Source organism: Papaver somniferum, chromosome 4, assembly GCF_003573695.1.
Source record: "Papaver somniferum cultivar HN1 chromosome 4, ASM357369v1, whole genome shotgun sequence".
NCBI classification, from domain to species: domain Eukaryota; kingdom Viridiplantae; phylum Streptophyta; class Magnoliopsida; order Ranunculales; family Papaveraceae; genus Papaver; species Papaver somniferum.
Window position 1 is genome coordinate 162,447,293 of NC_039361.1, and position 72,089 is coordinate 162,519,381.

General features: G+C 37.2%; 3 protein-coding genes across 6 annotated transcripts; all 3 read left to right on the forward strand.

Moving 5' to 3' along the window:
- The first annotated feature begins 5,650 nt into the window (after positions 1-5,650).
- LOC113273390 lies at positions 5,651-6,349 on the forward strand. Its single transcript, XM_026523123.1, has 2 exons — positions 5,651-5,750; positions 5,844-6,349. The coding sequence occupies exons 1-2, from the start codon at positions 5,651-5,653 to the stop codon at positions 6,347-6,349; spliced, it is 606 nt and encodes a 201-aa protein (XP_026378908.1).
- A 1,395-nt stretch (positions 6,350-7,744) lies between these two features.
- Positions 7,745-11,600, forward strand: LOC113271795. 4 transcript variants are annotated; one of them, XM_026521714.1, is made up of 6 exons: positions 7,745-8,073; positions 8,173-8,285; positions 8,515-9,500; positions 10,085-10,495; positions 10,824-10,990; positions 11,236-11,600. In XM_026521714.1, the coding sequence occupies exons 3-5, from the start codon at positions 8,554-8,556 to the stop codon at positions 10,984-10,986; spliced, it is 1,521 nt and encodes a 506-aa protein (XP_026377499.1). In that variant the 5' UTR covers positions 7,745-8,073; positions 8,173-8,285; positions 8,515-8,553; the 3' UTR covers positions 10,987-10,990; positions 11,236-11,600. The 4 variants fall into 4 exon arrangements, with proteins under 4 accessions (XP_026377499.1, XP_026377498.1, XP_026377500.1 ...); XM_026521713.1 differs by having other exon boundaries at positions 7,746-8,073; positions 11,092-11,600; XM_026521715.1 differs by having other exon boundaries at positions 7,746-8,073; positions 10,148-10,495; positions 11,092-11,600.
- Positions 11,601-26,380: 14,780 nt separating this feature from the next.
- LOC113271796 (replication protein A 70 kDa DNA-binding subunit B-like) lies at positions 26,381-30,096 on the forward strand. Its single transcript, XM_026521717.1, has 12 exons — positions 26,381-26,608; positions 27,085-27,231; positions 27,312-27,491; positions 27,735-27,912; positions 28,034-28,304; positions 28,417-28,519; positions 28,612-28,736; positions 28,832-28,910; positions 28,986-29,130; positions 29,262-29,422; positions 29,501-29,621; positions 29,719-30,096. Exons 1-12 carry the CDS (start codon positions 26,472-26,474, stop codon positions 29,908-29,910), a joined length of 1,839 nt encoding a protein of 612 aa, XP_026377502.1. The 5' UTR covers positions 26,381-26,471; the 3' UTR covers positions 29,911-30,096.
- Positions 30,097-72,089: the final 41,993 nt, after the last annotated feature.

The following is a 72,089-nucleotide window of genomic DNA, read 5'->3' on the forward strand; positions in this document are numbered from 1 at the left end:
CATATATGCATACAAAATCATCCAGTAAACCTGCTGACAGGAGATTCACGGGTGTTTAGAATTCTTACCTCCCGTTCCAGACGGAGGATGAACCGTTGAAGTCGACTCGGGCCACGACTCCTATGTCATGTACGAACCCGAAGGGGCCGAGGCGATATCGTAATCGCCGTCCTTCTCTGTGCAGTTTATTTAAAACTATCCTTCCGTAGGGTTTTAAAAAAATAATGTCCAAAAAATAAAAATGTCTAAAAATTAAAAAGTCCAAAAATAAAAATAAGAATTACAAAAAAAAATCCTATATACAGTTTCTAAAAATAAAATAAAAATAAATTAACTATATACACAATCTTCTTCTTTACTTCTTTTGGATCCCTTCTTTGTTTCCTTCTTTAGTTTCACTTTTCTTTTCAACACTTTTTCTTTTTCTTTAGCTTAGCTCCAAACCTGAAAGAAAAGAAGAAATACCAAATCGCATAAAAAAGAACAAAAAGAATAAAAAGAAAACCTAAAAACAAATTCGCGTCGGCGGCGCCAAAAATTGATGTGGTTTTTTTATGATGTTGTAGTAAGATGATTCGTTCACTCAGATTTGTTGAGATTTTTTTTAAGACTTAATAAAGAAAATAAGGAAAAATATATACACACAATTTGTCACAAGATGAAGAGACGCTGAAACGCGGGATTCCACTACTTTTCATATTGTTATGATTCAGTCATTAACTCTAGACAATATAGCTCAAACAAAAGAATTTGTGACTCTAGTTCTTTTCCAAAAATAGATTTCGTAAAATATTATTTGTAAGTTAAAAGCATGACGCATCTAAAGCATTTAGAACTAAGCATGCGACATCTAACAAAATAACAAATAATTAATATAAATCATAAAGCAATTAAATCAATGCAAATAGTCAATAAAAGAATTAATTCATTTACCACAATCATGAAAAGTTGCTTTCTCCGTCGTCCCAGTGATGGGGTTTAGCTCCACATGGTGAAAACACACTCAGAATAATTTTCCATTGCTCAAAAGTGCTTACAAGAGGTGAAAATATTATAAAACGGAAAAACTCTCTGCACCTTTCTATTATACGCTCTGTTTCTTCCCCTAACTCTCCATTCCCTTTTGTGTGTCCCCCATCACCTATTTATACCCAACAGATGGATATCTCTCGAGTTAGTACTCACATCTTCTAACGATTAATAAAGTATCTGCCAAGTATTTTCTCTTTATTTTCACACGTAGAAGAGCTGTCAAAATCTTTCAGAACTTCCCTAAACTGATAGATACGAATCTCAGGGGATTTTATATTCCCATATACTGCATTAACTTGCAGATAATAGCAAATCTTCGAGATATTATTCTTTCCCTATTGACTCAAATATACACGAAAATCTTCTATTTTGTCGATCAAAAACCAGTCAGCAATCCTACTTCGGTGTGTCAAATCATTCCCAATCAATACTGTTGAAAATCTCCGACAAAAATCTCCACAAGATTTCGATAGTAAATCCACCTCCTCTGTCTATAAAAGGAAAGAAATTTTCCCTTGTTTTACTCTTCAAAACCATATACCAATCCTGTTTTACCGAAACAGGATACATCAAGTCCAAATCCTTTGAGAATCTCCAACAGAACTCGTTAAAATCTTCCCCAGAAATATCGCTGCTGATGTATATTTCTTTCCGCCAAAATTTCATTTTAAAACCGTGAAGAAGAAGTGCCCCATATCCAAAATATGGGCGCCTTTAACAGCTGGGGCGCCTGGGGTGCCCTAATCCAAAGTGAGGGTGCCTTTTAACACTTTTCTGGGGTGCCTTTAATAATTTTCTCCGGAGGTCCAAATAGCACTTTTCGAGCACTTTTTCCACACAAATGTATTTCTCCAAAAACACCTATCCAAACACAAAAGCACCATAATTAGTACAATATCGAGCACTAACAATACAGAACATTGAGAACAAAATAGACACATAAATGCGTCTATCAATATGCTAAGAAATTATTGTAAATGAATATTAAAGTAATACATGTATTTTTTGTATGAGTTCTTTTTGATGTCTATTTTTTGGATGTGTAACTTTGCATTAAACATGTCATAAGGATGTGTAACTTCTGTTTACACATTCACACTATACTTTAATAATTTTGGGCCTAAATTTAATAATTTGGACTTAAATTTAAATTTTATTTAATTTGAAGTTTGACAATATATAAAAGGTCATGTATGTCTTTTAATAACTCAGGGCCTATATTTAAACTTCTTTTAATTAAGAGCCTCTTGAATGATACTAGAAAATTATCTTTTTCCCCGTTTTGAATTAATCGTTTTGCAATTGAATCACCGGAGTACTGTGAGATGAGAGAGAAGTACCTTGAGTCTCGGAGAGAAAACTCACGAGAGAGATATGGCGGAAGAAGAAAACTTATACAATTGGATCGCAAAAGCTTTGAGATCACTATGGAATCGTTTGGTAATAGAGAACTTATTAAGATTTTAGAGAGGGGGTGGGAGGATTGAGAGTTTGTATAGCTTTACCAAGTAGATTGGTGATCTGGGTGATTGATACACTGAAATCTTTTTATAAAGGCAAAAATAAGGAACATTTATATGAAGAAACGGATGGTGACAATATTTACAGTATCAAACTTTACTCAAATGGAGAGGGTGAATATCTGAGAATCTCAAGGTAGGTGAAAGGTAATGAAGACAAAGGAGTGAGTATTTGTATACCGTGTGGTGATAATAGGAGTTGTTGGTTTATCTTGGCTGAAGTGTTGGATTGTTATTTGGAGAAGGAAGGCTTGAAGAAGGTGATACAGGAGATACCGAAGGTGGTGGATTTTCCAAGATTGCAATTCAATGGTGGTGGAGATGTAAGGGCAAAAATTATAAGAACTGGTTTAGTGGTGTTAACGAGTAAGTTGAGTTGGAATTTGGTTGCAGTAGCTATAAACATGGAGTTGGGGATCAGGAGATTCATTAAGATGGATGGTATGAATGCATTGAAAGGAATGGTAAAACTAGAGGAGGATGAATAGAAGATGTTATGGAAGCCTAGGAAATGGACGTGTAAAGGAGTGGGAATTCACTTGGCAATATGTGATACAGTGGTAGTGCATCTAGGAGTTTGAAGGGAAAGAAGGAGATGGAGATTACTAAGATAACTAAATCTAGGGGCTTTTATGATTTTAGTAAAACTCAACAATCAATTAACTGGTTTAAGGTGAGAGGGATTCATAAATATTTCTGGAAATATTCGACTTTAGCAAGAGTTGGGAAAGAACTATCAGGAGAATTCTCAAGGATTGCGTCTGAAACTCTTAAACTTGAGGGTTTCCATTTTTTTAGAGTAACTGTTGCAGGTGATATTTGTAAGGTTCCGACGGTGTTGGTGACTGTGGTGGAAGAGGTGAAGGTGGTGCTGATGGCGTAGTGGGATCCTAACTATGTGGAGAAGATTCAGCTTTCTCCGCAAGAATATAGTCATAATTTGGGGATTTTTGACGCGGCAGTTAAGGAATTTTCAAATTTTAAAAATGCAGTCAATGACCAGTTGGTGGCGCGAAATAAGGAGTTGGTTATGGAATGCTTTGTTCAAGCTGAGTCAGATAAGGGGGAGTCAGATTCTGTTAGAAGGCCAGAGTTTTCAGATGGAGCTGAAAAGACTATGGAAGCAGGCGGGTCAGATAGCAATGGGTGGGTGTATAAACCGAAAAGGAAGCCGAATTCTAATGCGGGTCAAAATTCAAATTCCGGTGAAATGTTGATACATGGTCAGAATTCGATCGTTAACAATTTGAATTTAAATGTTGGGAATTCTTTTTCGCAATTAAATGTGACAGCTCAGAATTTTAATAAAACAAGGGGAGATGAAGGGGAGGTCCAATAGGGGTTGGGAAATAATGAAATTGAAGAAATTAATTTACTTTCTGAGATAGAGAATAGAGTTGTATTAAAATTAGGAGATGTTCACTTATCTCATACAGAAAGTATGGAGAAAGTTATGGAAGCGGCATAGCTTATTTTGATGCATTGTTGTGCTTATGGAGGGGTTTGTGAGGGAGACAAGCTTGTACTCAAAGATGTGGTGATGAAACGGGTTATGAAATATAAGGAAAGATTCAGGGTAGCAAATCTGAAGAATGCAGCTGAAGCAGCTGAGAGGATAGATGAAGGATGGACTCAGGAGTTGGTGTTAAATGGGCATTTTGTAATGTTTATTCACTTTGTGAGTATAATGAGAGAGCTGAATTTTGGAAGGATTTGGAGGAGGTGAAGGCTTGGTGGGTTGGTCCTATTTGTTTTGCTGGTGATATTAATGCTGTGAGGAATGATGAAGAGAGGAATAGAGGATAAGGGGATAGTAGAAACAAATCCTTTCTTAATAATTTCATTATGGCTCAATAGTTGGTGGATTTACCTTTGGTGGGTGGTGCTTATACTTGGTCTGATATGCAAGTAGATCCATTGCTTTGCAGGTTAGACAAATTTTTGCTCTTTGTTGATATGGATAGTTTATTTCCAGATTCTATTCAAATTGCTTTATCTGATCACAAGCCTATTATGTTGATGACTAAACCAAATATCATGTGTAAGCCATATTTTAAGTTTGAGAATGGATGGTTGCTTCATAAAGATTTTCTTAAGAAGGTGGAGGAATGGTGGGGTGTTATGGATTATCAAGGTCAGGCCAGTTTTGTATTTTTTTTTTAAAGCTGCAAAATTTGAAATATTTTTTGAAGAATCGTAGTAGATTGGAGTTTGGATCTATTAAGGGAGCTAAAGTTGAGCTAACAGAAAAGATTGAGCTTTTGGACCAGATGGAAGAAACTCATGTTTTGTCAGCTGAACAATTTGAAGAGAAAATGGAATGTTTATTGAAGTTGAAAAACTTGAAGGCAGTGGAGGTTAGGAAATGGCATACTAGAGCTAAGAAGAATGATTTCAGGTGGGGGGATTCAAATACTTCTTATTTTCATAGATTGGCTAGTGAAAAAAAGAAGAGGAACACAATTGCCAAGTTGGATATAAAAGGGGTGGAATGTTTTGATCAGGAGAGCATTAAAGTGGAAATGGGGAACTATTTTGAAGGTGTTTTTTCAGAAAAGAATGATGTTGCTTTTTCTATGGAAAATCTAAACTTTAGTATGATTGATGAGGAAGAGAAGTTAGATTTAGAAAAGGATTTTACTGAGGAGAAGGTGTTTGAGGTGGTGAAGAAGTTTGGTGCTAACAAATCCTCGGGTCCTGATGGATTTTCCATGGAGTTTTATAAGCATTGTTGGAGTGTAATTAAGGAAGATTTTATTAGAATGATGAGGGAATTCAACAGATTTGGCTCATGGATTGGAGATTAAATTGTTCTTTTCTTTCTCTTGTTCCTAAGAAGGAGGATTCATGCACTCCAAGAGATTTTAGACCTTTAAGTCTTCTTGGTAGTGCATACAAGATTTTGTCTAAGGTGATTTATAACAGGCTTAAGAAGGTTATGGGGAATTTGGTCTCTGATTTTCAAGGGGCTTTTATGAAGGACAAGCAGATTCTTGATGGAGTTTTGATTGCAGGGAATGTATTGATAGCAGGTTAAAAGATAAAATTCCAGGTGTTCTTTGCAAAATTGATATGGAGAAGGCATTTGATAATGTGAAATGGAAGGCTTTGTGGAAGATTTTGGAGAGGAATGGATTTGGAAGGAAATGGATATCTTGGATGCAGTGGTGTATCTCAACTTCTCATATTTCAGTGTTGGTAAATGGTAGCTCTACTCAGAAGTTTAAGACTTCTAAAGGATTAAGACAAGGAGATTCTTTATCTCCTTTCTTATTTTTGTTGATTGTGAAGTTTTATCTAAACTGATTGAGGATGTTGTTAAGAGAGGACAATTGGATGGTTTTCAAGTAGCAGAGAATGGTGTTATGATAACAAATCTACAGTTTGCTGATGATACTTTGATCTTTGTGGATGCTAGTGTTGATGAGATAAGAAGATTACTATTAATTCTTAACACTTTTGAGCTTCTCACAGGTATGAAGCTGAATTTGGAAAAGAGTTCAATGATTAGTGGGGGGGAAGATGATATGGTGAAGGATTTGGCTATGGAATTGGGTTGTAAAGTGGAAAAATTGCCTTTCAAGTATTTAGGACTGCCTGTTGGAGCTACTGCAAGGAATGCTACTGTGTGGGAAGAGGTGATTCAAAGAATGGAAAGAAAGCTGGCAACATGGAAGAAGAAGTATCTGAACAAAGCTGGCAGGTTAGTGTTGATTAGAAGTTGTCTCTCAAGTTTGCCAATTTACTTTCTTTCTCTCATTAAAATGCCTGCAATGGTGAAGTTGAAATTAACATGATTGATGAGGAAATTTTTATGGGATGAAAGTGATAATAAAAGAAAAATGTACTGGGTTTCATGGCTGAAGATTTGTAAGCCAAAACATAAAGGGGGTTTGGGAGTAAAGAATCCGAAGTGCACAAGTAAAGATTTGAAGGCTAAATGGGTTTGGAGGTATACAAGAGAGAAGAGGGCATTGTGGAGGAAGGTAATTCAGGAGAAATTTAAGAATAAGATGGAAGTTTTAATGCCTACTGATGATGCAACTCCCCAAGGAAGAAGCATGTGGAAGAGTATTTTGCAGTCTTCTGAATTCTTGCAGGATCATGTGGGTTTTAAGCTGAACAATGGTAAATCTATAAGATTCTGGTTGGATAAATGGACACTTAATGGTCCATTGAAGAAGAGATACCCTGCCATTTTTAAGGTTTGTAAGAATAAACAAGCAACAGTTGCAGCGGTGGTGGAAGGACAATTGCAATGTGTAACAAGGAGGAGAATGCAGTATCAAGAGCAACTGGAATGGGATATGTTGTGTAATGAGTTAGGGCCTGTGCACAGTCTGAATAATGAAGCAGGTGAAATAGACTTTTTGGGGAATTTTTCTACTAAGAAGTATTATGAATTGCAGCTGGATGATGAGACTGATTGTGATTTTGAGAAGTTTTGTGGAAGAAAAACATACCACCTAAGGTTAGTTTCATGTTATGGGCTTGTTTTCATGATTCATTACCCACTTTAAGTATGCTGACACACAGAGGGGTGACTGTGCAAAATGAAGTGTGTCCAATGTGCAAGAAGGAAATTGAAGATGCATATCATCTATTGGTGAAGTATTTTTATGCTTTTGAGGTTTGGTCCTATTTTCTTAATGCTTTTAAAGTGGCTTGGGTGGTACCAAATACTGTGAAGGGTTTTTTTGAATCTTGGAGGATGAATAATCTGAATGGGAAGTGCATGGAAGTGTGGTGGAAAATCATATATGCAGTTATGTGGCATTTGTGGAAGGAGAGGAGTAAAAGAGTTCACAACGGTGGTAGGACTAAGGAAGCTTCTGAGATAATCATGGTAGTGAAGCAAACTGTTGCACTTTGGTTCTTTGATAAGGATATTTTTAAGGGTTATTCTGTAAATCAAATTTTGTTCCAATGGAATTCAATTCTGCACATGTAATATATGTGTTGTGTAGATCTTATTATCTTGTACATATTTTTTTCCTTTAATAGAATCTTTTTTTTTTTCAAAAAATCATAATTAATGACCTCATATTATGGGTTATTCATAGGTTGGGCATTAGCCTAGTTAATTTTCCCTCTGAGATAAGCGTAGCAATAGGCCTCAACTTCTCAAGGTGTGTCTTAAAATGTGAAAATGATTTGTTAAAGCACAAAAATTAATCCGAATACCCTAATTAAGGGTTCACCACTCTCCTCCCCGAGTGGGTGTAGGCTCCACAGAAGTATTTTCAAAGAAAAGTACATGTAATCCGAATGAGGATGGCGGGAGAAGTGAACCCTTAACTAATTTGGAGGGAGGGAAAGAAACCCCGAAAAGATCGGTTCACCTTCAACTAATCCAAATCATTTCACACGTAATTCTAACTTTTTGAATTCCTAATTCCAGTTTTATTTTTATTTTTTTCTAATTTCTTCAACTCAAACAACCCAAAAAAAAAAAAAAAATCATCTCAGAGATTCATATTCTTACCACCAATCTCAATCTTCAAACTATCATTTCAACTAGGTAAATTTGTTATTTTTTTAGTTTCATCCTTCCATTTTCCATTTCTTTTTCTGTTAATAAGAAACAATTTTTGTTATATTTTTCTAATTTTGTCTCTAGATTGATTTGGGAGGCAAAAGGATTGAATTTCTCGTTACCTCTACGGCACCCAATAATCACAGTTCCTGGCGGCTCATCAATCCATTATTGTCTGGATAGATATAATCCACTGAGTAAGTTTCTTAATTTTATGTAATTCAATGCTGTCTTTAATTTCTTGTATTAATTTTTGTCATGGCACTTTCATTCATGTTTGTGAGCTAAATTATCTTTCAGCTTTGCAAAAAAATAGTAAATAAAAAATGACCCTTTATAATCTGATCTTTTGTATGTCAAACTCGGAAGATTAAAGGTTATGCGCTCTTTGTTGATGGTTCCGTTTCATGTTTTTTCTTGTTTCAGCATTTATAATTAAGATGTTTTTCGGGACCTAGTTAGAGCATGAATTCAATGATGGAATTTCGAGATGGGCGGCATGACAGTAATAATCATTCTATGACAAAATCTGAAACTACTCTTAGCGAAAGTGATCTTTTAACGCCGAGCAAGAAGTCTGGGTCCTCATACTCGCCTTCTTCTCCCTCATCTTCTTCATCCGGCTCTTCATTTGATGAAGGTTTCTTCCAACTAGAAGGAACCAAGGATAACACGTCGCAAACAGGCACTCATAAACTTGGTGAAAACACTCATTTGGCTTTAACAAATGGTCATGACAAGGAGGACATCCCCATCATTGTTTTCTCTCCAAAATCCCAAGGATCTGATCTTGGTTCTTTGGGACCTGCCTCGCCAAGATATGTGTCAAGCGGATTGGTGAAGCAATCCCCTCCAATCCAAGTGATGGGCAGGACAGATAACTTTGAAAACTCTTACAGGATTCCGTCTTCTGTGTTTTCAAGAAGTAAATCCACAACACCACAAGAATGGAGTGTGGCTTCCAATGAATCGTTGTTCAGCATTCATGTGGGGAATAACAGTTTCTCTAGAGAACAAATGGCTTTCCTTGGTAAATCTGGGGAGTTGGTCTATCCTCTTACCAAATCAGGAGAGTTGGTCTACCCTCCTCTTAACAAGTCTGGAGAGTTAAAATCTCCTGATTCTAAGTCGTCTGGAGAGTTGGTTTACCCACACTCTGGCGAATTTATCAGCTACCAAACTAGTGCACCCCAAGATAGCACGGTAGTAAAATCTGACAATAATACTTTGAATTTGGGGGAGGAGTTAGGTGTAACTGAAGCAGCAGCAGAAACCATGAAGGAGGTCCTGAGGGTTACTGCAGAAGACCGTTATAAGGAAAACGCACCTACCGAAGCGGTCCGCCTTTCTTTTAGTATCTCTCCCCGCTCTGATGAAAGTGGAACCAGCGTCCAATCTTTTGCTTTTCCCATGTAAGTTGCAGAAAAAATTTCATATCTTATCCATATTTTAGCACTTATAAGTACTACTTATTATGTGTGTGTGTGTGGTTACGGCGTTATTTATGATGTTTCTATATAACTATGAGCTGTTGAAGCTGACTTGCCAAAGGTAGGATTGATAAGTGTTGCATCAAAACGCGTTTTGCTCCGTTGTTTGTGAATTTATTTTAAATTATATGTCGCATATGGCACTCTACATGATATTGAATAGGATCACCAATGTCAGAAATGGTTTTGCTCTTTCTAGAGATTGTTTAGGTGATGATGACTTAAATCTTCCCCAAAACTTTTCCCTTGCCAGGCTTTTCTTATTTTGTTGATCCTACACTCCCACATGGAAAGTATTGTGCTTGTATATTTTTTTAGAGGAAATCACAGGTTGCTCTTTGTATAACTGGTTGTTTTCCTTTTCAACATGCTTATGAATGTATCTTTAAATGCTTGTAGATTGGTAAGTATCTCTCTTTTCCTCCTTTTGATGGATGCAAAACGTGTCTAATGTTATCCGTTCACGTGTCTGCATATCTAATATATGCATTCATATATGTATTAAGGTGTCTGATTATGTGGATGAGGAAACCCTTTATGTGGATGAGGAAACCCTTTATGTGCTGCAGAAGGAGAAAGAAGTGTGCAAGGCCATCCTGCTACTGTTGTGCACGGCCATCCTGCCACTGTTGTGCACGGCCATCCTGCCACTGTTGTGCATGGCCGTCCTGCCGCTGTTGTGCATGGCCGTCCTGCCGCTGTTGTGCATGGTCGTCCTGCCACTGTTGTGCACGGCCATCCTGCCACTGTTGTGCATGGCCATCCTGCAACTGTTGTGCATGGCCATCCTGCTACTGTTTCAACTGTAGACGGGCGTTCTGCTACTGTTCCTGGCCATCCTGCTCCTGTTGTAACGGTAGTTGGGCGTTCTGCTACCATTCAAACTGTAGCAGAATCTTTTGTTGTCGATCTAGAACGTATGCTTCTCACTCTTTTTTCTACCTATATTCTGTAACTTTGTCTTCCTCCCAATTTCACATTTCTCTCTCTCATTCTTTCTACGGGTCATGTGTCCACCATGTGAGCGCTTCTCCACATTTACAATTTCATCTACTAAGAGGAAATCCACATATATGTTCTGTTTTTGAGTGGTTTTACTCTCTTCGTAGACAAAGCTCGTCTCACATGCAAGTTTCTCATACCAGACACATTTTAACACAACATTCACTTTAAACGCATGACTCTAAATTTGGTTTTAGAATTTTTATTCTCAACAGCTCCTAATGGAAACTGGTTTCTTTGCAGATTGACAGCGGGGGATAGAGGAAAAAGTAGCTCCGCTAAGACGGATCCTGAGCTACAACAACTAGAGCAGCATACACCGTCCAAAGACATTCCAGCAGCCCCTAACACCCTTGGCTCGAGATGGTTCAGCTGTTTCTCTTGTTGCCATATCTGCAAATGCTAACAGAGTAAGTACTCAAGACATGAATCTTGTGGCCACTCTAGTAAGAAAATGAAAACTAGATTTCAAAACAGTAATACTTTTGTGTGGCTTTACCTTCCTGTTCAGATTTCGTTCATTTTGGATATCATCATGACCTTTAATGCGAGGTCGTTACAGTATCCCGTCAGATATTACAAACTGTCATTACTGCTGGTCGTCAGTCTTTCCCTCTCCAATATGCTTCCCGTGCTTGATTCAGTTGTGTTATAAGATTGCTTTAGGGACAATGATGGAAGAACAAATAGTTGAGGGAAGTGCGTATTCTGAAATCAGTATAAACATCGGAACAGAAGTTTTATTTGTACGAGGAGCTTGGCAACTGATTCTTGGTTAGAGTAAAAGATTCATACCGTAAACTGTATGATGATACTTGTTGAAAATATTCTGTATATTATTCTTCTGAATACATTCATACATACATACGTATGTAACAAGGGTTATAATAGTATTAGATTTTTCTCAACCTTTCATTTATTTGTGTTCAGACTGATTGATCTTGTAAACACCATTTTATAAATCTCTCATCAGCATGCGCTGAAGTGAATGCAAATATAGCTTAACTTGAGTTTGCTGCATTTCTTGTTGTTGAACTGATAGTTGCAGTAATTTGGCATAAATTGTGGCCAAAGTTATTGAAGTATGCTTGAATGATAAGAGGCTTAACATAAGTGTATGTACGTCGTCTCCGGGTGGATTCTCATAAATTACTACCATTGAGAACTTCAACCTTTTGGCAAATTTCCAGTACTTTGGCCGACTGACTGGACTTCCTTCAGAGGATGTCCAAAACTTCAACCTTTGGTGGACAACAAATAAGCTTGGGCAAAATGGGAAATTGATTTTGAAAAGGGGGTTGAATCTGTCTTCTTCGTTCGTAAATTTTCTGAGCTCATTTTAAAACTCAGAGGCGTGTAAAAAATCCCCTAAAGTGAGAAATGAAAGCCCTAATTGTATAAAGGCTCTTCTTTATTCACTGCATATTCTGTGTACTTTCTTTCTTTCTGAAGGCTACAGTCAAAGATTTCACACCATGTTCTCTGTAATTTGTGGTATTATAAATTGGGTTAGCAAGAGGAAAAGAGTGATGATCGATGAAGAAGAAGAGCAGCAGCAGCAGCAGAAGAAGAAGAAGCAAAAAAAGATTTCTTCATCTTCTTGTCCATATCTTCCTCAGGAATTAGTAGTGGAGAACATTTTGACCAGATTATCAGTTCGGGATGCACAGCTCGGTTCACTTGTGTCAGTAAGTATTGGTACAATTCTATTGTTAATGACAATGGATTTGCTAGGTCTCATTTAGCTCATCAACAGAAGAAGATGAATAGCAGAAATTTATCCTTTAGTCTCCTTAACGTAGATGATAATCATGATTATGGGACAGCAAATTACTTTTTAAATTTACAAAAGGATAGCCATAATCAACATGATAGCAATATTAATTTTTACAAATTTGAATTAATAATGGGATCAGAATCACCACTAGTAGCGTATGAATCAGTAGGTAATTGTAATGGTTTAGCTTGTGTGAAACGGGCGAGTCAACCTGATGAAGAAATTACTGTCATTAATCCATTTAGGAGTGAAACACTTACCCTCATTACTGAGATTGGGGGAGGAGGAGGAGGGGGATCATTAGAACATTTGTGTCAAGGTTTTGGTTTTGATTCATCGTCACAAGAATATAAGGTTGTACTTATTTATACAACTTCAACAACAGCCGGCGATCAAGGGTTTATTTGCAAGGTTGTCACATTGGGAGATGCATCATGGAGAGAAGTAGTTACTAGAACCTCTGAAATCTCACCACCACCAGGTTGTTCTCCTTTTCCAAGTCGAATGGTGACAAGAATTTGGAAAAATACACATAAATCAGCCACCATTGTGGGGGTGATCTTTTATGGAGGGTAACTAATACTTGTGATGGTGGCATTGAGACCGAAATGTTGCTCTTGTTCGACATTCTTAATGAGAAAATTCAGCTCATTTGACTCCCAACTAGATGTAATTCTCTGGTCCGGGCGATATATGAGGATGCTTATTTAGAGGTTGTTCATCATCTTTTGGAGTTTAAAGGATATCCCTGTGTTGCACGTTCCGAAAAGATAATGATGACCGAGAGAGTACACCCTCGCCGTTGTAAGACTGGATTTTGTGGTTACGGTTTTAAGGTCCATCTGTATATATTGAAGGACAAGGTCAAGCAGAAGTGGATAGAGGAGGAAACTTTTGATGTTAGAATGAAGGAGAACAGCGTATTACAAGATCCCTTTTGTTGTTTCTTTGGCTATACTACTAATGCTAATACTGGTAACAATCATCCTACAGGTACATTCAGTTTCTCTGATCAGTTGATGTTGTATTGGTTTGATGGGGGATGTCTTATATTCTACAACCTGCAAATGAAACATTATAACGTGGTAGAGGGCACCCGCTCCTGTAATGAGGAAAATCGTGCTATTTTTGAGGCTAAGATGTCAGGGATCCTGGTATTGGTGAGGATAATGATACTCATTGCCCCTGCTCTGACTATCAGCTGCACGCGCAAATGGAAAACATCATTTCACTAACAAAGTTCATTCCTGAAGGAGTCAAAGTTGCTGAATTTGATTGTATCGAAGACTAGATGCTGTTCATTCCTGAAGGAGTCAGAGGATGGGTGTCTAGACCCTATTCGGTAAAATCACTAAAGCATTATGCTTTCTTTTAAGTCGTTTGCTCCTATTTTAGGTTTTACACGGAGTTATTTTCAGAACTTTAGACAATGCATGTTACTAGTAGGTATGCTCAAACCTTTTCTCAGCTATTCACGATGTTTTGATGAGATTGTTCGCTGTTCTGTTTTCTGGGTTCCCATCTTTCTAGCTTGAAGGTTGAAGCAATACACCGTACGAAATGTGCTTACTTACGAATTTAACAGGAGTCTTAGAAACTGAAACATATGACATCTCAGTTGTAAACAGTTTCGATCGAGGATTCACATTCCACTTCGGTTAGGTTGCTTATATATTGTACTTTTGAGATCTCTTATGTCTAAATCTAGGTTGCGCATCTCGTCTGGTACATTGTTAACGCCTCGTGCAGGAGGATTCTCTTTTTGTTACTCTCCTAATTTCATACTGTACTAATTATCAACGCTGAATTGGGGGTCAGGACACATTTTATACCCACACCAAAAGATATACGGGGCTTCCAAAATGATGGTGAAATAACTATTTTACCCTTCTCTAATAACTTTTTCTCCTCCCATTCTTCTTCTCCTCTGCTCCCTCTCTCCCATTGTCTCCCATTCCATTAACGACTTCCGAGAAGAAAAAAAATTCTCACCGATTCATCGTCGTAAGTGAACTAAAACCCCTTAATCTAAGTTGGGTTTGCGTTTTAATTTGATTTGTTGATTGAAACATTAGGTTTTTCTAGGGATTTCTAAATCGTTAACGATTCTTCTCGACGAACCTTTTTAAATACGAACGACTCTATCTTATGCAGAACCACCTCTCTGTCCCAAACAGTGACAGGGTCGACAATATATTTCTAAAGCATTAACGATTCTTTGTTTGACGACCCCTTTATGAAACTAACGACTCTATATGATACAAAATTTATTTCCTGTTCAAAAAATAGGAAGGATCGTCATGTCAAATGGTTGTAGTCGTTAACTATGTTGAAGGGTCGTGATGTCAAATTTTTGAAGTCGTTAACGGTGTTGAAGGGTCGTTTGGTTTATAAATTTTGCCTGCCGACCCTTGATCTATAAAATAGCTTGCTAGGGTCGTCAATATATAGGAATGCCTAATTAACGACCCTAAGAGTAACATCTTTAGAGAGTAAAAAGTTTTAGAGTCGTTGGGTTCTAAACATATTAAGTTAACGACTCTATATGACCTAACTAGCTGGAGTCGTCAATTATATCACACTTGGTTGACGATTTTTCATAACGTGCAAAAGTTGCAGGTTTGAGTCGTCAGAGGTTGTGTCAAGTAATTGACGACTCCTTAGAGTCGTTCGTTTATTACCCTCTAGACTTAACGACCCTCACTCTGAGTAGTTGCATAGTGTACATGAATCGACCACTTGTGGCGTCATTCATACAATTTGAAGAGTATAGGAAGTTTACCTGATTGTTTTGAGCTTCGGGTTCTTCATTTTGAGGATTGGTTCCTTCATTTTGAGCAATATGATTCCTCCACTGGAATCCCCTAAAAACTCAACTTCTTCCTCTCCACAACACAAAAACAAAATTTTTCTTTTATCAAAATTTTATCCCTAAATCTGATTTTAATCTAATTAAACTAATTAACAACTAATTAACTTAATTACCACTAATGATTTGGGGTAGTTTAGCCATTTAAAAAAGTTAGGGATAACTCCCAATTACTATTTCATGACTTTTTTTTGTCCTGTAGCTAGGAGTCCCCAATTATTTTTCCAGGGCCCCCAATTCAGCCATTATTTGTTGCAGTTAACATTCTAAAGTTTGGCAGTGTACTCGCATGTAACGGCGGTTTACAAATTTGGTACTCCCTCCGTTCCTTTTTAATAGGCTGGTTTTGTTTTTAGAGAAATTTAAGAAAATTAAGAGAACTAATCATTGAAAGTGGTCATCATGACACTTGTCAATAAAAGAAGTGAAGTGAAATGGTCCCCGTGACACTTGTCAGCAAAAGAAGTAAAGTGAAATGGTCCACATGACACTTGTCATCAAAAGAAATTAAGAGAAAAGTGGTCCCAAAAAATTAAAGTAACATTTGACTTTCCCAATTAAGAAACCAACCTATTTTCTTGAAACATTTATTTATAGAAACCAGCCTATTAAAAAAGAACGAAGCGAGTACATTATTTTCTTTTTTTTCTTTTTTGATTAATTTTAGGAGGAACATTTGTACGTGGTATTTATGGTAAAGCTTGGTCCTATGGGTACTAATCTAGCAGCTAGATTAGCAGTCCATGTCAGCTAGCGCAACCTTGGTGGCTTGAGAAGTTTCTTTTCAATTCTTTAGAAGCAAAAGTTAAATTTTTGGGGATCAAAATCTTTTTGCTTCTGACTTTTGGTATTGGCTTCGGATTCTCATATCTACTACATATTAATTTGGATTTGCAAACTAGGCAACAACGAGGAAGCCAAAGAATGTTGAACTACATAATTTTAGCATCATTTGTTAAGTAAATCAAAGAAACTAAAATTGTGAGGGTCAGACTCAAAAAGTTATATGGGGGCTCACAGCCACCCACATGATCTTGACCGGTGCGGCTACGATGTGGTCGGGTCACATACTTTCCCTCTTTAAATGATGACACGTCGCATAAAGCAAGAAGAAATTTTTTGGAAAACAGTTTTATTACCTAACTGTTTTTCCTTTTCCTTTCTATAACTTCCTACTTTTTCTGAAAAGTGAAACAATTAAGGGAATTTGAAGGGGGCATGTTTTTTAGTTAAATAGGTGTCAGATAATGAAGAGGGGCCACATACAAAATTGATGTGGCCCGACCACTGTTGGGCCCTAAAAGGGTATAGAAATTTTCCCCGGCAGCGGCGCCAAAAACTTGGCAGGTCCGGAAGGGTGTATTAAATGATGCGATGAAAACGGGCCTACAGTAATACCGCAAGTGCACGGTCGTCAGTTGTAGCTCGTGCAAGTACGGGTCGATCCACAGAGATTGGGTGTGTTTCGGAAATGTGTCTTAGCTAATTGGGTTCCTGAATTTTGCTTTGGGCTTAGAAGCCCTTTGGAAGTGTTGGGCTTAATGTATTATTGGGTTTGTTAATAATGAAAGGAACTGAGCTTGGGCTCAGTTTGTTCTTTTGAAATACAAATGGGCTTTGGCCTTTGAGTTTAGGCTTATGGAATAAGCCCACAAGTTGGTTGCATTGGACTGGGCCTTAGTGAATTTGGGGTTTTGGTTTAAGACAAATGGGCTTTGGTTAAGCCCACAGGTTGGCTGAATAGGGCTTCAGTTTGAGTTGAGCTTTGGTCTTCAGATGAGCTCAAATTGTGCTCTGGGCTTTTGGGCTCAATGGGTTTTTGCCTTTGCTTGGCTGCAGGAGGCAGCAAATCTGCACAGCAGCTGCACAAGCAGTGCAAGTAGCAGCTAGGCAGCAACAGCTGCAGCAGCAGCTGAAGAGAACAATGCAGCAAAGGAGCTGCACAGCAAGATAGGAAAGCAGCAGGAGAAGCAAATAGAATGTACAAGCAATGGAAAGCAAAGCAAGAGAGTTGCAGGGCAAATGGAATAAGAGAAGCAACAGAACAAAAGCAATGGAAAGATTAAACAGCAACAACAGAACACAAAGGCAAAACAAAATGACACAAAGGATGAACCAAGGCCTAAGGCCAAGGGCAGGGTTATGGTGAAGAAATTGAAATGAGGCAAGCTAGGTAGAAAACATTCAGGAGGTAAACTCAAAGAATGGGAAGAAAACTAGCTTGCTTTAAGCACTAGTTTCCCCCAATGCACAACCAATACTACAACCTAAGCATACATCAAGAATGGCAAGAAAATCAGCTTGCTATGAGCACTGATTTCTTGCCATTGCACAATTAGCATAAAGCTTCAAAGAAATCTAGCCTAGCATTCCATCATGTACTGACAGTGACAGGAGCAACAACAAACATGAAGTGAATTGATACTGACAGTGAGCAATGAGAGAGTGATACTAAGGTTTTCAACTCCACCACTAACTTATGTTTAAGCATTCACTGAATACACTCTTGTTCTTGTATTGACATGGGTGAAGATATTGATCTTACCTTTATCTAAGAAGTTTCTCCATCAGAGAAATCAAAACCAACATAAGTATTGCTCCATAGTACTAAGTGTCTGGCTAAAGTACACCTAGTCTAAGGCTCAACAGTGGCCTGGTTTAGCATGATTGGTGGCTATGTCCACATAGAGGGAGTCTAACTACAATGCATACAGGGCATGAATTGTGAAAGCTAAATGAAGACATTGCAATTTGATTTTCTACTAAGCATTTTTAACAATCAAGCATGCATTATCAGTGGACACAAAACACATGTTAGGGCTTCATTGAGACCCTAGTAACTGAAATAAAACATGAACTGAAATTAAAACTGGAATTGAAATTGAACTGGACTCTTGAGCTTGGCTAACCCAAGTCTCAATTGGTGCTCTGGCTAGCCCAGGCATGAGTTCTACAACACCCATAACATCAATTTATAGTTTACAATTTATCTCAAAAAAAATCCCTAATTTCAGAATTAGGGTTTTGGAAATTTAGGTTAAACAATCTCACCACAGCTCTGAATGTTGTCTCCTCTGCCTTTTGTCGACAACCCATGCTCCCAATTGCTCTGCCACTCGTCTCCATCGTGTATGAAAGCCATCTGCTACTCGTACTCAAACCCTAGTTCTCTTAGATTTATCTCATAGGGTGAATGAGATAGAGGTGAGAGAAGTAGAGTGATGAGTGATGTTTATGGGGGAAGGGTAGAGGGGTTGTGTGGTTGGAGAGGCTCGAGATGGTGAAGTGGTACAGGAGTTCGAGAAGGAGAAATTGCAGGGGTCTGCAACTGTCGGGGGAAGAAGGGTTTTTGGGTGAAAACGAATGTTTGGCTCGACTGGTGTAGGTGATGGGATATTTGATGATACGGTGTTGAGCGGAATCATCTGAAGTTGATGCGCAGCGAGTGGATGATGATGGTTCGTCACGACTGGGCTGAATCGAACGACTACGATAGAACGTGCTCTGACTGACCGTTGGATTGTGTAGCACAACAAAACTGATGGATCCAGATGGAGTTAGGTGCTGTAGTATGTGTCGAGATCAGCAAGTTTGATGTCCAACGAATACGAAACCGTAGGATGCGTAGATGATGGATCAGATCGGACGGATGAGAGCTGAGGCGGGCTTTTGGGCTTGGTCTTGGACTTAGGTTTAGAATTTGAGCTTGGGCCTTAATTTTTCTTAGCCCACTTCTTCTCTTAAGAGTAATTTCTTCCTCTTCAAGCCCACCTCTAGTTGATCCGGCTCTTGCGAACATCATTCTTCGATGCCTTTCTGCGGGGAGCCTTTGCCGTTTCTTTGCTCTTTTTGCTCCGTGAGTTAACCAGGCTTTATTTGGTACCTAAAAATGCAAAATTAATTAATAAAAGTATTTATTCTTGAAAACAACGAAAACACAGAATATGGGATAAAATGTAGAATTAATGCGCAAAAGATGAGTTAAATGCCAACAAAAAGGGATAAATATATACAATATTTGGCACTCATCAAATACCCCCAAACCTGAATTTTACTTGTCCTCAAGTAAAACAGAACTAAGGAAATCCTAACTATACCACTGTCGCTGGTCTCTCGAATGCATTTAGCGTATGCACTAAGCCTTTTAAACCACTAAGTGTCCCTAGTGGACGAGTTGAAGTCTCGTGAAGGTTTACCAGAGGTGTGCCTACAAAACCTAAGGACAAAATATAAGCTCATATTCCATCAAACGTGACATGTGCAAAACAGTTTAAGCTCACAGCAAAATGGAGATGTCAATCTAGCTATCGAAGGCACAATCCTAGCACTGATAACAAATAAGGACATGTGATAAGAGTGTAAAGTGTATCTACACATGTGTAAAGAAAGATCTGAAGTTATGACTACTAATCACCAAGAGATAGTTTCTCAGGCTAAGAACTGAGGTCGAAATCTAGCTAGCTGTCCGGACTTTACGAGAATTGTGAATGAGTTGGAGGTATTTCACAATTTCTCGCGTTGTACATCAATGGCATACACCCTCCTTGCTTATTACAAGAAACAACAAAAAATTTACATGACTCTTATTTACATTGACTACTCTCTTTTATTTTTGGAACAAGAGATGATGGAATTGATAAATACTTGATTTTTTTTTTTTTTTTTTTTTTTTTTTTTTTTTTTTTTTTTCTGATATATACATCGTTTTTTTTTTTTTTTTTTTTTTTTTAACAAGAAACACTTTTGATACATAACAAAGAAACAAAAAATTACATGACACTTTGCAAGAGGTAGCCCTTTTTGATGCACCCAGTTAAATTCGATGGTTGTCTTTCTTAATGTAACCTCCACCTTCTATCCCAACCAACCAAAGAACAAGCTAGTCAAGTTTCGTTCAGTATTCTAAAGTGATTGGCAATCGTAACTTCCTATCCAACACCTTGAAGATCGAGGCCATACATGTATTGGTAGATCGTGCGCGTGCAAATTTCTTATCACTATGTGAATTGTGCTAGAATCAGGGTGCCTAAATATCTAGACTAAGACTCCTAATAAAATACATATTTGCACAAGAGTCAACATTTCAAGGTAAATGAGCTCCATTTTTATGATTTTTCATTTTTTAATTTTTTGAATTTTGATTTTTTAATTTTTTTGGAATTTTTCAATTTTTTCAAAAAGAAGGAGTTCGTTTTAATTCATATTATGGCATATTATCGTGGTATCTACTCTATACCCCCAAACCTAAACTAAACATTGTCCTCAATGTTTCAAAATATGGAAAGAATTATAACAATATATGAAAGGGAACATGCTGAGTAGAGTAAAAGGAGAGAGAATACCCGATTTCGGCGAAAGCAGAAAAACTCCGTTATTCAAGGCAAAAATCCAACATATTTCAGCCGAGATCATATTGGATTAGCAAAATATATACAAAAGGAACAAAAGGGTTTTTAAAATTTTTATCTACTGGATTATATACAAAAAATTCACCATACACTAACAATCTAAAGAGTTGAGGATCAACCCAAAAGACGAAGTGTAGACATTTCAACAGCTTCACACAATAATAACAGGAAAGAAACGCAAGTGAAACTGTGAAACAAAATGAGCTACCCCCAAACCTGGATTTTACAGAAGATATAATTTTGAAAACAAAATCGCGCAGTTTTGGGGGTTCATCATGCAAAAGGTCTAGCTCGAAATGAACTGTGCTAGGGACGGGCACACATGCTAATTCCAACTGTGGTTCCTCAAATGTATTATATTTGGAAGCAAAATAGTCCAAGAGGACTTGGGAAGCACACAGTTCCAAACCTAGGTTAGGAATTTTCAGAAAAATTGGTTTTACAATATTGGTACAAACCAAATCTAGGTTGGGTGGAAGGCCATCAGATTGTGACTTAGGTAGAAGAATAGGCATATCATTATCAATCAAATCAAAATCTTCTAACTCATCTACACATGTCACATCATGCTCACAATCATCAATCACATTGGCAGGTTCACACTTAGAATCATCAACATCATCAACAAATTTATTCTCATGCATCGGCAAATCAGGAGAAATATCACAATGTGACCTAGGTAGAGAATCAGACACATCAAATATATTTTCATGCATATTAGTGTCTACAGAAGATTCAACTATTCCTATGTCATGCTCATCTTCACAGAATAATTGTACGAATCCCATGTCAATATCAAAATCATATGAATTACCATGAGTATCAGAAAAAACAACATTCATGAAGGTCGAGGGCGAGAAGCCATATGTTATTGAACCAACAGGTTCCACAATATTTTCATGTTCTTCTAACACATCATCATAATCATCATAATCATCATCATGGTAGCATGCATATTGGTCCTCATTAACAGTGGTGGTGTCGTTAGTCAATTCATGTTCCTCTAAATTAGGTTCATATTCAACATCATTTACATGAATGGGACTAGACACTTCATTAGGGACAACATACATTTCCTCATGAATTTCCTCCTTTTGTAGGTGAAGCAAAATCTGATCTAAATATGCCTGAATTCGTGATGTAGATCTATCGAAGTTTTGCTCACTAAGTCTTAAAGCTTCTGTGGTGGAGTCTAAATTCATGGGAGTACAAAATTCTTCATGTTCAAATTGTGGTGAATGGTACATGTATGCATGGTCATTAGGGTCTACAAAATATTGATCGCAACCCTCAAAGGATTGATTATGGTCCCAATGACTACCATTCTCACAATTCATGGGCATTTCATACATTGGATTTTCTCTGATTGCCTAAAATTATGCAAAATATGACAATTTTCAACATGGTGGTCTAAACTACCACATGCAGGACATGCATAGATTTCAGGTTTCCTAAGAAAATTAGATGTGACAGATTCCTCATGTGATTGCATTTCTAAAGCTGCGATTCGAGCTTCTAATTGATCCACAAGAGATGATTGTGTGAGTGAGGCACTAGCAAAATGTTCATTTTCACGTTGTGGCGAATGATGCATGTGTGAATAGTCATTAGGGTTCATGTATTGAGGCTCGGGACTTTGAAAATGTCCATAATAATTCCTATAACTATTGACATCATGGTCCGTGGGAGGTTCATAACGTGAAGTTTGTCCATACGCAAGTTCTCTAAGGGATTTATTGTATTCCCCAACTGTAGAAAAAGATCTATACATGATTGGGCTCAAAAGCTAAGTAACTATGTTACAAAGCCCAAAATTTGGTTTTTAATGGGTTTGGATTTTTGGGAAAAATTTGGTTTTATGGGTAACATTTGGTTTTTTGTCGGGTTTGAAAAGAAATTTGGTTTTTTAATGTTGGGAGCAAGATAAAATTTGGTTTTAAAATCTGGGAGCAAGTAAAATTTGGTTTTTTTTTTTTTTTTTTTTTTTTTTTTTTTTTTTTTTAAATAAAATGAAGAAAATAAAATTTGGTTTTTGAAATGGGAGCAAGCCCACTGTGCAAGCCTCTAATGAAATGGAAGCTGCGGCCTACGAAAATTCAAGTTTTAATTTTGAAAGTTTAATTTGGCCCAGTTGGTTAAGGCCCGACGTTTGTTTTTAAAACTTTGGTTTCGAGGTTCACTTACAAGTCCACAATCAGTTATAAGCTCAGCTGGGTTTAAACCCAGAGTCTAAAATACAAGTCCAATGAAAGAATTTAAACAAGCCCACACAAAATAAATACAAGCTCACAAATTAAACAAACAAGCCCACAAATAAATCATTACAAACCCAAAATAGAAAAATAAAAAGCCCAAAAAAATTGGGTTAATTATTACAAGCCCACAATTAAAAAAATTGGAAGCCCACAGGTTGGGTTCTCTCAATGAAATGGGTTTAGGCTTACCTTTTTAGCACAGCCCAGCTGCTCTGATATTGTTGCAAAAACCCAGTTGGGTTTTGGTTCTTTTCCTTAGTGGCGTCCCAGCAGAGGAAAAACAGGTTCAGAATCAGCAGGTCCAATAGCAAATGAAATGAAGCAGATGCAGATGCAAATGCTATGAATTGAAATACAAAATAGCTAAGAAAAACACAGATAAAACACAGCACCAATCCCCGGCAGCGGCGCCAAAAACTTGTTGGGCCCTAAAAGGGTATAGAAATTTTCCCCGGCAGCGGCGCCAAAAACTTGGCAGGTCCGGAAGGGTGTATTAAATGATGCGATGAAAACGGGCCTACAGTAATACCGCAAGTGCACGGTCGTCAGTTGTAGCTCGTGCAAGTACGGGTCGATCCACAGAGATTGGGTGTGTTTCGGAAATGTGTCTTAGCTAATTGGGTTCCTGAATTTTGCTTTGGGCTTAGAAGCCCTTTGGAAGTGTTGGGCTTAATGTATTATTGGGTTTGTTAATAATGAAAGGAACTGAGCTTGGGCTCAGTTTGTTCTTTTGAAATACAAATGGGCTTTGGCCTTTGAGTTTAGGCTTATGGAATAAGCCCACAAGTTGGTTGCATTGGACTGGGCCTTAGTGAATTTGGGGTTTTGGTTTAAGACAAATGGGCTTTGGTTAAGCCCACAGGTTGGCTGAATAGGGCTTCAGTTTGAGTTGAGCTTTGGTCTTCAGATGAGCTCAAATTGTGCTCTGGGCTTTTGGGCTCAATGGGTTTTTGCCTTTGCTTGGCTGCAGGAGGCAGCAAATCTGCACAGCAGCTGCACAAGCAGTGCAAGTAGCAGCTAGGCAGCAACAGCTGCAGCAGCAGAAGAGAACAATGCAGCAAAGGAGCTGCACAGCAGATAGGAAAGCAGCAGGAGAAGCAAATAGAATGTACAAGCAATGGAAAGCAAAGCAAGAGAGTTGCAGGGCAAATGGAATAAGAGAAGCAACAGAACAAAAGCAATGGAAAGATTAAACAGCAACAACAGAACACAAAGGCAAAACAAAATGACACAAAGGATGAACCAAGGCCTAAGGCCAAGGGCAGGGTTATGGTGAAGAAATTGAAATGAGGCAAGCTAGGTAGAAAACATTCAGGAGGTAAACTCAAAGAATGGGAAGAAAACTAGCTTGCTTTAAGCACTAGTTTCCCCCAATGCACAACCAATACTACAACCTAAGCATACATCAAGAATGGCAAGAAAATCAGCTTGCTATGAGCACTGATTTCTTGCCATTGCACAATTAGCATAAAGCTTCAAAGAAATCTAGCCTAGCATTCCATCATGTACTGACAGTGACAGGAGCAACAACAAACATGAAGTGAATTGATACTGACAGTGAGCAATGAGAGAGTGATACTAAGGTTTTCAACTCCACCACTAACTTATGTTTAAGCATTCACTGAATACACTCTTGTTCTTGTATTGACATGGGTGAAGATATTGATCTTACCTTTATCTAAGAAGTTTCTCCATCAGAGAAATCAAAACCAACATAAGTATTGCTCCATAGTACTAAGTGTCTGGCTAAAGTACACCTAGTCTAAGGCTCAACAGTGGCCTGGTTTAGCATGATTGGTGGCTATGTCCACATAGAGGGAGTCTAACTACAATGCATACAGGGCATGAATTGTGAAAGCTAAATGAAGACATTGCAATTTGATTTTCTACTAAGCATTTTTAACAATCAAGCATGCATTATCAGTGGACAAAAACACATGTTAGGGCTTCATTGAGACCCTAGTAACTGAAATAAAACATGAACTGAAATTAAAACTGGAATTGAAATTGAACTGGACTCTTGAGCTTGGCTAACCCAAGTCTCAATTGGTGCTCTGGCTAGCCCAGGCATGAGTTCTACAACACCCATAACATCAATTTATAGTTTACAATTTATCTCAAAAAAAATCCCTAATTTCAGAATTAGGGTTTTGGAAATTTAGGTTAAACAATCTCACCACAGCTCTGAATGTTGTCTCCTCTGCCTTTTGTCGACAACCCATGCTCCCAATTGCTCTGCCACTCGTCTCCATCGTGTATGAAAGCCATCTGCTACTCGTACTCAAACCCTAGTTCTCTTAGATTTATCTCATAGGGTGAATGAGATAGAGGTGAGAGAAGTAGAGTGATGAGTGATGTTTATGGGGGAAGGGTAGAGGGGTTGTGTGGTTGGAGAGGCTCGAGATGGTGAAGTGGTACAGGAGTTCGAGAAGGAGAAATTGCAGGGGTCTGCAACTGTCGGGGGAAGAAGGGTTTTTGGGTGAAAACGAATGTTTGGCTCGACTGGTGTAGGTGATGGGATATTTGATGATACGGTGTTGAGCGGAATCATCTGAAGATGCGCAGCGAGTGGATGATGATGGTTCGTCACGACTGGGCTGAATCGAACGACTACGATAGAACGTGCTCTGACTGACCGTTGGATTGTGTAGCAACAAAACTGATGGATCCAGATGGAGTTAGGTGCTGTAGTATGTGTCGAGATCAGCAAGTTTGATGTCCAACGAATACGAAACCGTAGGATGCGTAGATGATGGATCAGATCGGACGGATGAGAGCTGAGGCGGGCTTTTGGGCTTGGTCTTGGACTTAGGTTTAGAATTTGAGCTTGGGCCTTAATTTTTCTTAGCCCACTTCTTCTCTTAAGAGTAATTTCTTCCTCTTCAAGCCCACCTCTAGTTGATCCGGCTCTTGCGAACATCATTCTTCGATGCCTTTCTGCGGGGAGCCTTTGCCGTTTCTTTGCTCTTTTTGCTCCGTGAGTTAACCAGGCTTTATTTGGTACCTAAAAATGCAAAATTAATTAATAAAAGTATTTATTCTTGAAAACAACGAAAACACAAAATATGGGATAAAATGTAGAATTAATGCGCAAAAGATGAGTTAAATGCCAACAAAAAGGGATAAATATATACAATATTTGGCACTCATCAACCACATCGTAGCCGGGGCGGACCTTGACCGTTTTTCAAAACCTTGCATATATACCTCCGGCACAAGCTGAGCCTATGGCTAGATAAGTGTGTGCTCAAAGTGGTTTTGTGGTTGCCACAAGTAAAAAGTTTCCGGAAACTGAAACTTCAATCCGCCCCGCCATTTAATACCCTAAATGACATATTTTGGGAGTTCGGCGCGAAATGAAAATTCTAAAACTTAGATTTAAAAACTGACAACTGTTTTGGCGGGGTGAAATTAGAAGAGTTTGCCGCCAAAAGAGTGTGTACAAAAGGGATCTCTCTTACCCATTTGTTTTTCATCTCACCATTATCAGTTCTTCTCTCCCGATTTCCAATCTCACTTTTTTTCTCTCTCTCCCTGCCTGTTTCTTCTTCTTCTCCGTCTCTAACCTAAGAAATCTCAGCCATGGAAATGGAGAAATCAGTAACCCCAAATGCTATTTCAACTATACTAGCGAACCCTTCCACTGATTCTTATTCTGAAATCCCTCAACTCATCGTTCAAGTGGTAGATCTCAAACCTACTGGAACCAGCAGATTTACGTAAGTACTTTTTCTTCTCTTATCTTCTTTTTTATTTTTGATTGAAACCGTTTTAATTTTATTTTCATGTCTAGGGGTTTTCTCAAAAATCTCTATCCGAAATAAATTTACTGCTTTCAAATCTGGGTTTTTTCTCATTTCGATCTTATTTTATGTAGATCTGAATAAATAGTTCTCTCATGAATGATTATTATTGATAAAGCTGTTCAATTTAGGATTTTTGGTTCTTAGGGTTTCAGAATCTGGAGATATCCTTTGATTCATTCGAACTAATAATCAGATCTAACTTTTCATATTATTGATTGGGTTTTACTTTTTTCTGTTTCTCGTTTGGTTATTTGGTGTTTGTAGTAATCAACCGAAGGAGATCAGGGCTAGTTCAATACTTGATTTAGATTGATTTTCTTATGTTGTGGGTTTGCCTTTAGGTGTGTTGTTATCTTGAAATTTACCTCCTTTACATTGATGATTTTCAGATTCAAAGCTAGTGATGGAAAAATGAAACTCATGGCAATGCTTCCAACCAAAATGGCATCTGATGTCAATTTGGGAAACATCCAAAACCTTGGCCTCATCCTTGTTAAGGATTACACCATAAACCTTGTGCCAAAGACACAAGAAAAGTAAGTCCACTTCCTCTAAACATATATGTTTTTGTGTGAGATTAGTTATTGTCATATATTGACTGATTTGAGTTCTTCAGGTGTTTGCTTGTTTTGAAATGTGAAGTGGTTGCTCCTGTGCTTGAAAGTGAGATTGGAAGTGATCCTAAAAGTCAAGAAATTGAATTCAAACCAAAGCAAGAAACTGGAATTGTTTTGAAGCCAAAGCAAGATGTGGTTGCTAAATCTGCAGCTCAAATTGTCCATGAACAGCATCAGAAGTGAGTTTTCTTCTAATCTTAATATGAGTGAGATTGTTTTGATTTTGATAGATGTTCAAATTATTGAGGTCTGCGAAAAGTAAATTATTTGCATTTGATTTGTATGCTGCTTAAGAACATGTTTGAGTTCCTTTATGAACTTTTGAAAATGTTTTTCGTAGAAGTAGTTAGAATGTTCTCTTTTGCTTTATGCGCTGTTTGGATTTATTGGATATTAACTGTGCTTGATGTATTCACTACCAGTAATGCTCCTTCTGAACGAATGGCCATGACAAGAAGAGTTCATCCACTTGTTTCCCTGAATCCTTACCAAGGGAATTGGACTATAAAGGTTCGGTTGACAAGTAAAGGCAACATGAGGACATACAAGAATGCTAGAGGAGAAGGGTGTGTCTTTAATGTGGAATTAACAGATCAAGATGTAAGTGTCTATTCTTACGTGTGCAGTTTGCTTCTCGTATCCTATTTAACTAATTGATCCCAGTAAGTGGCTTACTATGATTATATTATACTGATATATTGAAACTGTTCCATCTATGCAGGGTACACAAATTCAAGCAACACTGTTTAATGAAGCTGCAAACAAGTTCTACAATAAGTTTGAATTGGGAAAAGTTTATTACATATCAAAAGGAACTCTTAAAGTTGCTAACAAGCAGTTCAAAACGGTCCAAAATGATTATGAGATGACTCTGAATGAAAATTCTGAAGTGGAGGAGGTATCTGAAGAAGGAAGTCCTATTCCAAAGGCAGTGTTCAACTTTGTTAAGATTGACGATTTGGGTACCTATGTGAATGGGAAGGAGCTTGTAGGTATAACACCAATCTCACACCTTGCATTAACCTTTCCTATTGCTTTTTGTGTTTTGATCTCTGTAGTCTGTTTTACTTTTGTTATACTTTCCTTTTTGTTTTGAATTTCCAGATGTTATTGGGGTTCTTCAAAGTGTTTCCCCTACAATGAGCATCAGAAGGAAAGCTAATAACGAGACCATCCCAAAGCGTGACATAACAATTGCTGATGATTCGTTAGTATCTCTGAACTGTATCATACTTATTTTTTTTTATACAAATGTTACTGTGTGGCTTGCAATCTAAGAAGTTGATATTTTAATTGCAGAAACAAAACTGTTGTAATTTCTTTATGGAACGATCTTGCCACCACCATGGGGCAAGAGTTGTTAGATGTTGTTGACAGCAATCCGATTGTTGCAATCAAATGTCTCAAGGTTGGAGACTTCCAAGGTAACCTTCTATACTCGTTCACTCTGTTGGTGTATACTTTCCGGTTTATATGCTGTAAAGGACAGTGGTCTGATACTTTTCCATGGTATTTTCAGGAGTATCTTTGTCATCTCTGGGCAAAAGCACTGTGGTTGTAAATCCAGATGTTCCTGAAGCAGAAAACCTCAAATCTTGGTACGTATTGCACCTATACTTCATCTTTATCCTTTTAAAACATTGTACAATTTGCTCACTCGTTCTATGTAACAGGTATGCATCTGAAGGTAAATCAATCTCAATGACCTCTATTGGGGCTGGTTTGATCAATTCTACAAGTAGTGGTGCAAGATCCTTCTACTCTGATCGTGTTACCATTTCTCATATTACCAGTAACTCCTCTTTGGGAGGAGAAAAGGTATTGAATAAACGCTTATGTTTTCTCTTCATGCTTTTGAAAGCCAACATGTCAATGAGTTCTTGTTTTGAGACAAACTGAGGCTGAGCTCTATGGTGGTGTTAACTGTTTTTGTTCTTGTTCTTGTTTAGCCTCAATTTTTCAGCATCAAAGCATGCATCAGTTTCATCAAGCCTGAACAACTGATGTGGTACCAAGCTTGCAAGACATGCAACAAGAAAGTGACTACTGGTCATGTGTCTGGATATTTCTGTGATGGATGCCAGAAGAATGTAGATAAGTACAGTTTACGGTAAGAAATGTTAAACGAAAACATCTTGAGCCCTATGAACTTAAACACCAAAAATCTTACTCTAATTGGTATGTGCAGGTATATATTGGCATTGAGGGTTTCTGACCCAAGTGGTGAAGCTTGGGTATCTACATTCAATGATCAGGCAGAAAAAATATTAGGTTGCTCCGCTGATGAACTTGACAAGATCAAACAACAGGTATCTTACAATTAGCTCTATTCCATAGTCATTTTTCATCAGTAATTCGAAGCACAAACTTTAGTTTCTTAAATCTGTCTTTCTTTTGTTTTTACAGGATGAGAAGGAGTTCCATTTGAAATTGAAACAAGCAACATGGACTCCTCATCTATTTAGAGTCAGTGTTGCTCAGAACGAGTACAATGGCGAGAAAAGACAACGGATAACTATCCGCGCGGAGGCGCCCCTCGATTTTGCTGTGGAATCAAAGTATTTACTGGAAGAGATGTCAAAGTTGCAAGCCTCTTAAATTTTATCTTAGAAGTAGTTGCATTTTCTTTTATGCCATCTATGTAATATAAAGGTTCTTGGCTATTCTAGTTTAACATAGTTAGTTTGCCCTATATCAGAGGAATTGAACAATTTAGGTGTTTTATGAGCTTTGTTATCGATAATTTAATTTTAATTTACCAAAACTACTTTGGTGTTGGTTCAACTTTTGACAGGAAATTGAAATGTTAGTTTGCCTCAGTGTTTTTGCCCAATTTCGTTTCGGTGATAAACCTTCATTCTATTTGATTGTATTAAGCACTCCAGTTAAAAGTCTCAGACCTTCAGTGACTTTGTTGTGTAAAGGAAAAATAAAGCCCAATGGTGACAAGTTACTTCTTGGTTTCTCAGGTGTTTCAACACTATGGCTTCTCCAAAAAATGGTGTGACTGGATTCTGACTATTTTTAATTCTGCAGGAGTTCTTTCTGTTCTTCTAAGAGGTGGTTGAGAAAATAAAAGCAAGGCTTGCAGGTTGGATTGGTGCTTTACTTTCTTTCCAGGGCAAGAGTTGTTCTGATTAAGGCAGTTATAGCTAGCTTCTCTATTCACAACATGTGCGTGTAATAGATGGCCTGTCAGAATTATCAAGGAGTGTGCAACAGCAATAAGAATTTTTCTGTGGACAGGAGATGCAGAGAAGAACAAGACTCTGGTTGTTTCTTTTGAATCCAATGCTGCGACACACTAGCTTGAGATTGATTTGTTAGAGAAAATGAGTTTAGAAAATAGTTTGATTGTTTGGTCTTGAAAGGATTGGAACTTAGTACCTATTGGTCACTAAGGATACTAGCCATTTTCACTTATTGTGAATGAACCTTTAGTCCCACATAAGGAAAACTAAAGATGATACCTCTCCATAAGTATTGAATTTTTTGATATTAAGAGTGGCCCTTGGGTCATTAACACTTTTGTGCGAGGGGAGGACTTAGGCAATGGGCTAGTTGGTGCAACCACATATTTTCACACACGCGCGGTGCGAAACGCCGCCATCCGTGCGGGTGTGAGTGTGGCAAGACTTATCTTTTTGGCGAAACTTCCTTTGAATTATTATCTAAAAGATTTTAAACAAATCATTTCTTAATCGTTGGGGGCGTCTGACCCGGCGGATGTTTCCTTACGTTTTACAAACACATTATGATGCATGAAACATTTTAAATCAATACATGAACGTTTTATACTGTTTCGAAAAATTTGAATTAATTGAAATTAATTCTATTCGATTTAATGCGCATCAATGAGACTTCTCTCATTTCTCCTCTATATAAACCGACCACATTTTTCATTTCAATTTGTGTCCAGAAGAGCTACTATCCTCTTCTTTTCGTCTCTCTCCCTCTGTGTGGTCGTTTATTTTCATTCTGTGCAATAGCTGTTGGGTTCGTAAGAGTGGGCAAGTACTGTAGTGCTAACAGTGCTTGCAACGAACAGTTTTATCCTGGATACGACTTGACCACGGGGTATAGACATCACTCATTCTTGAGGCGTACCGGTCAACTATCGTGTTAAGGACAGCGTGTTTAACACGTGACTCTGTCCTCTGTGTGCTGTCCATTTGAGTGGTTATTTACCTTCCAGAAATTTTACTTCTAACATCTTTCTTTGAGTGATTTATTGTTACAGTCGCAACATGATTTTCAGCTAGCCTCACGCTGTTATCTGTGCAAGAACAGTGAAGAATGCCTCTCACATATTCTGTGGGACTGTGAGGTAGCAAAACAATGCTGGAGTTGGCTGGAGGGAGTGTTCAAGGTCACTGCTGAGAGGGATCTAAAGGCTTTGTATAAGAAAATTAGTGGCAGAAGCAAAATGGGGAAGGACCTGTGGCTCTTGTCTATCCTAATTACGAGAGTAGCGCTTTGGAAAGCGAGAAATGCAGCTTGTTTTGAAAGGACTTCTACAGTCTGAAGGCAAAAATTCATCTCTAGATGAATGCAGTTGGATACCTCCAGATGAGAATAGCCTAATGTTGTGTTGTGATGGGGCTTCATTGCAAAACAAAATCTTGGTAATTTGAGTGCTCGCATCGGGGCCTTAGCTGTTGGGTTGCCCAGTGAGAGCCTCCTCCTCTTGTAAATTGAGGCGTATTTGTTTTTTCGTCCTAGTTGTTTTTGTAAATCCTTGTGATTATTTGAGGCTTTTAATGAATTTTTTGACCTAGCTAAAATAAATAAAATACTTCTTGGTTTCAAATTTTAGCCTCTGGATGTTGGATCGCTAATTTTAGTCAAGTGAATATAGCTCACGAGCTTAATTTAGATGTCAGTTCGAAAATGTTTTTTCTATGCATACGCAAGAGAAAACATAAAAAAATGTATTTTTGGAGAGGAAATTTGTTTTCTTAATTGTTGTTGATATTTTTGGAAACAAAATTTTTGGGAATCAATTAATATCAAAGACATCTGTCAACATATCATTTCCCCTGTATGCCCCCTTCGAATTTCGCCCCCTACATACATACGAGAACTCAATGGATTATTCAGAACTTGATGCTAATAACTATCTGGTTCCAAGGATGGTTCATATGCATGAGGCAAATCATATATGTAACCATTAGGTAGGACTAAATGGCACACAGTCTTGGCGGCTCAATTATGTGTGTCAACCGGTGTTTTATTATCTGTCGGTTGAAAATCATTGATATAATGAGATTCGTTTTGTTCATACGTATAGAGAGGCAAATTTTGTTTCTGACACTATGGCAAAAAGGGGATGTTGGTAGGTTTGAGTTATGATAATATGCCTGATTTTATTCCTGTTATTGAATTATCAAATGTAACTTATTTTCGATTTGATTAGTTTGTGACTTATTTTCACTTCATTGGAGAAAAAAATATTAATGTTATTCGAGTTTGAATATTAGTCGCGACTTGCAAGTGGTGGAAGTATGAATCCAACCACTTTTGAGTTATGGAACAATATGTTTCAAAGGTTTACGACGTTAGGTTATGTGGTAACAAAACTCAACGAACCAGAAAGACTTTTGAAGTTAGATTTTTCCATCATTTGAGAAATTATGTGGAAATTTTGTGGATGGTTAACTAAGATCATTCTAAGAACCATCAAGCTACACTTAATGGTTCTCATGCTCCCTCCCTTGGAGAAAGTAAGAGTTCGATCCCTTGACCTTATAATTACTAGTAGTATTTAGGGGCCTCTACCTAACAACCACTGTACTAACCCAACAAAAGAAAAAAAAATCCAAGATCATTCTGGAATTTTTATCGAAGAACTGGTGACTATCTTAATATCTTCTTAATCATTTTGAATGACTCAATTCATTTGTATTTTCAACGACGTAGAAATTAATCATGATCAATTCTATGAACACTTTAAGATCCATGTTTCTGGACTCAATGTTGATTATGTGTTATGTAATGAAATGTGACGAGATAGTGACTTTTTTTAATTGTTGGTTTTAATTATAATTTAATGAAATATAAAGCATATTTTAATTCTAATTCTAACTCTAATTTTAATATAATATTTGTTAATAAAAAGAACACAATTAAACGAATGTCTATAAACTACTGATTTTCCAGACCATTAAAGATCCATCTCTCCATGCTTGGATCAAGAGTGGTGTTCAAAAAAGTAGATAACTGGTTGGTTTGAGTCTCAATATTTCATTGAATAAAACTAACATAACCAAAAAAGTAGACAACCTTGAAAAGTAACCCGAGGGGATCATTGGTGCGGAAGGAAAACGATAGCAATCGGTAAATAAGTGAAATGTTCATTGGGTATACGGAGTAGATTGTCGATTTGCTTCAATATTCAAGCCACCACCAGGAGTTTATATATAAGTTGTTTCCATATTAAAGAAACCACCAGGAGTTTGTAACTGAGACCAAAGCCCCATAACGTGTGCTTGTTGAGTTTCTTGTACCATATTTATGGTAGATAGATGGATTCTTTGACTTCCAAGAATTTTTAGAATTATTTGACTTCCACTACCATGGCCGAAACCCCATCATGAGTGGAAGATCCTGGAATAGATATGTAAAATATTTATGCTTTACCACTAAACATCATATAAGCTAACTACATGCTGAAATTAGACTTGAAATTAGTATTAGCATACTCAGCAACACAAGAAACCAGCACCATACATAGCACTACACTACATATGATTCATATCAAAATAGGTTATTGTACAAGGAAATAGAACACACAAGATACTTAAACTTTCATGACGTATTATCAACTTCTATTTCCTCAAATTACTTTATGATGGATGAAAACAATTTTTCTTTATAAAAAAAATGAGGCTAGAAGTGAGTCCTAGTCATGCTTGCCACATGTCAACTCCAACCTTTCCATCATGAGTAGGATGACACTTCATGGCTACAATGGACATCACATATGACATGTCAAGCTAAAGGACATGACATGCTTTGACTCAACCTTATCTAGCATTAACCTGTTATCCCGTTCATCTAATGCAAGTGAAATGCATAAAATACATGTAATAGATAGTCATGCTCATTCAACCTTCCCTGGTGTTGCTTATACCCCCAATATGGATCACTTCGACCGAAACCTTGAAAATTAATTGGAACCGTAATAGTCCCTCCTTGTGAATTTATGATCTTCACTTCCCAAGAAAATTATGGCATCGCTAACTATGATGAGGCTCTTTGACTAATGGGATACGTGAAGGTGACGGGCATGGTGATGGAGGTTCGAAAGGGAAAAAATTACCATCGAGTGGTGCTAGAGAAGTGCTTGGTCGAACTCGTAAGCGTTTCTATCTCAACTTGTTTGTCAAGTTTAGTTGATCATTCTAGTCTACTTATAGCTTTGTCTCGGATTAGGATAGAATGTGTAGTTGAGCTTTAGACTTCACGGCGTTCACCAATTGAAGAAGAAGATCTACCGAAGATCTTGGAGGAACTTCGTCAAAAAAGGCATGTGGAGACTAAAACTTATCTTTCACTCAGAAGTATATTCTATTATATCTTCTAATGAGACCAAGTTTTCTAGCTATATGTACTTTTACATTATACACAATTTGATATTTCGAGCCGAGCTTAATTCCCCTATATATTTCTCGAAATATGTGTTGGAAGTTTTTTTTTAGCTATGTTCATTATATCCTTGCCGAGTTTAGTTGGAAACAATTTATTTTTGGAAACTAAATATAATGTCAAAAGATGATCATGTGAAAATTACCTTAAACATCTTATATGATTTGTGTGAGACAGTCATTTGATGTTAGCTTGGGAAGTTTCGTATTGATCATTCGATCACTTGAAAATTACTTGAATCTAATGGTTTATGTGAGACAATCATTGTCGTCTTCTAAGGATGTTTCAATGATTGAAATGAGAATTTAGAACGATTACCCATGTTTGGATACAACATGTATGCATACCTAGTATGCGAACTATTTTGTAATGATTCAGGTCCGAGAACCTTTTTCTCTTACATAGTATGCGAACATTTTTACCTGAGAAGGTCCGAGAACCTTGTTTTCGTACCTAGTATGCGAACGGTTCTACCTGAGTTGGGTCCGGAACGGTTGTTCGTGAACCGGGTTTGTGAACGGCTTGACTAGGCCAAGGTCCGGAGCTGTTGTTCGCGTACCTGTTGGAGAACACAGTAGTGAAGTTTTAGAATCGATCATGTATGATTCTCATACTCATGAACTAAAACATTTATGATCTAAGGAATGCAATCTTTGCAAACCGTGGCTTAATGCTCATGAATTGATTCATGTATAAGTACTTTGTACGATTACGAATCAAACCGATTCCGATTCAATTTGTTCATATATTTTTCTATGATATAGTGAACAATTTAACAACTCTATTTGAAACACAATTAGATTTATTTGATTATCTTTCATGATTGATTGATCTTCATATTTGATCTAGAAATGTTAGATGAATACGGCTAAGACAAAAGTGTTTATATGGATAACTTCAGTTAACTATTATTGATCCAACTCAATATACACGTTTAGGTACGGTAATACATATCTAAATGAAAGTATACTGCATTTGTGTGTAACAAGCTAAGACCATCTAACGATGGATATTGATTGATTTATTTTTAAGCAGCTTTCTTAGCTTGAATCTTAAATCAGGTTTTCATCTAACAGTGAATATTGAATGCTTTGTTACTAAGCTATCTTAGATTTGATTGAAAGCAACCCTGATTTGAAAGACAATATAAGGAGAACTCTAGCAATGGGAAAACCTAATCCCCACACTTATGTGTGTTCTTAGTTACGTACTAGAGTCGATTCTCCTTTAACCTAGGTTTTTCCTAAAACCATTATAGGTTAATGACTTAAAGACTTTATTGGGATTCGTGAATCCAGATCCAACTATTTTCTGATCTTACTTGTTTAGTCGTATTGAGTTTTATCTTCTCTAAGATTTACTCGATATTTATCTCCGATAGGTAAGATATAAAAAGTATCAGAAAAGTTCTTCGTCTCAGACTCTTGTGATTCCGCAATAACTTTTCCTGTTAATTAGTTGGGTTATTGTGAGGTGGCTAAAATTTTCTAGGATGCTCTTCGGGAGTATAAGACCGGATTATTAGTTGGTTCCTGTTCACCTTGATTTTATCAAAAGAAGGAACTAAAACAGAATAAAGAATAGATATATATGTGGGAGAATATTTGTTTATAAGTCTTCGACTTTGGGTCGTAGCAACTCTTAGTTGTGGCTGATATCAGCTAAGGGAATCAAATGCGCAAAATCCGGCTTGGTTCTAGAGGCGTAAGGAACGGGACTGTACCTTATTCGATGTGAGACTTGGTTAAGGCTCAAATATATTCCAGTCCGAATTTAACTTGTAGTAGGCTAGAGTCTGTAGCGTCTTAATACAGTGTCGTGTTCAAATATGGACTAGGTCCTGGGGTTTTTCTGCATGTGTGGTTTCCCCGTTAACAAAATTTATGGTGTCTGTGTTATTTATTTTCCGTATTATATTTGTTTATATAATTGAAATATCACAGGTTGTGCGTAATTCAATCAGTTGATAAAACCGACCTTGTTTGTAGGATAGAACTTGATTGACACTTGGGCATTGGTCTTTGGTACCGTCCAAGTGATTTTTCATATCAATCAGGGTCGCGTATTTCTATCTGTTTGATTTGCTGATTGTATTGAGAAAGAGATAAAAACTCTTTGATATAATTCTTGATTGAGTCTCGCTTTTAAGTTGGTCATCTCGAAATTAAATTGGAGTTTAGTCCATACAGATTGCCGAACGAATTATTGGGTGTGGTTGTTATACCCCCGCTTTCTCAATTGGTATCAGAGCCGACAAACACGCTAAGACCTCATAAGTTTGTGTTTTTAGCAATATGATTTTTATGAACGAGTCTATCTCTAATAACGTACCAGTTCAGAAATTTCCAGATGTGTTTCAAAGCTTAAATTCTCCTGAGAGAAATGTCATATCTAAACATCCCCGTGATGTACAAATGTTGATAACTGGGAAACACGCCTAGAAGAATAGTTGGATGAACTTTCTGACGAAGGTGACTCAGATATTGATAGATATGTTGATGAGGAAATCTCAAAGTATGTTAAGTTGTTGAAACCGGTGGAAAAGTTGACGACTTCTTGTGTCATTCCTTTTCTAACCCATCTTTGTCGAGAAAATAAGAAATTGAGAAGAATTTACTCATGACTTTATTCTTGGAATAACATGAAGGATTCGATGCTCAAAGATCGTGTGAGTGACCTAAGTAAAAAGTCACTTGAATGTGATAATCTTCGTCAATATTTCTATAAATTGGAAGAAAAACTTGCAGCAATTGACGCAAGGATTAACTCCCAACAAATAAGTTCTGATGGCAGGGAAAGCACTTGTCTCGCTCGAGAAAAACGCCTTGAGGCTGATTTAGCTGCTGCTCTTGATAAAATCAAGATGTTGGAAGAGGACTTGAAAAATTTCAATACTATCTCAAACAAATTAACCACTATGCTAGGAGCAAGTAAAAATCATCGTGATACACGTGGGTTGGGCTATAAGGGAATAGATGCTTCAAGTTCTAGAAAATAGGTAAAGTTTGTCAAGGCTAGTGACTCTTCTCAAAAAAAGGTTTTCACTAATGGAAAAAGTGAAATTCTTTCACCGACAGTTAAGGTTCGAAAGAGAAAAGTATATCAACCTTCAAAACCAACACACATGAATCCGGGTAAGAACGTTCCTTATATTTGTCATTATTGCGGAAACAAAGGTCACTTGGAAAGGAGATATCATTTTCGTATAAGGAATGAAAAACTTCATGATATTCTTGTTTAGGTGTCAAAAGAAATGATTAAACCTAGATCAGATGTTAAGGCTAACACCCTTGACATTACGGGTTGCGAACGTCCAACCTTTAGGCAAAGGAATCAGTGTTATGATAAACCTAGATTTGCCTATAAACGTCATAAGAAGTCTTTTCACAATAATAATGATTATTGAAAGGATAACTTAGACGAAGACAAGATCCGATGCTCCCAATTGGAGAAAAGAATAGTTAATCCAATTCTCTTTCGAGAAATCTAGAATAGAGCAGTGGGAAGAAGGTTCTGGTTGTTCTTAAATGCACTCAAAAGTGGGTACCAACGAAAGTCAATGATGCTTTAAGTGTGAAAAGGAATAATCTCCCAGAAAATTCCATGACTATGGAGAAGGCAGTATCCATGATGTTGGAAGTTAAAAAGTTCTTTGGAAATATGAATTTGGGTATGAAAGGTTCTAAAACTGATCTATTTCATGATAATTCAAAAGTGGAACACAAGAATCAGTTAAAGAAGAAACGCAATAAGCCAAAAACTATAGATTGTGAAAAATCCATGGTTGCGGAAAAGTCTGTTTGTGTCATCTGTGGTGAGCAAGACGTTGTTCACCTCAACACAAATTGATTATGTTGAAAGTACATCCTCACAAAGAAATGACATGTTATGAATACGGTGGGGGAAGCACGAGAATTGGGGCGCAATATTGTGTTAGATAAGATATTGAATATTTGGTAAAGCCGTAAGATTCATGATTGGATTCCTCTAAAAAGGTATGTCTATAAACTTGAGCAAGATTTATGTTTTTTTATTTGCTTGAAGTACTTATAATGATCCATGTACCTTGTGTTTCGTTCATGTCCACCTAACTTGATTTTTGTTTGAGGTACTTAAATGTTTAGGTTTGAAAATAGTAGTTCGGGATATTTGAACTTCATGGTACACATACCAGGTATGCATACCATCATTTAAAACTAAAATCCAGGGACTTCAGTTCGCGAACACCGTTTGTAAACAGTTCCAGTTCACGAAAGTCAGTTACTCCCGTTTACGAACACCGTTTGCGAACTGGCCTATAGACGTCAATTTTTGACAACTTTTTTTGGAAGTAACTTCTTCGTCCGAACTCGGAATGGCCTCATTATTTTGCATTATCTTCGTCTTTGAATTCTATTCAAAATAGTGATAAGAAATCCTGAATTTGGATGAGTTAATATTTGTCTTTTTCCCATCTCTTGTTTTTTAGTGTTTTGCTCCGTTTCGTCACACATGTATCACGTATTTTGTACTTGGCCACTTGGATTCTTGGATTACTTATCTTCTAAGCTCATTTATAGCTTGTTAAGAATGTTCTTGGTTAATCACAAAGAAGAAAGTTCAAGAATGGGTAGTAGTACGCGTTACTCTGGGATTCATGAATGTTCTCAATCCTCTTATGTGAACTACGGTGCATGGTCGTTAATGACTTTGTATTTTCTTCTTTGTTAAGAAAATATTTTTGTACGCTTTTGGTAGCCATTTTTGGTGTAAATACGTGCAAAAAAGGTTGATTTTACCTTCTAAGGGCAAATCATCTTGTATGTTCTTTACAAGTTTGTCTCTTCGTTTTGACTAGAAACTTCTTATGAGAATTTATTCTTATGTTTAAGAAGGATAATTAGGGTTTGGAATAGCATTTATTGTGATTACGCATAGCTATTTCAATGATTTTCATCTTGCAATATTTTTTGATTTATTTGTTTAAATTCTAAAGTTATTTGGAAGATGATTTTTGCAGTATTTAATTTTTTTTGATTTCATATATTGCAATTGCTTATGAGATATGTGTGTACGTTCGTGAACTATGCTTATCTCATATATGCTCAAAGTTAAGTATATTATGCCATTATAAAAATATTGATAAAAGATAGAATGAGCTTTTGAAAGTATTCTGCAGTATTCATCTTTTTCAGATCCACTTTTATGTGAAAGTACTGTATGGCTCCGTAAGGCCTATTCCTGTGGGTATGGCAAAAAAATGTTGTTTGGCATACCAGGTGGCATGGAAAACGAGTTGTGCCACTATGGGAAAACCACTGAGCGACAGAGCTTCTAGGGGTAGATATTATGAATAACGCCAGCGATAAAGACTTTATCGTTGACGTTATTCATAATATCGCTCGATACTAACTCTAGCGCCAACGTCTAGTTCTTTATCGCTATAAATAGGTAATTTTCAAACTCAAATGTTTACCCCAAAATTTTTACACAATTTTTTTTCTCTAATTCTTTTTTTCTTAGTCTAAAATTCTCTATTGCTCTCTTTCTCAATATAATTTATTTTTTTGAAATTTCCCAAATGTCACAATTTCAAACCCAACTTGATTCGGCAACACAACTTGATTTTCCGGGAGTAGTGCTTGAAGGTGCCGTTAAGAAGATATGTGATAAGTATAAAGAAATAAGTAAGAAGCAAAGAAGTCTCCAAGTTTTGGATATTAACCAAGTCAGAATCGCAACTAAGAAAAGGCAAAGAAAAGTTCAAGCCAAGGAAAATCAAGGCAAAACAAATTTGAAGCCAAAGAAGAAGATAAACAAAGGAGAATCCGTTCATGAGCGCATTGATTGGAAATTTGGTGAAATGAAGAAGATTAACAAGATGAAGAATATTGTCCCAAAATTTTATTTTTAAAGTCTATATTTCAAAATATTATTGCCTAGTTTTATGTCTTGTAAAAAATGACTATTATGAAATTTAATGAATTTAAAGTTTAATGAAATTTAGTAAAAAATGTCTTGTAAAAAATGACTATTAATGATTATATCGAAACTTAATGAATTGAAAATTTTATGAGTAATGTTGAAAATTAAGCTTAATTCTATTCTTAATCCAATCTTACATTTTAATAAGAGATACATTTAAACAAATATTAAAACCTAATACTTAGAAATTAAAACATAAGAACTTAAACTAATACTTAGGCAATTTAAATACTAAAACCTAATATTAAGGGACAATCGAGAAATTAATACATAAATATTGGACAATATTTGGGAAACATTTTAAAATGTCGAAACAATTTTCAAATTGGAAGTCTTTTTCGTAGATGCGACGACATTCCGCACGACACCCGCGTAGAAGTTCTACCATAGTTGCACCATCCGCACAACACCTTTGTTGAAATACCATCATGGATTCACCATTCCTCAAATTTGGACCTTCTTGATGAAGTAAAGAAACAAATCTATAAACTTCCTTGTTGATTGTACTGAAGCGTTGATTCAACTCTGAAACATCACGATTGTTGAGATTCATTGTTTGTTCCTGAAATTTCCCAAAAATCATTTGCCATAATGTTTCGTGATGTAATGTATTTCCTAATACAGTATCCTCAATAGAAGAAATATAATTCCTGCAAATACATTCATCTTCCGCAACAGTGAATTTTGGTTTCCGCCTTATTTGACTTCTCCCATTTTGACTTCTCTTATTTTGATTTCTAAATCTAATTTGACTTCTCCTAATTTCATTATCCACATTGGCACGATAAACAACTCTTCGATTTGCGATAACACGTTGGTTTTCTACAAACTCAGCGAACTCAACAATGCTCATATTATCATCCGTACTCTCCGAGGAATTGGAAGAGTGATGAAAAAATTGGAGATTGAGAAATTCTAGAGAGGTTTAGAAATTCTGATGTGAGTTGAAATGAGATTGAAATTAGGTATTATAGAGGGGGAAAATAGTAGCGTTGGATGAATATCTGATAAGCGATGATCAGAGACGCGAGCGCTGGCGAATTAAAGACCAGCGAACGCTGACTTGACCATCGAGAAATGAACACTCTATCTCTCGATGGAAACTCTATCGTGTATGCCTATATGTTATTCTTGACATATATGCATATGAGTTTGGTAGTTTGGCATACCCATAGTGGGTGCATATATGCCAAAAATCAGTGTTTGGCATATGCATAGGAATAGGCCTAAGTTTTCTTATGTTGAGGGTTTCCCATTAAATTAATCAATAAGATCTTATTGTGGTTAATTTGTTCGAGTTTACTAGATACAAATCCATGTGATTTTTTAATGTCCAAAGAAATCCTTCTTTTCTTGTAAAAGTACGGTCACTCATGTTGTTCTCTTGGGAATGACATCAAATGGGGGAGAGTTATTATTTGAACTTGTGCTTAATTGCTATATCTTTGTGGGGAGTGCGGATGTGGAATATTGAAGGATTTATCTCGTATCTTTATAAACTCCTTGATGAATACACTAAGTTTCGACTATGCGTAATCATCGAAATAATGTTGATATGTTATCTTTTAGTCATGAAGTATCTTTTTGAAAATTTTATTATGATCCTGTAGTTTTCGTACCTTTAACAATTTATATTGACAAAAAGGGGGAGAATTATTTGGTAGTTCACACTACATACATATGGTTTACAGATCATTATGTAAGGGGGAGTGGTTTTCATTGGAAGATGAAGTATTGACTAAGGGGTAGTGATACATATCACCATAGTATTATTTCAAAGTTGTGATACAATTGAACTTTGATTATCTATAGTAATACTATAACACTGTATACCAATGATTGACAACATTTATTTTCTTATTGTTAAGGCTACGGATCTTCAACAATGATGATGCTGAGTTGAACACGTTCAGAATCATGAAGAATTCAAAGAATTTTGAAGAGCCAAGGAAATCAATCATGATGGATGAGAAGCTATAAAGTTTATTTATTTTGTAATTCATATGTATTGATAGTTTTGGCACTAAAATTGACAAAGGGGGAGATTATTAGAGCATTGCTCGGTCGAACTCGCAAGCATTGCTATCTCAAGCTTGTTTTTCAAGTTTAGTACATCAAAACTATATACTTGATTTCTAGTCTACTTATAGCTATGTCTCGGATTAGGATAAAATGTTAGTTGATCTTTAGACTTCACGGCATTCACCAATTGAAGACGAAGATCTACTGAGGAGCTTGGAGGAACTTAATCAACAAAAGGTATGTGGAGACTAAAAATTATCTATCACTCAAAAGTATACTCTATTCTATCTTCTAATGAGACTAAGTCGTATAATTATATAGACTTTTACATTATATACATTTGATATTTCGAGCCGAGCTTAACTCGCTTATCTATTTCTCGAAATATGTGTTAGATTCTTTTTTATTTAGCTATGTTCATCATATTATTGACGAGTTTAGTTGGAAACAATTTATTGTTGGAAATTAAATATAATGTCAAAATATGATCGTGTGAAAATTACCTTGAACATCTTATATGATTTGTGTGAGACAGTCATTTGATGTTAGCTTGGGAAGTTTCGTATTGATCATTCGATCACTTGAAAATTACTTGAAGCTACTGAGGATGTTTCAATGATTGAAATGAGAGTTTATAAAAATTACCCATGTCTAGATACAACACGTATGCATTCTTAGTATGCGAACTTTTTGTAACGATTCATGTCCGGGAACCTTGTTTGCGTACCTAGTATGCGAACGGTTTTACCTGAGAAGGTCCGAGAACCTTGTTTGTGTACCTAGTATGTGAACGGTTCTACCTGAGTTGGGTCCGGAACGGTTGTTCACGAACTGGGTTAGCGGCTTGACTAGGCCAAGGTCCAGAGCTGCTGTTCGCGTACCTGGTTGGCGAACACGGTGGTGAAGTTCTAGAATCGGTCATGTATGATTCTCATACTCATGAACTAAAATATTTATGATCTAAGGAATGTAAATTTGCAAATCGTGGCTTAATGTTCATGAATTGATTCATGTATAAGTACTTTGTACGATTACGAATCAAACCGAATCCGATTCAATTTGTTCATATATTTCTTTGCCTATTATATTCGTTTATATAATTGAAATATCACAGGTTTTGCGTAGGTCAATCAGTTGATAAATCCGACCTTGTTTGTTGGATATAACTTGATTGACACTTGGGCATTGGTCTTTGGTACCATCCAAGTTATTTCTCATATCAATCTGGGTCACGGATTTCTATATGTTTGATTTGTTGATTGTATTGAGAAAGAGATAAAAACTCTTTGCTATAATTCTTGATTGAGTCTCGCTTTTAAGTTGGTGCCCTCGGAATTAAATTGGAGTTTAGTTCATACAGATTTCCGAACGAATTATTGGGTGTGGTTGTTATACCCCCGCTTTTTCAAGTGGCATCCTAACTAAAGCTGGCATATCCATCCTACTCAAATTTTGTGGCTGAATATTAACGTTAGGCTTATAAATTCTGCTGAACTAGTCAGTGTAATCATTATTATCACGAGGCACTTGCACCAAATCTTCAACTTTTTCCAAAAGTTCACAATTTCTCAACAAATCTACGTAATCCTCATGAAAAATATGCATGTTAGGAAGTGGGTTGATGACTTTTACATTTCTGCCTTATACCTAAAAAAGGTGTATATAGATTTTGGATTTCTCTACCATCCTCATTAACTCCTACATGGGTACTTTGAAAATGTTTTATTCGACATGCAAACAATGTTATGGCTTGTTCTACACAGTTGTTGAATTCTTTGAACCATCTCAGTATGTTGACTACATCATCAATCTGATTAGGCAACCAATTATCTGTTTTGTACTTCCTTATGACTTGGAAAAATACTGCTCGGTCGAACTCGCAAGATTTTCTATCTTAAGATTGTTGTAAAATTTAGTTTCACAAAACTATATCTTGATTTCTAGTCTACATATTAGTCAGGTATCAGACTAGGATTATAATTGTATAGTTGAGTGTTAGACATCATTGAGTCAACTATTGAAGATGGGGGACAACTGAAAACATTTGGAAAACTTCATCAACAAAAGGCATGTGAAGACTGAACCAACCTGTTACTTAAATTTTCACATTTCTATCATTGAGACTAAGTCGTATGATTCAAAGCAATAGTCATTCATATACTTGATGAACTTAGTTAAGAACAATTTATTGCCTATGAAATAAGTTATGATACAAGTTAATCATTTGAAAATAGCCCAAGCAATGACATTCATTATTGATGTCATTTGGGAATGTTTCTAATTAATTAAAAGAGAGTTATAGAATTACTGAAAATCTGGTCACTGGCACACATACCTAGTACGCACACCGACATAGCTCTAGTTCGGTAACGGCTCATGGTACATGTACCAGTATGAATACCAAAACAGCTTAAGTTCGTGAATTGGTTTATCACCTCTAAGACATATTTGATCACTTAATCACTTGCAATTGTGCATGAAGATCAAAGTATAAAGTGTTAAATGAATACAGCTAAGCTTATGGTTCAAATGGTTAATCGGCCACGAACTATCATTATACATGGTTCGGTTACGAATAAACATAATGTATATTTTGCTATGTGATTTCAAGTCGAATTTATCACATGCTAATGTGAAACCCTAATCCAAGTTTCATCTAAACAGATAAGTGTTTGCTACCTTATCTTGAATCTTAAGCGACCTTCGATCTTGAAATTTTTTAAATAGAGAGACTCAGACACTAAGACATTAAATCCATGATACTTTCGCATGTCCTAATTGTATGTTAGAGTCGTCTTCTATTAACCTCGGTTTCCTATGTGAAACATAATTAACTTAATGACTTGAAGACTTCACTTAGGGATTCATAAATCCAGGTTCGACAATCTTTTACCCTGATAGTTTACGTATCCTGATCTTACTTTTATGTTGTCGAGGTTTTCATAATCTCTTTTAGGAAATATATATTAATCGCAAAGTTTATTTGTCTTAGATTTTGTGATTCCCGCAAAATAGATATCTGATAGCGATTCTAAATTGAACTTGTCTGAGATTGTTCTTATGAAATAATAATCTAGGATGCTCTTCGAGAGTCATAAGTACCGAATTTTGAGGTTTGCTAGCTTTTTCTATTAAAAATAGATTTTATCACCTTGACCTCAAGATCTAAACAAAAATCATATAGCCTTATTTGTTAGAGGCAGATTGGTATCAAAAGTCTTCACTAAATCTTGAAGCAACTCTTAGGTTGTAAAGGATGTCAACAAAGGGAATCAATTACGTAGAATCTTGTGATGTTCAAGAGACGTAAGGAGCGTAACTGTAAGTAAATCGCTCGGAGGGCGGATTAGATCTCAACTATATTCCAGTCCGACGTTCTGATAGTAGGCTAGTGTCTGAGGCTGCTTAATACATTTTGATGTTCAAATCTGGACGATGTCCCGGAGTATTTCAGCAGTTGCGGTTTCCTTACTAACAAAACTTTTGGGGTCTTGTGTTTTTCCTTTTCCGAATTATATTTTTTTGCTTTATGATATGTGTTTATTACAAATAGTACATAACCAATCATAGTTATATAATCCATATTGATTATGATAGATTATAAGAACTGGTTCTTGTATAATTCGTATATTGAAAGATATAGATAACAAGCTTCGTGTTTGGCAGAATTTCGGTCCGATTATCTGATTCAACTAGATTAAACTTGAATATTGATCTTTGGAATCATCCAAGTACTCTTACGGTTATATCAAGTTCACAAAATCCTTGTTTAGAACTTTCTGATTGTAAGAGAAAAATATATGAACTCTTTGTACATCTTTTTTTCAAGGATCATTAAGTTGGTTTACTTGGAATTTTATTAAGGTTTTGTCCATACAAGTTGCGAACGAAAAAATTGGTGGTATACTTGGTACACCCTCATTTTTAATTGGTATCAGAGCAGACAAAGATGTAAATAACTTCATACCCCTTCTTCTTCAATAAGTCAGTGAGTGGCTTGCAAATAACTTCATACCCCTATACAAACTTTCTATAGTAAACTGTTAAGCTCAAAAATCCTCTAAGATCCTTGAGGGTGGTTGGGGTAGGCCAAGAGACCATGTTGGACACTTTTGAAGGATCATCTGCTACACCCTCTTGAGTGGTAATCTGACCCAGATGCTCTAATTATTGTTGTGTAAAACAACACTTGTACTTCTTAACATATAGTTCATGTTGCCTCAAAATATTCAAAACTTTCTTTAAGTATTGAACATGCTCAGATTGTGACTTTCTGTAAATTATAGTGTCATCAAATAATACCAATACAAACTTCCTGAGAAATGGATTGAACACCCCATTCATGAGATATTGGAAAGTTGGTGGAGCATTAGTCAGCCCAAAAGGCTTTAGTCTGAACTCATAGTGACCTTCATGTGTTCTAAAAGTTTTCTTATGAATGTCTGACCCATTCATCCTCATATGATGATTGATAATCGCATAATTCATATGATTTTAGTGTTCATTCCATACTTTCTTTAGCTATTATTCTTGCATATTTTCGTATTATTACTTTGGTTTTCTCTTGTTTGTCTATAATAGGTGAATCATCCAAAAAGAAGTTACAAAGTGCTAAAACTATCTAAGAAGAGAAGTATTCCAGGTATCCAAGTGCCCAAGTCCAAAAGTAGTGGAAGAAGTGCCACGAAAAGGAGCAAAACGCTCAAAATCAAGAGACGGGACAAAGACGGATCTTAACTCATTCAAATTAAGGATTTATCATCATCATCTTGAAGATGATTGAATATATAAAAATAATGCAAAAAGAATGAGGTCATTCCGATTCAGATGAAGAAGTTGTGGCCAAAACAGTTTTCATCAAATACCGAAGACAGTGAAGTCCGCGAACTAGGTTCGCATGCCGGGTTCGCAGACTTAATTCCGAAAATTTCTGCTGGATTTTTAAGTTCGCTGACTAGGTTCGCGAACTTAGAAAGTGGAAAATGTGTATTAACACCTTGGAAGGCCTAAGGGCACTTTTGGGGTCGCTAGTTCATATTTTCTGGTCGGGTTTCTTAACCGAACTAAATACTTGGAGACCAAGCAATGTAAACCTATAAAAAGGTATTAGGTTATGTAAATAGGATAAAAATCGAATCTCATATCACAAGTTCTACATCAAAAACCTACGGTTTAACCCTTTAGGGGGAAACCACCATGATTCATCTTCTTTATTATATGAGTAGCTAAATCCTTTGTTGATTAAGGATGAATTCAATGTTCCAAGAGTGAAGCTTTATTAATAATACAAATCTATTTGAGGTTTTAATCATCATAATTTGTTTTTATTATATCTTGGATTTATTATTGATTCTTAGATTGGTTTGGGTGCGCAACCAGATTAATCTATTTATCATTCTATTGCTAGTAGCGAGTTGAGCGATCCGTAATTGTCGTGCATCTCCTACACAAGTAGAGAACATGAGACCTTGCAGAGGGATTCTGTAAAGCAATCATGTGTGGAAACAACACCAGTAAGTGAACCAAGCGTATTGAGTTTAACTGCTGGAATCAAACCTAAATTCACAAACCCTAAAGAGTTCGATTGAGTTACACCTTGTAAGCGTACCTCAAGGAGGCTCAGTTGAATAGAATCTGGTGACTAAGCGTACCTTTTATCCGGTGATACAAGGAGTTTTGGGGATATCTAAGCGTATCTGCTATTTTACGGTTGGTGATGAGTGGTTCTAACGGAATATAGATAGGTATTTTAATCCTGCTATCGCTTGGTAACGGCGAAGGATTCCTTAATCATCTCTTTTCTTTATTATTGTCTTTTTATTTATCTTAGTACCAAAACCCCCCTTTTGTTATTTACTTTATTTTGATGATCAAATAACCTATCAATTACACAGCTCTCTGTGGGAACGATCTCTTACTACCGCTATATTACCAGTTAATTAGTGGGAAATATATTTATTAATTTGTTGAGCCTACGACATCCCATACAAATTTTGGCGCCGCTGCCGAGGAGCAGTCGCTAATTGATTTTTTATTTGTTTAGCTTATTTGTTATTTGTTTTTAGATTATTTTTTTTTTTACATTTTCTCGTTTGTTCTTGTGAGTCGTCATGTTTCCTTAAGGAAATAACATGTACGGGACACAAGATTAGAAATACAACAGTGGTAATCAATATGGTTTTCAATCTCATTCATATGATAACTATTAACCATACCATGGGTATAATCAAAACCAATATTTTGGTTACGATCAATATCCTACGGAATCTTTTGGTTATTCTCATACATATCAAGAACCTTATGACGGGTATGTAAGTGAGCAACCACAAGGATGGGAGGATAGTTATACTTTTGATCAAAAATTCTCTAGTTTTGCAGAACGGATGTGTACCATGATGGGGGAGCTTCAACAACAGATGCAAGAATCACTTCAAAATCATCAACCCTATGATTGGGAGGAATCACATCGAGAAATTCAAAGGAATTCGGAGAAATTGTACGAACAAATTGCTCAACTCCGTAAAAATAGGAATGAGGAAGAAGTTTGGTCTCAAAGCCAAACCAAATCTGAAAATCCTGAGGGCGATATCAAATATTTTGGAGATGAGCAACCTTTGGAAATTTCGTGTAACAATAATGAAGTTATTCCAACTCCGGATCTTTATAATGATCCTTCACCTATTCAAAAGGAGGAACCTTGGTATGACCGAACCATTGTTATGAACGGCGTGACATACTCAGATGCATATCAACGTTACAATGAACATCCATATTATAATGTTTTTAGACCGGTTATTTTCAAGAAGAAGACCCGATTATTCCCTCAACGGAGACTCATATAGAATACCCCAAAATCTATACTAAAGAAGAGTTCCTGAGAGCGGAATTTGATTCGAATGACGAGAGTGTTGAAGAGATGGAGATTGAGAATGAAACCAAATTGATTGAAGTCTTGGAAGACCCAATTGAGCTAGATAATAATAGTTCAATAGAGGACCGTGATATACTTGAGGTAAATAATTCACTGAATTTTATTAAGAAATATGAGGATCCGATACAAGGTTTGTCTAAACCTTTGCATAATTCTATATATGTTGATCCTTTCCATCCAATTGAAGTAGCTTCTCAAAGAGTTGTTAACCCAACTTTTAGGAAAATACCTCACTTAGGATTGGAGTTGTGTGCTTCCAAAGTTTTAACGGATTATTTTTCTTCTAAGTATCCAACACTTGATGTGTTTGAATCGATTATTGTGCAGGTTCACCAAGCTGAGGAACCTTTTGAAGTTCCCAAATATGTTCTCTATCCACTTTCAAGTGTAGAAATAACTAAGTGTGGGGAAAATTCAATAAAGTGATAGCTTCAACATTTATGTTTTGTTCTAATGTTTTTGTGAAGATGTTATTTGAACTGAAGATTATTATTTGGAAGGATTACCAAATTTTCAGATTGTTGGTGTAAGGACGATAACAATAATGTCGGGCTGACGACATTAAACCAAGCGCTAAACGGGAGGCAACCCATCAATTTTGTATCTCTATCCATTTTGTTTTTAGTTTTCTTAGTTTTTCATATAATATCTTGCATTCCCATCTTAGATTTTACAAGTCCTATATCTATAATGAAAGTTTTGATGAATTCTCGTCAGAAAATTCTGACTGCGCACTTGTTACGAAAACAGCTCTCGAGACTTCATACGAAGTCCGATTTGAGTGGTTGACCCCAAATTTTAAAGAGGACAGACATACCTTTCTTTTACAAAAAGAAAATCTGAATTTGGAGTCTATTAAGTTGGAGAGATAGGCCTGGACATTTGAGTTTTGGAATTTTTCTAGAACCTTTTCAGATTGCATGTCAGTTGGCCATAAAAGTCAAACTATTTATCGAACATTGTGCCCCTTTGAAAACTTGTAGAAAAGACGTAGGCAAACAACTTTTGTTTAGGATGTTTTTCCTAGTTCCCTACCTATTTGTACAGTTTTCGAGTTTAATTTGTTGTTACGTCAGAAATCAGAATTTTCGGTTTTGAACATTGAGGACAATGTTGAGTTTAAGTGTGCGGGAGTAGTTAAGCATGTTTGGATTGCATAAAAAAAATCATACTCTTTGATTTCTTGCATTCTTGAGACTTCATCTTTTGGAGTTAATTTTGAGCTATTTAGGGTGACACTCTACACCTTTTTAAGGTTGTAACAGTTTTTACGACTATAGATTAAGTTCCATTTATTTCAATCCTTAAATATATATATTCATAGTTGAATGCGAAACTAAGCTATGGTAGTCGTTTGAAAGATTTATCCTCGCAATTAATCATTACTGAATCACTTTCTTTTTATTTTTGTAGTTATATGTTTCTCTAAAGTGATTTGGTGGGATCCTGATACTACCGTGGATGTTGTAGCAAGGTAATCATTGGTTGAGTATTTGAAAGCCCCATACACAATTGTCTAACACTCATAAAGAGTGATCCGGAAAAAAAATAAAAAATAAAAAAATAAATATATAAGACTCCTCTTCATTTATCGACACTAATAAATGATAGGTCCGGAATTTCGGACTAATCATAGTCGATAAAAACAAAAACCATGTCATCATTATATAGCAAGTCAAAAGACTATTGATGAGGTTCTTGACACTTTGATAGCAGTATGTGTGAAACGTTGTCCCTGTCTCCGTCGCCTAAGCAAGCGTGGAACGCAGGATCCAAGGCAACTATCTAATCATGTAGTCGGGTTAAATGCGTGCTTCTCTCAACTATTGTGCTATAAATAAAGATCCTTTGACGACATTCACACAAGTATTGTGAGTAACACCTTTCACTTTAGTTAACATTTGCAGACTTCACTTTTCTATTTCCATTATCTTATCTATCCACGTGATTTCAGTATGAGAGTGTTGTGACAAACGTTGCAACAAGTACAATGACTATCTTAGTAAAGTTTTGCAATCAGGTTGAATAACATGCGTAAGTAATTGCTTATGTGTGCAGATTGGGATGTATGTGAGATGTTTGCAGCTAAAGAACATGCGCAAGCTAATTATTTGGATTTTTTCTTTGTGTCTATCCATTAGTGGTTCTTCCAAGGCGAGAAATTGGAGTAGGTTTTGTGGGTATACCTTTTGTAAGCCCTCGCGATACTATAATTCGTGCACTAGGGACACCTAGGGGTTTAAAGGCCTGTTATTCATGTTAAGAGTAACCGTATACTCACGACATGGAGTTTTTGTATTTAGGATTAGTTTTATTTAGTTTGCTCGAGGACTAGCAAAATCTAAGTGTGGGGGAATTTGATAAGTGCATAATTCATATGATTTTAGTGTCCATTCCATACTTGCTTTAGCTATTATTCTTGCATATTTTCGTATTATTAATGGTTTTATATTATTTGTATCTAATAGGTGAATCATCCAAAAAGGATCTACAAAGTGCTGAAAATATCTAAGAAGAGAAGTATTCCAAGTATCCAAGTCCCAAGTCCAAAAGTAGTGGAAAAAGTGCGACGAAAAGGAGCAAAACGCTCAAAATCAAGAGATGGGCCAAAGACGGATCTTAACTCATTCAAATTAAGGATTTATAATCATCATCTTGAAGATAATTGAAATATAAAAAGAATACAAAAATAATGAGGTCATTCCAAGTATGGATGAAGAAGTTGTGGCCAAAACAGTTTTCATCAAATACCGAAGACAGTGAAGTCCGCGAACTAGGTTCGCATACCGGGTTCGCAAACTTAATTCCGAAAATTTCTTCTGGATTTTGAAGTTCGCGAACTTAGCAAGTGGAAAACGTGTATTAACACCTTGGAAGGCCTAAGGGCACGTTTGGGGTCGCTAGTTCATATTTTCGAGTCGGGTTTCTTAACCGAACTAAATACTTGGAGACCAAGCAATGTAAACCTATAAAAAGTTATTAGGTTATGTAAAAAAGATAAAAATCGAATCCCATATCACAAGTTCTACATCAAAAACCTAGGGTTTACCCCTTTAGGGGGAAACCACCATGGTTCATCTTCTTTGTAATATGAGTAGCTAAATCCTTTGTTGATTAAGGATGAATTCAATGTTCCAAGAGTGAAGCTTTATTAATAATACAAATCTATTTGAGGTTTTAATCATCATAATTTGTTTTTATTATATCTTGGATTTATTATTGATTCTTAGATTGGTTTGGGTGCGCAACCAGATTAATCTATTTATCATTCTATTGCTAGTAGCGAGTTGAGCGATCCGTAATTGTCGTGCATCTCCTACACAAGTAGAGAACATGAGACCTTGCAGAGGGATTCTGTAAAGAAATCGTGTGTGGAAACAATACCAGTAAGTGAACCGAGCGTACTGAGTTTAACTGCTGGAATCAAACCTAAATGCACAAACCCTAAAGCGTTCGATTGAGTTACACCTTGTAAGCGTACCTCAAGGCGGCTCAATTGAATAGAATCCAGTGACTAAGAGTACCTGTTATCCAGTGATACAAAGAGTGTTGGGGATAGCTAAGCGTACCTGCTATTCTACGGTTGGTGATGAGTGGTTCTAACGGAAGATAGATAAGTATTCTAATCCTGCTATCGCTTGGTAACGGCGAAGGATTCCTTAATCATCTCTTTTCTTTATTATTGTCTTTTTATTTATCTTAATACCAAAACCCCCTTTTTGTTATTTACTTTATTTTGATGATCAAATAACCTATCAATTACACAGCTCTCTGTGGGAACGATCTCTTACTACCGCTATATTACCAGTTAATTAGTGGAAAATATATTTATTAATTTGTTGAGCCTAAGACATCCCATACAATGATAACCAGACCTAAGATCAAGATTTGTGAAGATTACTGCCCTTTTAATTCATGTAAGAGCTCATCAATAATTGGAATTGGGAACTTATCCTTTATGGTGATATCATTCAACTGCCTTGAATCAACACAGAACCTCCATGAGTTATCTTTCTTCTTTACAAGGAGAAATGATGAAGCAAATGGACTTTGACTGGATTGTATGATTCCAGACTTCATTATGTCTTGAACCAATCATTTTACTACCCCTTTATGCATATATGGACACATGTAAGTCTTTTGATTTGGAGGGACCGAATTAGATTTCAATGGGATAGTATGATCAAGGTTCCTTACAGTTGGTAGTATCTTGGGTTCATTGAAGACAACTTCATATTCAAGGAGAATATCCTGAATAGGTGAGGGTATTGATTGAGTATTGGGTGTTGTTGAGATTGAAAAGAAGTGACCAATTAGGCCATGAGTGTTTTTATTGAAGAATTTTTTAACTGCCTTGGTGATTATCATTTTCAATGAAGCTTTTTCCCTTTCTCCAGTTAGAGTAATCTTCTTTCCTATGTGTCTAAAGATGATGATGATGTTCTCAAAATTAAATAAGACATCCCCAAGATTTCTTAGCCAATAAGCCTCCAAAACCATGGCACGACCCCGAAGAAGCAGTAACCTTAAATCAACACTGAATTTGATGCCCTGCATGGACCATCGTAGCTGCTTGCACACCCCAGAACTGACTGTCTTATCCCCATTGGCCACTGTGACTAGAAGATGAGCAGTAGGGTTAACTACACACTTCAGTTGTTGTGCCAATCCACTATCTATGAAACTGTGTGTACTTCCATTATCTATCAAAATAGATATGTACTCCTTATTCAGATAACCTGGAATCCTTATAGTCTCACAATTAGTACTTTTTGTTAAGGAATGTACGGAGATCTCCATATCTAACTCAACTGGAGATGCTTCTTCTTCCTCTTCTTCATGATGATTACCCTCTTGACTGTCCTCCTCCTCTGTTTCATCAACTTACAACATTAAGAGATGTTATTGTTTACATTTATGCCCTGGTTTAAAAGGGTCATTACAATTCAAACACAACCCTTTATCTCTTTTATCCTTCATTTGTTCATAAGTAAGTTTCTTGATGGGGGGAAAAAGTTATTGGGTTTTGAATTAAAAATTTTAATTTGTGATGTTGTTCTATTGAAAGTGGGTTTTGTTTGTGGGTTGAAGGTAGGGATCTTAGAGGTGTTGGTGGATGAAGATGGAAAATGAGTGGTGTATTGTGGTTTAAGAGTGGATCTGAACTTCTTTTCTTGTCCATCCACTGTAATCTCCTACAACTTAGCTAGGTGGAAGGATTCATCAAGAGTACTAGGTTTGAACATGTTAACTGAATTTTTTAATTCATCTTTTAACTCACTTATGAAACTCAACACAAAATAACTCTCAGTTAGGTGAGGGTTTTTACGGTGTATAATAGCTTTGAGGGTTTCAAACCTTTCATAATAATCCTCCATTGTAGAAATTTGTATAAGTTAGTTAAACATCCAAACATAGTTATCATTATCTACATCCTCAAAATGAGTACATACTACAAGTGAAAAATGAGACCAAGTAATTAGAACCTTACCAGTCTGGTAGTCTAGAAACCATGAATCTGCTTTTCCGGTGAGATAAAGAGATGTTGTAATAACTTTCTCAGATTCTTTTATGTTCTTCATGTTGGAAAACCTCTCACATTTCTAGACCCATGCTCGAGATTATCACCATCAAATCTTGGGAAGTCGAGCTTAGGGGGTCTGTGAGATTGATAGTTTGAGTTATTGGTTTGATTAGAGTACTGAAAACTCATCTCTCCTTCTGGTGGTGTTGAGAAGAAATGAGCTCCAGAGTTTTATGCTTCTTTGTGAGTGGTGAACTTTTTATTTAAAGATAAAAGAATCTCTGTGTTGGTGATAATTATTTCTTGTAACTTCTCTTGTGTGGTTGAGATTTTAATGATGATGTTGCATAAGATATCAAGAGACTCCTCTATACGTTTTGATGCTTGATTACGAGTTTGAGCTTCTTCCTTAGAGAGAGAAATCAGTACATCCACAAGTTTCTCTAAACCTTTTATGTGACCACCAATCTCTTTGATTGAAGAGCCTGTCATGGATGGATCGTAACCTGCTTATGGTACCAATTGTTGTGAAATCAACAAAAGATAGAAGGAAACCTAATTATCTGCCTCTTTCACTAAAGAGAAACAACCTAAAATCATATATTTTTCATTCATGCCTCCAAAGAGGGTACAAGCTTACATTATATAGCAGACTCGAACCTCACTAGTCTCCCACTTCACTATCTAAATGTATCCCATTCATTGATACTAACAACTCATTACTACTCTAATTAATAAGACTAGCTTGATAATTAAGCTAACTACTAGATAACAACACTCTCTCCTACTTGATACGGGACACCAAGGATCTTAAGGGTTAACTCGAGGATATGACATAAATCTGGATGAGTATTACATACCAAAAACTAAGAAAGGAAGTATTGGAATAATACTTCATGGTTTTGCAAGCGAATGTTTAAGAGCTAGAGGTATATGGTTTGAAGAGGAAATGGAGGAGGAATATGGGGTCGAGCACTTTGAATTCAAAACATTGGAGTTAGCTGTTGAACGGATGGAGGAACTGAAAATTGATAAAACAAAATTTGAGATGGATTGTGATCATGTGATAAAGTCTTTACTGAACTAAAATTACAGGTTCATCGGGTCAATCAAAGCATTGTTCAACAAACAAAAACTAAATTTAGTTTTAATAAACTCTGGTTTTGTAAGTCTGTGCACAAATTTAGTAATAATGTAGCTCACTTTTTAGCACAAAAGACAAGAGTTGATGCAATTAGTTTATTCTGCAAACTTTCCAGATTTGATCACAGATTGGTAAATGATGATATTTGTAATATTTTATCCTAATTAATAATTTTTTTCTTTAGTGTCAAAAAAAGAAGAAAAACTACACTAAGTAGATGACTAGAATAATAATCCATTCGTTCAAGTTATATAGACGGAAAAGAGGTTTTTTCTTGTCCAAACTAGATAAGTGGGGTTCATATTGTACTGTTGTTTTTCACATATACACCCCTATCCAGTGGCGGATGTAAATGGGGTCAAGTGGGGTCAGTTGACCCCACTCGAATTCTAGTTTTAATGCAGGGGATAGTGGTAATCGGTGATAACACTCTTCTAATTCTAATCTTGACCCCTCTCAAATATCAACCCTTGGCCCCACACATAGTAAAAATGAGATATTCAAGGAGAAAAATAAGGAAGTTAAAGAATAGTTCCCATAAGTATGGTAATGAATCTGTCCTGTAATAATTAGTATTTGCATTACGAATTAATTTTGGTTCCTGCATTTGTAAAATTTGGTTATTTATTATCATAAATTATGTGATTTGCATTTTTGGAAACAAAATCATTAATTTTACGTGTTATAAAAGATAATTTCGACCCAGTGGAAGAATTATATAAGAACTTGGGAGTGTATTACCCTCAAAAAAAATTCGGACGGCCTTCGGACGCAACTCCACCAGTGCTTGACCCTAGTGACACAATTTCCTAGGTCCGGCACTGCCCCCTACCTATTAATGTTGTACGGATATCATCAAATGTAGTTTATTGTAATTAATTATTGGGAATATGTTAGTAATAAATCAGGAAAAGCTATAGAAACTTATGAAACACATATTATTTCATTAATCTAAGATATTCAAAAAAGTTGCCTATAAAACTCAGACGAAGGAATATAAATCATAGAGAATGACAATAATATATTTTTGTATAAGAAAAGGAGAAACTACCTTACTTAAATATAGGTAGGATTATACAATGCCCAGTTGAATTCAGGATTATTAGTTAGTTCCTGAATCAAATCAATTAGGTCTTCATTTGTCCATCTTTTATTGATGACATTCTGATTACAAAGTTTTGAGATACTAGCCGATTGAAAATTGTTAAATCTACTAACCAAATTGAAATACATAGCTTTAAAGTTAACAAGTTTTAAGTTGTGGTCTCTAAAATAAGAACTATTCGTGAATCTTTCTTCTTTCTCCTTAGCGTACATTCCAATTAGCAACGCCAGGATAGGTTCTGAATTGCTCTGAAATTCTATGTGGTGGCCAGATAGTTCTGTTGCCCACTGGAAGGCTTCTTCAGCACCATTTATCTCTAGTTGTTCTCTTGAGTTCCATCCAGAAGATTCCCCTTGATGAGTGCCAAATAATGTATATATTTATCCCTTTTTGTTGGCATTTTAACTCATCTTTTATGCATTAATTCTACATTTTATCCCATATTCTGTATTTTCATTGTTTTCAAGAATAAATATTTTTCTTACTTAATTTTGCATTTTTTAGGTAATAAATAAAGATTGGATGAGTTGCGGAGCAAAAAGAGCAGAAAAGTGGTGAAAAGCCGGGAGAAATTACGCAAGGAAGCCGCAAAGAATGGAGCGCACGTCCAAAAAGCTGGAAATGGGCTCAAGAAGAAGAAAGTTGTTCTTAAAGAAGAAGTGGGCTCAAGGTTTTCCAAGCCCAAACTCATTTCCCAAACCCATATTCTATACCCAAAAGCCTAAAACCCAAATCCATACCCGCTTGCGTCTTCAGCCGTCAGATCAGTTCTCAGGAGCATCCGACGGTCGCTCCCTTGCTGTGCATCGAAGTTTGATATCTCCGCCTTACACTACAGTACCTAACTCCATCAAGTACCGTTCGTTTCGTCGTATCTCTCTCATCCATCGGTCGCTCATCGCCTGCCTCCGCATCGCCGTCAGATCCACCTACCATCTTCCCATCCATCGGTCCAGCTTCGCGAAACATCAAAATCCTCTACACCTGCTCAACACCCTAGTACCTAACCTACACCCATTATCCAAACACACCCTTCCTCAAACCCCATCGACACCATCTTTCCCCCCCCTCTCTGCAACAGTACCACCATGTCCGTCCATCACCACACCATCTTCCCCCAAATCACTCCACCATCTACGCCCCAATCACTCTATCTACCACCAACCAAACCCATCATCACTATCACGTTTTACCTCTTTTTCATCAACTAATCTCCCAATTTCTCATCTCTCATCACTGAAACCCTAGGTGAGAAATTGAAGATATAAGTTGATGTTAGAGCAGCAATTGGAGCAGGAGATGAACGAGAAGAAGTAATTGGAGAGTGGGTCGACGAGATGGAGTGAGTATCTCATCAACATTAGGTAAATCAATTTCACCTGATTTTCTGTTTTGGGGAAAAGGGGCTGTGAACCCTAATTCTGATAGGGGGGTATAAATTGGTGTTATGTGGTGTGTGTAACACTGTGTATCTCTCTGGACTAGCCAGTAGAGAATTGAGACAATTTTTAGCTAATGAATTTCAATTTCAGTTGCTTATCTGTTGATAGTTAATGTTGCATATGTTTTTAGTTATCTAATGTTGCTAGTTGTGTCTGAATTATCACATATGATGAATGTTATTGCTTTATCCATGTTAGCATGAGCTAAATAGCACTAGGCCAAGGCTCAGCTGAAGCCTTGTGCACTGTCAAGTGACTAGAAGCTAGGATAGTTACTTCCATGCTCTGTTTTGCTTGAGCAAATGGGAGATACCAATGCTCATAGTGCCTGTGATTGGCTGTGCTGTCAAAAGACAGCCAATGCTAGGGGCAAACTATTGAGCAATTTAGTATTCTTCTATTTCTAGATGTATGCATAGGATCAAACTCAACCTAGAAACATGTCATTTGATTAGGACACAAGGTGGATCCTAAGCCTTGGCTTAACCACCAATCCCTTTGCAGTCACCTCTTTCAGTTCTATTTTGCTTCCTGATCAGTTATTTCCTTGCCTGTTTTTCTTGTTTAAATTCCTGAATTTGTAGCTGTTGTGCACTGAAATCAGTGCACAATCCTCACCTTGCCCTTGGCTTCCAAGCCTTGGTTCTTTGCTGCTTTACCTTGCTGTTTCTTTGCTGCTTTACCTTGCATCCTTGGTTCATGCCATTTACCTTGCTTTGCTCACTGCCATAGTGCATTGTCACTATTGTTAGCTTAGGTTTCTCTTGTATGCTCCCACTCCCTGTGGACTGACCCCCTGCTTACCTTCTATATCATAACTTGGCCTTGTATACTTGCAAGCTTTTGTGTGTCTTTGCTTGTCACATCAAGTTTTTGGTGCCGCTGCCGGGGAGTGGTGCTGCCATCTGCTGTTGCCTGAGCTGCTGCTGCTGCTGTTGCTGCTGCTGGTGCTGCTGCCAAGCCAAAGCCAAAGCCAAAGCCTGCTTTCTCTGTTGCTGCTGCTGTTGGTGCTTTCTCTGCCAAGCTGCTGCTGCTGCTGTTGCTGCTGCCAAGCTGTTGCTGCTGTTGTTGTTGCTGCTGCTGCTGTTGCTGCTGCCAAGCCTGCTGCCAAGCCAACTGGGCTGCCAACTGAAGCTGTCAACTGGGATTGTGCACCCTCTGCTGCTGGGCTTGTGCAACCTTTGTTGCTGGGCTTGAACCAACTGAGCTGGGCTTAGTAACCTCATTCTCTGCTGGGCTTCGCTGCAGATCTGCTGGGCTGTGTAACTTGTGCTGGGCTTGACGTGAGCTGCTTAGGACGATCCTAAAGCCCAACTGGGCTGTGCAACTAAAAGGGGACTAAAAGCCTATTTTTGGGCTTCCCTCCAAAAACAAGTAAGCCTAACCCATGAGTTAACCCACTTGGGCCTCATTTAAATTCAAATTCGGGCTTGTAATAATTAATTTAATTATTTATTTGGGATTGTAATAATTTTTATTTATTTTTTTTCTTTTTCTTTTTTTTATTTGGGACTGTAATTATTTTTTTTTTGTTTTTTTTTTTTTCTTTTATTTTTCTTTTTTTTTTCTTTTATGGGCTTGTCTTAATTATTATTATTGTTTTTATTTTCTTTTATGAGTTGTGAATTTATGCTAGGTTTAGTTCAAAATTTTTTTCCAAAGCCCAATTTTTAAACCAAAAACAAAACCCTTCTTTAAACCAAAACCCATTCAAAACCAAATCTTCATAACCCTTGTGGGCCAAATTGTTTCCGATTGCTCTGTCTGACCAACATGTTAGTTAAGGTACCTACTAGGACATGATTGTGACCTACAGAGACCAGACAAACAGACTTGTTAGAATTAACCCAGACGAACCTATCGAAATTCTAAGTTCTGAGGGAGACAGTCCAGATCAACCAGAAACAATGGGAGAACCCCGTACCCTCAAGGATTATATGTACCCAACTAGAGCCAGTCAACCTTCTTGTATTTTGCTGCCCGAGGCTAATGGCCATTATGAGCTGAAATCAAGCACAATACAGATGCTTCCTATTTTTAGAGGTGTTGAGAATGAAAACCCGTACCACCACGTGAGAGAATTCGAGGAAATTTGTGGAACTCTGCGTTTCACTCAAATGACCGACGAAACCCTGAAGTTAAGGCTTTTTCCTTTCTCCCTGAAAGATAAGGCAAAGGCCTGGCTCTATGCTTTACAGCCTCAATCCATCATGACATGGGATGACCTCATAAAGGAGTTTTTCAAAAAGTTTTTCCCGAACCACAAGACTGCGACAATTCGTCAAAGTCTGAATAGCTTTGTGCAATTAGAAGGTGAGACCTTAGCTAGATACCTGGAGAGATTCAATGAATTATTGCTCCAATGTCCCCATCATGGTTTTGAAAAATGGAGACTTGTGCAAATTTTGTATGAAGGTCTAGATGTGTCCACCCGAACAACGGTTGAGTCGATGTGTAATGGTCTATTCGTAGATAAAACTGCTGACGCGTCTTGGGACTTCTTGATTGAAGTAGCTGAAAAGACGCAACAGTGGGAATCCATCCGTGAAACCAGAAAGACTACATCCGAAGCAAAGGCTTTTAGGATTGAAGCGGATTTTGAGGGAAGAGCAAACATGGCATCAATAGTTAGGAGATTAGAAGAGTTAGAACTACATAAAAATTCAAAACCTTCCACCACTACTCTCCGAGAACATGTCGCTTCGTCTGTTTGTGCTGCTTGTAACGACCCCAACCATCAATTCCAAAATTGTCCAGATTTGCTTGCAGTCCAGGAGTCTAGGCTTGAACAGGCACATGCCATGTTTCAAAAACCAGAGCATAACCCTTATTCACAGACCTACAATCCAGGATGGAGAAACCACCCTAACTTTTCATGGTCAAAAGGACCCACTCAAGGAGGACCATCTCAACCCAATCAGAGCTATCAAAACAATCAGGGATATCAGAACAATCAAGGTTATCAACACCCGAGAAACCCTCAACAACAATCAAACTCTCAACAACAATCATATCCTCAACACAATACCGACAAGAGATTATCCACCCTAGAGGAAATGTTCCAGAGTTTGATGCAAAGTCAGAAAAATCTAGATCAAAAGATGGATCAAATGTGAGAGAGAAAAGGGTAAACTTCCGAGCCAACCCCAACAAAATCCAAAGAGGATATTTCAAACAGGCACAACATCCTGCACTGAAACCTCACCTGATCAAATCCATGCCATTACCACCCTCCGAAGTGGTAAAGTCATCGAGAACAACGTGGGCGAACCTAATGAATCTGATACAAATTCCACGCTGTCTCCACAACCCCAGAAAACCAAAGAACTGAGCAAGTTGGAAAATCTGACAATTCTACTGCTGTGAATGTCCCTTTGCCAACTCATTCTCCTGTTGCCCCATTTCCTCAAAGATTGATCTATCAACAGAAAAGTACCCATTACAATGAGATGTTAGATCTGTTCAAGAGAGTCAACATCAACATTCCTTTTCTTGAAGCAATCAAGCAAATCCCTGCTTATGCCAAATTCCTCAAAGACTTGTGTACTCAAAAGCGCAAGCTCAATGTGCAAAAACGTGCTTTCTTAGCTGAGCAGGTAGTTCCATCATTCTGAACAAAACTCCACCCAAGTTTAGGGATCCAGGATGTCCAACAATTTCTTGCACTATAGGAGAACACACGGTCAATAAAGCGTTATTAGACCTAGGTGCAAGTGTTAACCTACTGCCATATTCTGTTTATGAGCAGTTAGGTCTTGGGGAGTTGAAACCAACATCTATCACTCTACAACTGGCAGACCGATCTGTCAAGATTCCTCGTGGAGTGGTCGAAGACGTTTTGATCAAGGTTGACAAATTCTATTTTCCCGTAGACTTCATTGTCTTAGACACTCAACCTGTACAAAACCCAGACTGTCACATTCCTGTCATCTTAGGACGTCCTTTCTTGGCTACGTCCAACGCGATCATTAATTGTCGGAATGGAGTGTTAAAACTGTCTTTTGGTAACATGACGGTAGAATTGAATGTGTTCGATATTAGTCAACAACCTGTGAATCTTGATGATGATGATGTGCATGAAGTTAATATGATTGAAGGATTAATGCAAGATTCGTTGACTAACATTCTATCCGTCGACCCCTTTCAAGCATGTATGGAGAACTTTAACCCTGATTCCTATGATGATGCATACTGTAGTGACGTCCTATCTCTGCTCGAATCTGTACCTCAAATGGACGTCACTGAAAGGAAATATGAAGTGGAACCACCCCTACTCTCTGATTCCAAGCTTATTCCATCCATTGTTGAGCCACCCAAGCTTGAATTGAAAACTTGCCTAGTACGTTGAAGTACGCATTCCTAGGTTCTTCTGATACTTTACCTGTCATTATTTCATCATGTTTAGACACGGAACAGGAAAGTAAGCTTTTAGTACTTAAGGAACACAAAGAGGCCTTAGGATGGACCATCTCAGATCTCAAAGGAATTAGTCCCACCATTTGCATGCACCACATTAACCTTGAAGAGAATGCCAAACCATCGAGGGAAATGCAAAGGAGACTTAATCCTAACATGAGAGATGTAGTCAAAGGAGAGATCCTGAAACTACTTGATGCGGGTATCATATACCCAATTCCCGATAGCAAATGGGTTAGTCCCATTCAAGTTGTGCCTAAGAAGTCAGGCATTACTGTAGTTCAGAACGACAAGAATGAATTAGTCCCTACTCGTACAACCACAGGATGGCGAGTATGCATCGACTACAGGAAGTTGAACACAGTAACAAGGAAGGATCACTTCCCGCTCCCTTTCATTGACCAAATGCTAGAACGTGTGTCTGGACACAGTCACTACTGTTTTCTAGATGGCTTTTCCGGTTATAACCAAATTCACATTGCTCCGGAAGATCAGGAAAAAACTACATTCACGTGTCCATTTGGGACGTTTGCTTATAGACGTATGCCCTTCGGGTTGTGTAATGCACCTGCTACTTTTCAGCGTTGCATGATGAGCATTTTTTCTGACATGATAGATAGTTTTCTCGAGATCTTTATGGATGATTTCTCTGTTTTTGGTTCCTCGTTTGACGAATGTTTGAAGCATCTTGCCCTCGTGATATCCAGATGTAAAGAAAAGAACCTTGTTCTAAATTGGGAAAAATGCCATTTTATGGTGAATTCAGGAATAGTTCTAGGACACATCATCTCAGAAAAGGAATTGAAGTGGATAAAGCTAAAGTTGACCTCATTCAACATCTACCACAACCTTGCTCTGTGAAGGAGATCAGATCATTTCTAGGTCATGCTGGTTTTTACCGGCGATTCATCAAAGATTTCAGCAAAATCTCCAGACCTCTGTGCAGTCTTCTCTCCAAAGATGTTGCCTTCAATTTCGATGCTGCTTGTGTGAAGGCATGGGAGGAATTAAAAACCCTTCTCACCACCGCTCCTATAGTCCGACCACCCGATTGGAAGCTTCCGTTCGAACTTATGTGTGATGCCTCTGATTATGCTGTTGGTGCTGTTTTAGGACAGCGAGTTGATAGACTACCATATGTGATATACTATGCTAGCAAAACCCTTAATGATGCCCAACTCAATTATTCAACTACCGAGAAGGAATTGCTTGCCGTCGTTTTCGCATTAGACAAGTTTAGATCTTATCTGATAGGGTCTAAGATCATCATATACACAGACCATGCGGCTTTGAAGTATCTTCTTTCCAAGAAGGATGCTAAAGCTCGCCTTATTCGATGGATACTCTTATTACAGGAATTCGATCTCGAAATCCGTGATAAGAAAGGTTGTGAGAATGTGGTTGCTGATCATTTGTCTAGATTAACTTTAGAGTCTATTGATGAATGTGAGCTGATTAGAGAATCATTCCCAGATGAACAGCTGATGTCTATCTCAGACCTTCCTTGGTTTGCTGATATTGTTAACTACCTCGCTACAGGTAGGATGCCCTCACGTTGGTCGAGACAAGACCGCTCTAAATTCCTGGCTGAAGTCAAACATTTCCTTTGGGATGACCCATATTTGTTTAAGTACTGTCCAGACCAAATCATTAGGAGATGTGTCCCCAACACTGAACAGAAAGATGTGATATCTTTCTGTCATGACCAAGCATGTGGAGGCCATTTCAGTGCCAAGAAAACCGCTGCAAAGATCTTGCAGTGTGGATTCTATTGGCCATCATTGTTCAAGGATTGCCATGATTATTGTGTTGCTTGTGAACGCTGTCAAAAGCTAGGAAGCATTTCGAGGAGAAACATGATGCCATTGAACCCCATTTTGATTGTGGAGATTTTTGATGTTTGGGGGATAGACTTCATGGGTCCATTTCCCATGTCTGACAGCAAGTTGTACATCCTAGTCGCAGTTGATTACGTTTCTAAGTGGGTAGAAGCCATAGCAACCAGAACAAATGACCACAAGGTGGTACTTTCATTTCTAAAGGAAACATATTTGCACGTTTTGGTACCCCTAGAGCTATCATCAGTGACGGCGGTTCACATTTTCGTAACAAGTACTTTGAGTCTTTAGTACGCAAGTATGGCATAACTCACAAGGTTGCTACTCCGTACCACCCTCAGACTAGTGGACAAGTGGAAGTGTCTAATAGGGAAATTAAGCACATTCTGGAGAAGACGGTCAACCCGTCCAGGAAAGATTGGTCATTGAGATTGAATGATGCTTTGTGGGCCTATAGAACAGCTTATAAGACACCAATTGGCATGTCCCCCTATCGTCTAGTGTATGGAAAGCATCGTGCCATCTACCTGTGGAATTAGAACATCGTGCCTACTGGGCAATCAAAGAGCTGAACTTTCTCTGGACGAAGCTGGAATTCAAAGGAAACTTCAACTCAACGAGTTGGAAGAATTGAGAAATGAGGCTTATGACAGTGCCAAGCTGTACAAGCAAAGATGAAGATGTTTCATGACAAGCGTATTCTACGCAAATCCTTCACTCCTGGTCAGAAAGTCTTGCTGTATGACTCCCGATTACATCTTTTTCCAGGAAAACTGCGTTCCAGATGGAAGGGTCCGTACCTAGTACGCACAGTTTTTCCTCATGGAGCTGTAGAGCTGGAGGATGTCTCCAACAAGAACGTTTTCAAAGTCAACGGGCAGAGATTAAAGCCATTCCTTGAGCCATTTCCACCCGACATTGAAACAACCGACCTGGAGGACCCAGTCTATGTGGACTAAACTGGTCCACTCTTTCCCTAAATAACCAAAAAAGTTTTCCAAATCTTTCCCTAAAAACCAAAATTTTTCGTTTTCCCAACAAAACCAAATTTTTTCCAAAAAGTCCAATCCCATTAAAAACCAAAATTTTCTTGTAGATAATATGTTAGTTAAATTTCCTTTTGTGTATATTTTGTGCTCATCCAACATGATCCCAGCTGAAATATGTTGGATTTTTGCCTTGAATAACGGAGTTTTAATCGAGCTGCCACCGTGCAATCGGGTATTCTCTCTCCTTTTACTCTACTCAGCATGTTCCTCTTCATATATTGTTTTATAATTCTTTCCATATTTTGAAACATTGAGGACAATGTTTAGTTTAGGTTTGGTGGTATAGAGTAGATACCATGATAATTTGCCATAATTGAAAACGAACTCCTTCTTCTTTTTGAAAAAAATTGAAAAATTCCAAAAAAATTAAAAAATCAAAATTCAAAAAAATTAAAAAAATTAAAAAAATCATAAAAATGGAGCTCATTTACCTTGAAATGTTGACTCTTGTGCAAATATGTATTTCTATTAGGAGTCTTAGTCTAGATATTTAGGCACCCTGATTCTAGCACAATTCACATTGTGATAAGAAATTTGCACGCGCACGATCTACCAATACATGTTTGGCCTCGATCTTCAAGGTGTTTGATAGGAAGTTACGATTGCCAATCACTTTAGAATACTGAACGAAACTTGACTAGCTTGTTCTTTGGTTGGTTGGGATAGAAGGTGGAGGTTACATTAAGAAAGACAACCATCGAATTTAACTGGGTGCATCAAAAAGGGCTACCTCTTGCAAAGTGTCATGTAATCTTTTGTTTCTTTTGTATATGTATCAAAAGTGTTTCCTAGTTCAAAAAAAAAAAAAAAAAAAATCGATGTATATATTCAGAAAAAAAAAAAAAAAAAATCAGAAAAATACAAAAAAAATCAAGTATTTATCAATTCCATCATCTCTTGTTCCAAAATAAAAAGAGAATAGTCAATGTAAATAAGAGTCATGTAAAGAGTATTTTGTTGTTTATTGTAATAAGCAAGGAGGGTGTATGCCATTGATGTACAACGCGAGTAATTGTGAAATACCTCCAACTCATTCACAATTCTCGTAAAGTCCGGACAGCTAGCTAGATTTCGACCTCAGTTCTTAGCCTGAGAAACTATCTCTTGGTGATTAGTAGTCATGACTTCAGATCTTTCTTTACACATGTGTAGATACACTTTACACTCTTATCACATGTCTTTTTTTGTTATCAGTGCTAGGATTGTGCCTTCGATAGCTAGATTGACATCTCCATTTTGCTGTGAGCTTAAACTGTTTTGCACATGTCACATTTGATGGAATCTGAGCTTATATTTTGACCTAGAACTTTGTAGGTACGTTCTAAGCAAACCTTCACGAGACTTCAACTCGTCCACTAGGGACACTTAGTGGTTTAAAAGGCTTAGTGCATACGCTAAATGCATTCGAGAGACCAGCGACAGTGGTATAGTTAGGATTTCCTTAGTTTTGTTTTACTTGAGGACAAGTAAAATTCAGGTTTGGGGGTATTTGATGAGTGCCAAATAATGTATATTTATCCCTTTTTGTTGGCATTTAACTCATCTTTTATGCATTAATTCTACATTTTATCCCATATTCTGTATTTTCATTGTTTTCAAGAATAAATATTTTTCTTACTTAATTTTGCATTTTTAGGTAATAAATAAAGATTGGATGAGTTGCGGAGCAAAAAGAGCAGAAAAGTGGTGAAAAGCCGGGAGAAATTACGCAAGGAAGCCGCAAAGAATCGAGCGCACGTCCAAAAAGCTGGAAATGGGCTCAAGAAGAAGAAAGTTGTTCTTAAAGAAGAAGTGGGCTCAAGGTTTTCCAAGCCCAAACTCATTTCCCAAACCCATATTCTATACCCAAAAGCCTAAAACCCAAATCCATACCCGCTTGCGTCTTCAGCCGTCAGATCAGTTCTCAGGAGCATCCGACGGTCGCTCCCTTGCTGTGCATCGAAGTTTGATATCTCCGCCTTACACTACAGTACCTAACTCCATCAAGTACCGATCGTTTCGTCGTATCTCTTCATCCGACGGTCGCTCATCGCCTGCCTCCGCATCGCCGTCAGATCCACCTACCATCTTCCCATCCATCGGTCCAGCTTCGCGAAACATCAAAATCCTCTACACCTGCTCAACATCCTAGTACCCGAACCCTACACCCATTAGCCACACACCCTTCTCCCAAATCCATCGAACCATCTTTCCCCCCCCCCCCCCTCTCTGCAACAGTACCACCATGTCCGTCTCCATCACCGCTACCTTCCCCCAAATCACTCCACTATCTTCTCCCCAAATCACTCTACCACCACCACACCTAAACCCATCATCACTATCACGTTTTACCTCTTTTTCATCAACTAATCTCCCCAATTTCTCATCTCTCATCACTGAAACCCTAGGTGAGAAATTGGGGATATAAGTTGATGTTAGAGCAGCAATTGGAGCAGGAGATGAACGAGAAGAAGTAATTGGAGAGTGGGTCGACGAGATGGAGCGAGTATCTCATCAACATTAGGTAAATCAATTTCACCTGATTTTCTGATTTTGGGGAAAAGGGGCTGTGAACCCTAATTCTGATAGGGGGGTATAAATTGGTGTTATGTGGAGTGTGTGAAACACACTGTGTATCTCTCTGGACTAGCCAGTAGAGAATTGAGACAATTTTTAGCTAATGAATTTCAATTTCAGTTGCTTATCTGTTGATAGTTAATGTTGCATATGTTTTTAGTTATCTCAAATGTTGCTAGTTGTGTCTGAATTATCACATATGATGAATGTTATTGCTTTATCCATGTTTAGCATGAGCTAAATAGCACTAGGCCAAGGCTCAGCTGAAGCCTTGTGCACTGTCAAGTGACTAGAAGCTAGGATAGTTACTTCCATGCTCTGTTTTGCTTGAGCAAATGGGAGATACCAATGCACATAGTGCCTGTGATTGGCTGTGCTGTCAAAAGACAGCCAATGCTAGGGGTAGACTAGTGAGCAATTTAGTATTCTTCTATTTCTAGATGTATGCATAGGATCAAACTCAACCTAGAAACATGTCATTTGATTAGGACACAAGGTGGATCCTAAGCCTTGGCTTAACCACCAATCCCTTTGCAGTCACCTCTTTTCAGTTCTATTTTGCTTCCTGATCAGTTATTTTCCTTGCCTGTTTTTCTTGTTTAAATTCCTGAAATTTGTAGCTGTTGTGCACTGAAATCAGTGCACAATCCTCACCTTGCCCTTGGCTTCCAAGCCTTGGTTCTTTGCTGCTTTACCTTGCTGTTTTCTTAGCTGTTTCTTTGCTGCTTTACCTTGCATCCTTGGTTCATGCCATTTACCTTGCTTTGCTCACTGCCATAGTGCATTGTCACCATTGTTAGCTTAGGTTTCTCTTGTATGCTCCCACTCCCTGTGGACTGACCCCCTGCTTACCTTCTATATCATAACTTGGCCTTGTATACTTGCAAGCTTTTGTGTGTCTTTGCTTGTCACATCACCCCTCTAGATTTTTTGCAGTTACCTGCATCATCAATCAAAGTTAATCCTACAGCTGAATCACAAATATCTGGTAACATTGATATTGCAATGTTAATTCTGTATCGCATAAAACCAGGATAATGCCAGCAATTGAAGTTAGTTATTTGGAGGTTAGAGTCATGCATAGGATCATAATAAAGACTTTGATTAATGTTATAGTTAGCATTATAAACATTCATAGTGGAGTTTATGTATTACACTACGGTGTTGGCTGTCTTCCAACTGTTCTGTACTTATTTTTTGAAAACTTTATCACAACGAGCTTTCCATATGTGCCATGTTATGGTACTGCATAACTCTGCCCACCCCATGTAAACTCCATCTCTACCTGCATTGTTAAACCAACCGTTTATCCATTCATGACAGTATTAGTGTTTTGTTTCACATAACTCATATGAAAGTTGAGATGATTCCAGAGGTGTGAAGCAAAATTGCATTCTAAAAACAAGTGAGTTAAAGTTTCGCAATGATTATTGCAAAGTTGACAAGTAGTATTAATGTCCGGAAGCACAGTAGCAACTCACATACTGTTGGGACGTATGGATTGTGCAACTTTCCACATGAACATTTTTATTGAAGGTGAAACCTTCAAGTTCCAAATGGGTACCTAGTCAGTAGCTATGTTGTTGCTGGTATTGAGGTTATTATAAAGAGATTTAACAGAAAATTTCCCATCATTAGTCAAAGTCCAAATGGCCTTATCTCCTGTGTTGTCCATTGGGATGTGGATTTGTTTTATTATGTTCATAATCTGAGTGTCAAAACAAGCATTAAGTTTCGCAGTATTCTAAGTTTTTTCGGTAGTGATCAAATCACTAACATGGTTGAGACATTTAGTATCTATATTTGGTTTCACTATTGGAGGTTTCCTATTTGGGATCCAGTAATCGTTCCAGATATCTATCTTGTCTTCTTTTCCAATATTCCAAAAACAATTTTTTTGAATTAAAGCAATACCGCTCTTTATGCCTTTTCACATCCAACTGTCTGTTTGTTTGGGTTTAGAATCTAAATGCATCACATCCTTATCAAGGAAGTATTTACATTTAAAATTGAATCCAAGAGAGGGTTATGGTCTTCCTTAAGCCTCCATCCTAATCTGGCAATCATGACACTATTGAAATGTCCAATATTCTGGAACCCAAGGCCACCATACTGAATTGGCTGACAAAAATAAATCCAATTTTTTTAGATAAACTCCTTTCGGAGACTCTATGTTTTCCCCCCACCAAAAATCCATTTGAATTTTGTTAATATCTTTGCATATCTTCTTAGGAAGTTTAAAACACGACATCTGATAAATACTCATGGAAGACGTTACAGTTTTAATCATGACTGTTTTGCCCGGGATCGTAATAGTTTTTTGTTGCCAACCTAAGAGTCTAGATTTCATGTTTTCTACCATTGGTTCAAAGCATTTTATCTTAGACCTATTTGTAAACAATGGTGACCCTAAATATTTATCATTAAGAGGGATGGATTGAATGTTAAGGCCATATTGGATTGCATTCATGATATCAGGGTCGGTATGGGCACTAAAGAAAACCCTGATTTACTAAGATTGATCAACTGACCTGACGCTTTACCGAAATCAGAAAAAAGTTTAACAAGATTGTTGCTGGCATGAGTAGAAGCTTCACAAAATAATAGGCAATCATCCGCAAATAAAAGGTGAGTGATAGAAGGGGCATGTTTGTTAATTCTATGACCTCTTAGCAGATTGAGATTCTCAGCATGAGTAATAGTTCTAGACAAAGATTCCATATAAAAAAAGAAAAAGATAAGGGGACAGCGGATCCCCGTGTCCCAATCCTCTTGTTGGTTTGAAAAAAGCCACAGGAAGAGCCATTGATCACGATAAAGAGGTTAGTTGTTGATATGCATTGCAAAATAAAATTACACCAAACTTCAGAAATTATGCCATTCATCATGATAGAGCCATTGGAGAATGACAATAATATAGATGTGTCAAAAAACTGATGCACCGAAATTATTTATTATCCCTCTTTCTTTTTCTACAAATCTCACAAGGAAAAACATTGAATGCTCATGAAAACAGAGACATGGTTGGATCATTGAGCCTACCATTAAATACTGCCTCTATTAATATGCCATAATGGTTATTTAAGAAAAAGACCCATGTTTGGAGCAAAATTGTTGTTTTTTATTCTAAAAGTGCCAT

Bases quoted from the DNA above. Each gene is read 5' to 3' on its own strand.
- LOC113271795 (XM_026521714.1), top strand. From the start codon at position 8,554: ATGAATTCAATGATGGAATTTCGAGATGGGCGGCATGACAGTAATAAT. The intron at 9,501-10,084 runs GTAAGTTGCAGA...ATATGTATTAAG, and splicing joins CAATCTTTTGCTTTTCCCAT to GTGTCTGATTATGTGGATGA. The intron at 10,496-10,823 runs GTATGCTTCTCA...GTTTCTTTGCAG, and splicing joins TTTTGTTGTCGATCTAGAAC to ATTGACAGCGGGGGATAGAG.
- LOC113271796 (XM_026521717.1), top strand. From the start codon at position 26,472: ATGGAAATGGAGAAATCAGTAACCCCAAATGCTATTTCAACTATACTA. The intron at 28,305-28,416 runs GTATAACACCAA...TTGAATTTCCAG, and splicing joins GAATGGGAAGGAGCTTGTAG to ATGTTATTGGGGTTCTTCAA. The intron at 29,423-29,500 runs GTAAGAAATGTT...TGGTATGTGCAG, and splicing joins GTAGATAAGTACAGTTTACG to GTATATATTGGCATTGAGGG.
- LOC113273390 (XM_026523123.1), top strand. From the start codon at position 5,651: ATGGAAGGCTTTGTGGAAGATTTTGGAGAGGAATGGATTTGGAAGGAA. The intron at 5,751-5,843 runs GTAAATGGTAGC...TTGATTGTGAAG, and splicing joins CTTCTCATATTTCAGTGTTG to TTTTATCTAAACTGATTGAG.